The 72,089-nt window shown below is 43.1% G+C and overlaps 1 protein-coding gene across 2 annotated transcripts; it reads right to left on the minus strand.

Moving 5' to 3' along the window:
- Positions 1–9,239: 9,239 nt before the first annotated feature.
- On the minus strand, positions 9,240–36,213 carry LOC106583871 (thyroid hormone receptor alpha-like). Of its 2 annotated transcripts, XM_014168488.2 has the most exons (8): positions 35,931–36,213; positions 22,666–22,727; positions 21,574–21,695; positions 18,098–18,245; positions 17,740–17,945; positions 15,330–15,476; positions 9,871–10,129; positions 9,240–9,525 (listed from the first exon to the last, which is right to left on the minus strand). In XM_014168488.2, the coding sequence occupies exons 1-8, from the start codon at positions 35,984–35,986 to the stop codon at positions 9,275–9,277; spliced, it is 1,251 nt and encodes a 416-aa protein (XP_014023963.2). In that variant the 5' UTR covers positions 35,987–36,213; the 3' UTR covers positions 9,240–9,274. The 2 variants fall into 2 exon arrangements, with proteins under 2 accessions (XP_014023963.2, XP_045562231.1); XM_045706275.1 differs by lacking the exon at positions 15,330–15,476.
- Positions 36,214–72,089: the final 35,876 nt, after the last annotated feature.

Consider the following 72,089-nt stretch of genomic DNA (forward strand, 5'->3'; position numbering starts at 1 on the left):
GCTTGGATTTTTACATCAGTGCAATCAAATCCCATTGAGAGCATACGTAATTGACAGAAAAACTTGAATTGTTGCATCTCGTTGTGTTGTCCTCCAGTGGCTAGCTAGCTAGCTAAAATTGGCCCTATCCTAAATTAGCCATGTATGGAGATAGGGATTTGGACTTGTGGTTTTACTTAATTCTCCATACTGGACAATGATTATAACAGCAATTCTGATCCAACCATTAATTCATACATTGTTGTGCCCCTGGCCTGAGAGGATGAAAGTTCAATATGTAGCTAGATGTAGAAGGCTAATGTTGCACATGAATGGAAGTTAGGACAAAGGTTGCTATCTGGCTTTGTGGTAAAACAAAAGGTGTAGTTGAATTAATTCTGCCACTGTGTCTTCTTATTGTCTCGGCCTTTAGGCCTACAGTATATATCACGGTTGCAAGGCATATGGATTAACAGGTTATAGAGCAAACAACACAATTATCACAACACATAGGTTGTAATATTGCTCAGCTTCCCCAGTGATTTTACCCATGCACCGCTACTGCTTATGTAACACTGTTTTCCATGAGTGTGTGTAGAGGGGGTTGGGCGGTATTGTTGTATATACTATATGACGTGTGGACGGCAGGCTATTTAGATTCACAGAGTGAAGAAACTCATGCTTGAATTAACCTGTGCCCAGGCACGTGCTCAAACATTGTATTGATGACATGGACACTTCACATTACTCACAAGCTCTGGTTTCATTTAAACTACAGTCTCATATACAATATCTGCAAAGTTTCTAAATGTGGGTTTGAGCACTAATTAGTGTCCTTTTTTAATGTAATGCAATTTGATGTGTGTGTATGTGGGAGTGAAAGTGTGTGTGTGTGCTATTTTTGTGCCTTTCTGTGGTGCTGCAAGCACTCTCCTGAGCAGAGAAATCTGTAACGGATGTCTGAGTGAGTCTGTCAGCCTGTGTGTGTGTTACTCTGTGAACTCAGAGACGTTTGCAACCTGTCTGACCCGGAGGGAGCAGCTCTGTTTTGAAGCTCTGACAGTCTGTTGCACAGTGAACAAGGTTTGACAGGCTGGGATTGGTGGAGAGGAAGACTGCCTTTATGACATCATCTCCTCCACAACAATCTAAAGCAACCTCATATGGAGTTCACAGTACTGTACTTATTCAGGTTCAAGTTGAAAACAGACCCTGTAACAAGACAGATAAAGAGAGTATGTATTTATTAGATACATATATTGCGACTAGACTAGCAACAACAACAGTACAAATGTTTTCTTTTAAAACAATGAACACAAATCTCAAAACCACATTTTACAATTGCGCTGGTTGATTGTTAGGACCAGTCAGCCCAACACAGAACAACACATATCGGACATAACATAACACCATCCGTCAATATAATATACGCAACGTGAACAGAACACTGGCTTGAGCAGCAGGTGACAGGAATCACAGTGCATTTCCGGAATTGTCTCGTGTGTGTTTGTGTCGTAGTAGTACACTGTTTGTACAATTCAATTATATATACTTTTTTAAATTTTATTTTGACAAAAACCCTGAAAGTTATTATTTGATTAAGAACCTTGGCACAACATAGCCACATGGGTTAACAACAGTAACATCTATATAACTTTAATACTTGTAGGACCTAGGCTGAGAAACCCTGATGATGACTGCATGAGGTTGTGTTTTTCTGGGGGAGAGACACACATTGAGGCTTGCATCCGGTGCTTTCACTTGAGCTAAAATTGCGGTTTTATAAGAGAAAAAGTGTCAACAAGCGGCCATCAAAATGGGGGAAAAAAAGACGAGAAGAACCACTACTGTGCATCAACTTGCATAGTTATAATATATGCTTTTTCTCAAGCAATAATACCATATGAAGAGATTATCTGTCCAAACTTTATGATTTATTGGCCATCTTGGTAGATATGGTGTAGTGGTAACACTCCCCACTCTCAACACAAGCCGGAGACCTGGGTTCAACCCCGAGTTGTCCTTTCCAACTTCCTCCCTTCTCCACCTCTGTATCACCTTGTCATTTCTAAACTCTTGAAATAAAGCTTAAAAATAAGCTAAGTTAAACAAACTGAGGGGTGCTGAATCTATAACCTGACAACCTACGGTCGCATTCACTATCAATACCTTTTTTTAAGGGAAAACCAAAATGAGAACTCTTATTCGAAAGGTCATTCTAGTAGGCTACTTCGAATTCGAAACAGTTTCTCCCATTTTGTGCCTTCATTAGGAACATGACCATAGCCGCGGGAAGTAGGAGTGCTGAAGTAGGTGCAGCACCAACTGGTAAATTGCCAAAATTAAATAATTATTAAACGTAGCTTCCTTTACAAAATAGCTGGGAGTTGTTTTAATCACAAGCGTGGCCCACACAGCCTGCAATTTGGGCAGCTGGCTTAATTTCAAACAGCTGATTGTGGAGTTGCGGCTGTCAGTAAACAGCAGCTAAAATTGGCCTTATATTTCAAAATACAATTGCTGGAAAAACACAGTTTTGAAGTCAAATGGCTACGGCTGAAAAGAAAATACCCTAATCTGTCTGTAGTTAGGCTACCAAATCTCCCAATATTGAGTGGCGCATCTGCCATCCACAGTGAAAAAATATATTCCCAGAATCCCAGCCCCCTTCACTCACAGAGTCTGTGCCTCTGAATTTTTTTATACTATAATTTCCTTCACCAGGCCAGATAGACATCATATTGTACAATCTGCATCTCCCCTCTTTCCGTAGGCCCAAACAGTTGTGAATTAAATTAACTTATTAGGCTGCACTGCAGTGACTACTGTTACCGACTCTAGGCCTACTCATCACATTAGGAATTGTATCTTCAACCACCTCCCACAAACACAGAATTCTATAGCCTCCATTCACCACTCTACATAACAATGAGTCAGACCTGAGCAAATTTGTTAACACCTCTACACAGTTCATCTCATTGGAACTGTCAGATGTTTTTCTTTTTTACCAGAACCAATATGGTGTATAAAAGTGTTTCCCCAATCCCGGTCCTTGAGTTGAGTATAGAAACTTTAGTATCCCATCCATCTCCAATCAGACATGCTCTACACCATTCAACTGGTGGGAAGAGCAGATAAGTGTTCAACTGAAACCTCAAGAGGGTAATTTGCTTGTCAGCAATATTTGGGCAATAATCTTGCCTTGCCAACCCAAAGACCAGGATTGAGAAACACAGGAGTAGTTATTGGACTTTTCCCTCTGCCTATACTGTGTTCACTCCCAGTTAACCCACAATCTCCCATTCTATATACTGTACTTGACTAATGATTACCACTGAAAATTGACAGGAAATGGATGAGTTTCCACCATACTGCTTTCACTTATCTGGTCCTTTCAGACCAGTGTTCATGAAGGTAAGTTGAAAGAAGAGAAAGCACACCGCTTAAGATTGTTTGGACATAGTTCAATGGCTGATTTCATAAAAATAATTGCCTCAAGAGCAGGTGGAGGAAGGGAAACGTACCCAGGTAAGAAACTGGACGTTAACAACGTTTGACATAAGCAAGTCTAACTTTTTAACAATACAAATAAAAAGAGCTCTGGGATGCCACCATCTCTCGATGTATGTTTTTTTGTCATAACCTATGAAACATCGAACAAAAATAATCAATCAGTGAATGTCTGGGCACAAGAACCACTATCGCATTCTGCAGAGCAGCAATGTCTGTATGATTTGCCTAGCGTTATGGGTACCGACATAGCCTGCCTCCAGACCGGTTTGTGCACTCTTTCCAACTTGCCTTGATAATGACCATAGGAGTTTACAAGACAGCCTAATCTGGGACCAGGCTTGGTTAGACAGTGATGAGGGACATAAACAAGAGTTGTGACATAGATCTTGTTGAGCTACATTCAATACTGAGCCAGGACAGAACATCCTAAAACACACTATGTGGAGGGAACCTCACCTAAACATCTCCTAATCCTGTGAGTCTATCCTGAGCCTATTACAGGAAGTGGTTGTGAGAAACTGCACTTCAGAGCGAATGTCAAAAGCCTCAAATACCTCTTGAATTTAAGATGGTGTCATTTTATATACAGTTCTTGTCAAGAAGCTTCCCACAAACAATGTGAGCGTACGATACAGCGGCTGGCTATCCATGCACGCGAACCACAACTCCTTTTCATTCTGTTTCCACTTCATTGTCTGATGTATGAATAGTTGTTTAAATCTCTCTTTTTTGGTTTCTGTTTTGTAATTTTTATAGCTCGTATCTTTTTTTACAGTAATACTTTTTCTTAAAAAACGTATATAATATTCCTGTTTACATTAAGACAGACAGACAGCAAATCCATGGAGTGACGTTTCCACCAAGCTGTCATCTAAAGTCAGTTTTACTTTAACCCATCTATAGATCAAGGTTAAGATTGGTTAGAGCAGAACCCAGGTCAGTCTTCCACCTTGAGCGAACAATACAAACCAGCTGAGATCAAAGTGAAGTTTCATGAAGACCTAGTCTGCGTCAAAAATAGGGGGCCATTTGAGACACACCCCTACACTGCACAGATGTTCAGAAAGTGTCTACAGCTGTTTGTTTTACACAGTAAAGCATCATATCAGACAAGCTCTGACAACACAGACATTAACTGAGCAATTAAATCAAATGTTAAACAACAAACAACAATAATCATAACAAAAAAAAACTCAACATAATTATCCACGTCATGAACTAAGTTCCAAGTCGTCTTTTCTTTCCCTCCGTTTATGGGCTTTATTGAGATCAATCTGTCAGACAAACGGAAGTGTGACATCATCCAATATCCATCCATCCAGTTCACAAATATGCAGAACGACACTTATTAGTGCACAACATTTTCAGTCTGGTACTTTTCCATTTCTCCAGTTCATTTCTCTAGTTCAACCGATCGCTGCCCGCACCCGCCCGCCCGTCTAGCATCACTACTCTGGATGGTTCTGACTTAGAATATGTGGACAACTACAAATACCTAGGTGTCTGGTTAGACTGTAAACTCTCCTTTCACACTCACATTAAGCATCTCCAATCCAAAATTAAATCTAGAATCGGCTTCTTATTTCGCAACAAAGCATCCTTCACTCATGCTGCCAAACATACCCTTGTAAAACTGACTATCCTACCAATCCTTGACTTCGGCGATGTAATTTACAAAATAGCCTCCAACAATTTACTCAGCAAATTGGATGCAGTCTATTACAGTGCCATCCGTTTTGTCACCAAAGCCCCATATACTACCCACCACTGCAACCTGTATGCTCTCGTTGGCTGGCCCTCGCTTCATATTCGTCACCAAACCCACTGGCTCCAGGTCATCTATAAGTCTTTGCTAGGTAAAGTCCCGCCTTATCACAGCTTACTGGTCACCATAGCAGCACCCACCAGTAGCACGCGCTCCAGCAGGTATATTTCACTGGTCATCCCCAAAGACAACTCCTCATTTGGCCGCCTTTCCTTCCAGTTCTCTGCTGCCAATGACTGGAAGGCATTTCGAAAATCACTGAAGCCTGAGTCTTATATCTCCATCACTAACTTTAAGCATCAGCTGTCAGAGCAGCTTACCGATCATTGCACCTGTACACAGCCATCTGTGAATAGCCCACCCAACTACCTCATCCCCATGTTGTTATTCATTTTTTTGCTCCTTTACACCCCAGTATCTCTACTTGCACATTCATCTTCTGCACATTGTCCAGTGTTTAATTGCAAAATTGTAATTATTTCACCACTATGGCCTATTTATTGCATTACCTCCCTAATCTTACTACATTTGCACACACTGTATATAGATGTTTCTATTGTGTCATTGACTGTAAGTTTGTTTATCCCATGTGTAACTCTGTGTTGTTTGTGTCGCACTGCTTTGCTCTATCTTGGCCAGGTCGTAGTTATAAATGAGAACTTGTTCTCAACTGGTCTACCTGGTTAAATAAAGGTGAAATAAAAAATAAAAAGTATATATATTTTTTTACATTCCTCATGACGACATATCATTCATGTACCTGGGATTTCCTTTCCTCTCTAAGTGCTACTTTTGCTTGGGGTTTGATTGGATGTTCAGAGGGGAGCAAGACAGCCATGTTGTGGGGAGGAAGGAGTTATGCGGAGGTTAAAGCGAGTGAGGGCAAAGCATGAGATTGTCTTAAAGGGGAGGGTGGAGATGGGGCTAGTTTCCTGGACCCAAATTAAGCCTAGTCCTGGACTAAGAAGTGTGTTCGATGGAGATTCTCCATTTAAAGAAGTTAATTTGTGTCCGGGAAGAAATGTGTTAAGTTCTAGAATGTAGATGATATTCCTGGTTTAGTAGTGTGGTTAGTTAAGGTGGTGCAATAGAAACAGTGTGGAGAATGGAAGCTGTGGGGGTAGCGTGGAAGGACATACCTAAGATAACATTTGTCGGTTGATTGTATCCACACTGTCCTGGCACGAGGATGGCCAGCGAGAGCCTGAGGATCCATCAGCTGTGCTGGTGTGATTGATGGTGTCTGAAGGCAGTGTGCCCTGCGGTGCTGGTGAGTCTGATTCTGTGTGAGATTGTCAGAAGTCTGGGGACCACTGGCTGTGTGGAAAAGCTCCCCTTTCTTCTAGATGTTGTTAATCACGACCCCTCTGGGGAACATTTCCATGTCGTTCACAGTTAAAGCCAACCCTATTCTACACCTTATCCAAACCAACCGTCTGGTGAAAGCCTGGCTCGTTCACAGTGATAGAGTTGATTATCATTATGCTGCATATCTTCTATGTATCCTTTATTTAAGCATTAAAGTCACAATGAGATCGGCATCTCTTTTTCAAGTGAGCTATATCACATCTCTGCGCATGTGTTTGAATGACATCCTATTTTCTAGGTTCCTTTAAATCCCCTTGTGGTAATACTGAGAGTGTGTGTGTGTAGTGACAGAATGTTAGGCACTGTGCTAGGGATTAGGATAAGACTGCAGGAGAAGGGAGGTATAGCAACAGAGGGCATATATAGGAAAATACAGGGGGAGACATCACTTTAGTGCAAAACAAATACCTGTCAATGGCTTTGAAGGAGAGGGGAGGGTGACATGTAGCGAAAGCTCATAGCTGGCTGGGTGTAGGATTGGATGTGTAGGGAGGACAGTCAGAGTCATCTCAAAGGCTTTGTGGCTCTCTGGGGCAACCACTTTTCACACTTTAGGGGAAAGGGGGTTGCTACTGTGAATGATGCTGTATAAAGTACGTTATGTGGCAGGTTGCATCGGCTAGGACTCTCGGTCTTGTCTCTGGACCTGCCACATTGAGAACCAGGGTATCCATCCACAGGTGAATACTGCTGAACTGAGTTAAAGATTGGAGTCTTTTTCGTGATTTCTTACCACATTAACAACGCTTTGGCCTGGCCCGTCCATTGAGCTCATTTGGCTTCCAAGGTGTACTGTCTGTCTTTTCCTCCAAAAGAAAGTTTCCTTTGAGTTTGTCATCAGACAGAGAATATTTATACCACCAGTGGGTTTGTTGTTTGTCCTGTCTTGAACATACATAGGGGAATCCAGTATGAGACTTGGTCCTGTGTGATAAAAATACTTCAAAAAGAAAAGTGTAAAAGATCTGCGGCCACTCACATTTCAGGGGTCATAGAACCATACTGAACGGTGCAGTAGGGGACCAAACAGGTCCATATTGACAACTGTGGAAGTGTATTTGTTTTGCACTCAGAGGGGCAGCTGCACTGACATGAGAGGTGAGGTAGAATCTGTCAGTGTTCCCTCCCCCCCAGTCCCTCAACCAATCCCACATCAGAGGGGGTGGGAGTCCTGTGTGATGGGCAGGGCAACATAGAGGAGACACACACAGTCTGCAACCAGGAAGTGCAGTGCAGCCCAGCCCAAACGGGAGATGTAGTGGAGGTTTAGTGGATGTAATGGAATGACGCAACCTAGGTGAGGATCAACTGTCATATGAGGTAAAAGAACAGCAAACTATTGTTTTCACACAGAGAGAGGTATGTATAGGAGAGGTACACATATACACAGGTAGACAGTTATGTTTACTGTATATATGTATACATGTGTAGTCAGCTAGACAGGCATGTATATATACATACGGGTTACGAGAGGTATGTATATGATGAGAAGTATATGGAGGTAAACCAGTGGGTATTATGCAGGTACAGAGTTACATGTGCATGCAGGTAGACCGGTGTACTGTATACATGTAGTAAGATAGGTATTCAGTACTTGTATGTGTGAGGGTAAAGGGTTGCGTATATAAATGCAGGTACATTTGCACCATTGGACAACAAATGTGATATTGTTTGTATTCATAAATAGGTATGTGTGTTTGCATTGTCATAAAGGGAGGTATATGTGTAACTCTGTGTAAATGAGGTAGGCTCACGAGTACACGTCTTGGCTAGGAGGAGTTTGGGCTGCACATCAGGGGTGGAAGGGAAGAGTCCAAAAGAGAAAAGTGTGGGGGTACACTTGGTAACTGTCCCAGTGGAGGCTGGTGAGGAGGCCGGTGAAGAGGGGAGCTGGTTGGAGGGTGGAGCCCCCTGATGGAAGCTTGATTGTGGGACAAAATAAAGTAGCTAGCTGCCCTCCTCGAGTGATGGGCAGCTCTGAAAAGCTATGTCAGTCCATGTACTGTATGAATATGTTTGTCTATAGTAGTGTGTGTGTGTGTGTGTTAGGTGAATGTAGATGTACATCAGTGGCTGTATGTGTGAGGTTTGATTTTGTAAAATTGTGTGATTGTGAATGTAAGTGTGTATGTATGTGTCAACCATCTGCCTCTCAGAGTGATTGCCTTCCAATAACACAGAGCTCCACCAGTACCAGTACTCCAACCAGACCTTGGGGGTTTGGGTTTGCATACATGTGCACCAGGTGTATAACAACACAGGAGCAGCACACCGCTCAGGGCTGTTAGCTTCTCTGTTAGAGACGCACAGCGCGGCCATAGACCATCAACTCAGAGAGGGGGGGCCCCACAGCCAGAGAACCCCACTTTAGAGGGGGGCCCCAAACCCCAACTCAAAGTGGGGCCCAGCAGCCACAAGAGCCCCAAGTGCAGCCAGGAGGGGACAGAAACAAATCATCAAAATGGCTATGCAAAAGAAAGCCTTTTTCTTTTTCTCTGTGACTTTTTTCTTGGTGACTATCCGTGTTGCTGGTGGTGATATTGTGTTTCACAAAATGAAGAAAGAGGCCAATTTTTACTCCTTTTCTTTTCCCCTCATAATTCCCCCCTCTCTCTTCTATCTCTTCCAGGTCAAAAGTCAGGGGTCATCTCATACTTCCTGGTCCTCGAAGACCTCCAGGAAGAGCGGAGGGAAGAGTTCGTTGGGACACTCCACCTTCATGTGGAGGAAGCGGCTGGCGTGGCACGCCCCGATCATCCTCAGGTCTGTCACCTTCATCAGCAGCTTGGGCCAGAAGTGGGGAATGTTGTGCTTGCGGTGGTTGATGTAGTGCTCGAAGGCAAGCAGGTACGTCTCCTGGCACTTCTCTATCTTATCTACCGACGTCAGGCCCGAGCGATCTGAGAGGAATGCAAAATACATACCATTAAAGACCAATAATAATAATAATAATAATAAAGAAATGGTAGAGATATTGAAGCTTGTTCATAAAATGTTACAAACATAGGGAGACCTTCAGTGTGTTCATACAGCTGTTCTTTGTTCATAAAGTGGTTATGTCTGTTCTTAAAGTGGTTATGTCTGTTCTTAAAGTGGTTATGATCCTCTGTCCTTCCATCTGTTAATAGAGCAGTTGCGTTTGTTCATAGAGCTGATATGTCTGTTCAAAGCACTTATGTGTTTTCATAGCTATTATGTATGTTCATAGAGTTGTTATAACCTTTCACAGCCTCCTGGCTCCTCACCTGAGCTCATGAGGAGCACAGCCTGCAGCAGGGCCACCTCCGAGTCGTCCAGGTTAAACTGCGCCAGACTCTTGCCCAAATCAAAGATGGCGTCCGACACCACGCCCAGCCCGCCATTCTTCAGCTGCTCCCTCTTCACCGCCATCTCGCCGCTCAGGGTAAGCGTCTCGCTCTCTGGGTCGTAGCGCACAGCGGCACGAAGCGACATGATCTCCATACAGCAGCCTTTCAATAGGATGATCTGGTCCTCACAAGGCAGCTGGAGGGAGGAGAGGGAGACTGTTAGAGTGTACACAACAAACACAATCAGGTCATCCCATGGCAGTGAGGGGCCTGAGAGGAAACCTATAGTCAGCTGAAGTAGAAAGCACTTAAGGTTAACACACACACACACACACACAGACTGCAGGTCTCACAAGCTAACTATAGGGCATATGTACATTATACACAGCCTGGGCACAAACTGACAGAGATCATGTTATTAAATATCCAGTAATTCTAGCAGCTAACATAACCACAACAGTTTGCGACATTATTCCTTTGCTGGCTAGTGAGACAGTTATTTATAATGATAGGCCAGCTACAGACTACATAACTGGTGAATCACAACCTTTCGGGACTGTCTGTCGGAGACTGTGGATGACGGTGAGTACTGTGTGCGTGTGTGTGTGTGTGTGCGTGCGTGTGTGTGTGTGTGAAACAGCAGCATTATGTCCTCATTATAGAGCAGTATGAGTCATATAGAGGAGGCAGTGGTGAATATACAATATAACAAGTGTAATAACGCACACACGTAGGAATGAACAGTGTGGCAAACCTCTTCAAAGTTAGGAGTAGTTGGTTTCCCGTGGTTCCAGCTTCCTGCTTAAAAACAGGATGGGGTGTTCCACCCCTTCTACCTCTTGGGACAGCACTGCTCCCAAGCCGACCTCTGAAGCATCCGTTTGAACCACAAACTCTCTCTCAAAGTCTGGTACCACCAGCACTGGATTACAGCAGAGGGCCTCCTGTAATGTCCTAAATGCTTTGGTGGCCCTTTCATCCCACTTGACCATGTTTGGCCCTCTGGCTCTAGCCATATCGGTGAGTGGGGCGGCCACTGTGGCATAACTTGGGATGAACTTCCGGTAGTACCCGGTCAGCCCTAGGAAGGCTCGAACCTGCTTCTTATTTACTGGTTTCGGCCATTCTTTAATTGCCTCCACCTTCTTACGTTGGGGTTTGATTAATCCTCTTTCCACTGTGTATCCCAGATACTCCGTTTCCTCTAACCCCACATAACACTTGGCAGGGTTCGCCGTGAGCCCTGCCTTTCTAAGGGCGTCTAACACCGCCTGTACCCGGGGTAAGTGGGATTCCCAATCTGGGCTGTAGATCCCCATGTCATCTAAATAAGCTGCGGCGTATGTTTGGTGCGGTTTTAGGACCTTGTCCATGAGCCGTTGAAAGGTGGCTGGGGCCCCGTGTAGGCCGAATGGCATGACGGTGTATTGAAACAAACCGTCAGGGGTTGCAAAGGCTGTCTTTTCTTTGGCCCTGGGGGTCAGAGGAATTTGCCAGTACCCTTTTGTCAGGTCCAGGGTCGTAATGTACCGAGCTTTACCAATTTTCTCCAGTAGTTTGTCTACTCTGGGCATGGGGTAGGCATCAAACTTGGAGATTTCATTTACCTTCCGAAAGTCGTTACAGAACCGCAAAGACCCATCGGGCTTGGAGACCATCACAATTGGGCTAGACCACTCACTATGTGACTCTTCGATCACTCCAGCTGTCAACATTTTCTCCGTCTCTGCTCTAATCGCTGCCTGTCGAGCCTCGGGTACCCGATATGGCCTCATGCTCACTTTTCTCCCTGGTAGGGAAACGATATCATGAGCTGTAACCTCAGTTCGGCCGGGTACTTCTGAAAACACATCTGTTTTTCTGGATCAGGGTCTTTACTTCCTGTACTTGTGCTGGGGACAAAGTAGGTGAAATATTTACTTCAGCTGTCTCCTGAGTGTGTGTGGGGTACGTGACCATTAGTGTTTCTCTCTCTCTCCATGCTTTTAACAGGTTTATGTGATAGATCTGTTCCTGGGGCCGTCGACCTGGCTGTCGGATCCGATAATTAACTTCTCCTATTCTCTCCAGTACTTCATATGGTCCTTTCCATGTGGCTAGTAGTTTGCACTCTACCGTGGGGATCAGCACTAACACCTTATCTCCCGGTTGAAATTCCCTCAGGGTAGCCTGCCGGTTATAAGTGTGCCGCTGGTGCTCTTGTGCTTGTCTCATGTGCTTTCTGACGATGGGCATGACTGTGGCTATCCTGTTTTGCATTGCCGTGCTCTATGACACTAGTATACGGGGTGGATTGGTGTTCCCAGGTTTCCCGGGCGATGTCTAAGATTCCCCGGGGGTGCCTCCCATATACCAGCTCGAAGGGAGAAAACCCCAGCGAGGCTTGAGGAACCTATCTAATGGCAAACATCAGATATGGCAACATGCAATCCCAGTTTTTCCCATCCTTGTCGATTACCTTCCTGAGCATTGACTTCAGGGTCCGGTTGAATCTCTCAACCAGCCCGTCCGTCTGTGGATGGTAAACCGATGTCCTCAACTGTTTCACCTGCCACAATTTACAAAGGTCCGCCATAAGGCGGGACATAAAGGGGTCAGTAAGGATCTGGTCAGTAAGGATCTCCTTTGGGACCCCAACCCTGGTGAACAATAGCACTAGTTCCTTGGCGATATTTTTGGAAGCCATTGTCCGAAGGGGAATGGCTTCTGGGTAGCGAGTGGCATAATCTAGAATGACCAGAATGTATTGGTGCCCTCTGGCAGATTTGGGTAGTGGGCCCACTATGTCCATCGCTATCCTCTCAAATGGCGTTTCGATTATGGGGAGTGGCACTAACGGGCTTCTAAACGCTGGTCGGGGAGCTGTTACCTGGCACTCCGGGCACTCTCCACAATGCAGAGCCACTTCAGCCTGAATTCCTGGCCAGTAAAACCTCCTTACAATCCGGTCTCGGGTTTTATCGATACCAAGGTGTCCACCCAGAATGTGCCCATGAGCTAGATCCAGTACTGTCTTCCTGTACCGGGTGGGGACCAACAACTGTTCCACCACATCAACCCCTATTTTTGAGACTCTGTACACCAAACCATTTTTCATGATGAAGTGGGGAAAGCTATTAGGCATCATCCTATCATTTATGGGAGTACCATCTACGACCTGCACGTCTGCTCTGGCTTGCTGCAGGGTTGGATCCTGGTGTTGGGCCGTCCCGAAATTAGTCATGGACCCTGCCAGGTCTGCTGGTTCTAGATAGTCGTCCTCTGGATTCAGATCGACCCCAGCCCCACTAGTACTGGGCTGTTCATTATCAACGAGGTTTGCCACTTCATCCTCATCCTCCCCTACTAGTACCTGTGAGGTTGGCCCCTGGGAGACCTCTTTTCTTGGCCTTGGTTGAAGGCCCCATGCTTCTTCCTGCTTGGTCACGGTTGTTGGCTTCTCAAATATGCCGTTCTTTTGACCTAACTTCGCAAAGTTAGGAAAGTATCTACCCAATATTACATCATATGGCATCTTTGGGACCACGCCGACCTCATAATCCAGCAGACCGTCCTCTGTTTGTATGCTCACTAATGCTGTGGGGTACAGACGGGTATCCCCATGAATGCACGTAACACTGATATCCTGACTTGTATCCAGTTTATGGGTCGGCACTAGGTTTGCAACGACCAGGGTTAGCATACTGCCGGAATCCAGTAGTGCTTCAACCTCCTTCCCTTCAACCTTCACCCTGCACATATGTTTGTTTCTTGATCTTTCAAGTACAGTGGGACATGCATACCATATCTCATCTTCTTTTTCACCGAGGTTACATTGCATTGGCTCTTCTTTAATAGGGCAGTAGGCTGCAATATGTCCCGGTCGATTACAATTGTAACAGATAATAGGGTTCCGGGGGGGGAGACCTCCTTGACCCCCAGTCCCGGTTTCCGGTTTTTCCCTTAGTGTCTCGGCCCGATTCTGATTCTTTCCTCATGGCCCCACGCTGCTCTCCTCCCCCTCCCCCTGTTGGGACAGTCTTACCCTGTCCGCTGGTTCGCCCAGGCCTGGGGAATGGGAATCTTTCCTCCTGCGCCTGCTCAGCTGTTCCTGCCGTACAATACCGTTCAACCAGGCCCACGAGATGGTCGGCGGAAAGTACCTCGTTCTGGCCAACCCATCGTCGCACTTCTTGGGGTAGACCTCACTGAAACTGGTTGAGTACGATGGTCTCAACGACCTCGGCTTACGAACGGGTCTCCGGTCGCAACCATTTCCGTGCCAGGTGAATCAAGTCGAACATCTGTGTTCGGGGGGGTTGTCCCGGTCTGTAGGACCACTGGTGGAAGCGGTGTGCCCTCACGGTATCGGTCACTCCCAGTCTAGTCAGAATCTCTCCCTTGAGTTTATCGTAATCCTGTGCATCCTTCAACTCCAGGTCGAAATATGCTTTTTGAGCGTCCCCTGCCAGGTATGGTGCCAGAAGCCCTGCCCATTCTTCTTTCGGCCACTTCTCCCTCTCTGCCGTCCTTTCGAAGGTGGTAAGATATGCTTCCACATCATCCTGCGCTGTCATTTTTTGAAGAAAATGATTGGCCCACCTTTGGGTATTTGCAGCTGGTAACTGAGCCCCAATTTGGTCCGCTAGCCCCTTTTTTTTTCCTACCTAACCAGCGGTATGGTTAATCCAGTGCCCACACTCTCCACCACGTGTGGCAAACCTCTTCAAAGTTAGGAGCGTTTGTCACAAATTAAGTGGGAAACTGTCACCAAAGTCAGCCCAGAATGAAAGTTCTTTCGAACATGACAGTACCTGTGTGTTTGTTTCGCTGTCCTGGTCCACCCAGGCCGCAGGTAAGGTCAAGGATAGCAGGGTTCGGTACACAAATCTGGTTCTCGGTAGGTCCAGGTCTAAACGCCAACAGGTAAGTCCAAAACAGTCCAGCTCGTACACGGTAAATCCAGCCAATGTAGATTGTCTCTTTCTCAATGGTTCATAGATCCTTCCCGCCCTCTCTCTCTCTTCCTGGTTTTTATTGACCTTTTATCTGTGGGTCGGCTCCACCTTCTGAGGGTTCCCCTTGCTTCTGGGAATTGTAGTTTTGGCAGTCGGCCATTTTGTGATCTGTAGTTCTGATCGGGGTGGCCATTTTAGTGATCGGGCAGAGCCCGTTTATTAGTTCTGCCCTCACATATCTGCCATTTATCACTCGACCCCCTTCTTTGCCACAACAGACAGACACACACACCATAACAAACAGTTCTGCTGAAGGAGGAGAAAGAGGAGGAGGTAATCACAGTCAAGTGTGTGTTGATGAGCCCCATTAGAGACTCACAGGGCCAAATGAGGACACAGGACAGAGACCGATACACACAAACACACAGGCACACACTACACAAAGCACTTTAAACCCACCTCTGAGAACATGGTAAGTTTTTTGGCAAAGTCTACGACACGTGTGATGGCGGGGGTGATGATCTTGGTAAACTCGCTGAAGGCCTCCAGATCTACCTTGTCTCCGTCTGGGGTGGGAGCCCCGGGGGACTGACCTATGTCCTCAGGCTGGGGACACAAAGATGGCGTCTAATGAATAGTCCCACTGGGCAAACACATCAATCAACCTTCTGGTTTGAAATTTCAGTTGTCACCAGACCTGGGTTCAAAGTTATGCTCATTTAAATATTTTGTATTTATATACTTATTTTCATTGCATTTGAGTATTTCCAAATAATGTGGCAGAAATAAACTACTTCTATTTGAAGTATTTGAAACTATTTTTAAATGATTTCCTATAAATGGCCTACTAATTGAAACTATAAATAGTTGTTTCCAAATACATTATTTCAAAAACCCCTAGGACCTAACAGACCTGGGTTCAAATGCATGGAGTATTTAAAAATGTGTACTTGAAAATAAATGTGTGTGTATTTGAGTACTTTCCAAGTGTATTTCCAAATACATCCCAATATTCCACTACCTTTATTTTCAAATATACAGAAGCAGTCAAAAGTTTGGACACACCTACTCATTCAAGGGTTTTTCTTTATTTTTACTATTTTCTACATTGTAGAATAATAGTGAATACATCAAAACTATGAAAACAACACATATGGAATCATGTAGTAACCCAATATTTTTTTTAACAAATTAAAAAATATTTTATATTTGAGATTCTTCAAAGTAGCCACCCCTTGCCTTGGTGACAGCTTTGAACACTCTTGGCATTCTCTCAACCAGATTCATGAAGTAGTCACCTGGAATGCATTCTAATTAACAGGTGTTCCTTGTTAAAAGTTAATTTGTGGAATTTCTTTCCTTCTTAATGCGTTTGAGACAATCAGTTGTGTTGTGACAAGGTAGGGGTGGTTTACAGAAATAGCCCTATTTGGTAAAAGACCAAGTCTATATTATAGCAAGGACAACTCAAATATGCAAAGAGAAACGACAGTCCATCATTTCTTTAAGACATGAAGGTCAGTAAATGCGGAAAATTTCAAGAACTTTGTTGATAAAACCATCCAGCGCTATGATGAAACTGGCTCTCATGAGGACCGCCACAGGAAAGGAAGACCCAGAGTTACCTCTGCTGCAGAGGATAAGTTAGAGTTACCAGCCTCAGAAATTGCAGCCCAAATAAATGCTTTACAGAGTTCAAGTAATAGACACAACATCAACTGTTCAGAGGAGACTGCTTGAATCAGGCCTTCATGGTTGAATTTCTGCAAAGAAACCACTACTAAAGGACACCAATATGAAGAAGAGGCCAAGAAACACTAGCAATGGACATTAGACCAATGGAAATCTGTCCTTTGGTCTGATGAGTCCAAATTTGAGATTTTTGGTTCCAACCGCCGTGTCTTTGTGAGACGCAGAGTAGGTGAACGGATGATCTCCGCATGTGTGGTTCACAGTGCAGCCTGTTTTGTGTGTGCACGCGTGTGTGTGCGTGTGAGTTGATGTACTGAGTGAGTGAGTGAAACGATGTACCGAGTGAGTGAGTGAGTGAGTGAGTGAGTGAGTGAGTGAGTGAGTGAGTGAGTGAGTGAGTGAGTGAGTGAGTGGTGTACTGAGTGAGTGAGGTGATGTACTGAGTGAGTGAGGTGAGTGAGGTGATGTTCTGAGTGAGTGAGTGCGTGAGATTGTACCAGTGCTCCTTCTGTTCTGCTTGTTTTCGAGGCTGTTGTTATCAACACCTCAGATATGCACTGGATCAATCCATTCTGAGCAGATCCACGTCGACTTTACTTTCAACAATAAAACCATTTTAACATAGCCTCTGCATGCTATGTCTCCTTGGCATGGTTGCCAGGCAACAACTGTTTGGACCTCAGCGCCAAGGCAACCATCACTACGGAGACACATGTGTATGGGGGAAGTACTTTCCTCTTAGAGGGGGCTACGTAGAATTGGTTGCCAAGGCAACAGGGCAGATTCAGTAAGTGCTTTTCTGAATGGCATTCCTACTGTTAGTAGGAATGCAATGGAGCAATGTCTCCCCACAGGAGGTGGCATTCCTATGTGACAAGCAGTCCTCAACCAATCATTGCAGATTACATAAAACAACAATCTGACATAAAACAATGAATAAGGAGATGTGACTTGTGCAATTCAGCCAGTGAGTCAAACCTCCATTCACGAATTGGTGAATGGATCATTATTCACCAATTCGAGATTTTTAATTTACTGAGTAAACCGAGTACACCCACAAATATACCTGGTGTTGATTAGTTTAACTTAGTCTCGCTTAGCCCTAGCCTATCTTATTTTAGCCTAGCCTATAGCCTAGCCAACTTTAGATTAGCATAGCATTAGCCTAGCATCTCACCAGGAACTTGCGTTTCTGTTTCCAGTGGGAGCCCTGCGCGTTGGTGTGGTGGTGGGCCTCTGTCACATGGCGGATCAGCTCCCACTCCGAGCTGTCAGGCTCTGGACGCATCTGTAGAGTCTTCACGAACTCGTCCTTCTTCCTCTTCTCCCGGTTCTCCTCAATCAGACGACGCTTGGCTACCCGCTTAGAGTCGTCCAGCACCACTAAGGACACAGAGTTGTTTTGTGAACCTGCTGTATTTCAGTACTAAATGTAGAAGTAATGGAAATGTAAACCAGTGAGAAGGTAGGTGTGATATATTGTGAAATATATGGTTGACACTTATGGTTCCACACTCATGGAGTGTGACACTCACGGTCCATGGCCATGCCAACTGCGATGCACTTCCTGAAGCGACACAGTTGGCACTGGTTCCTTGTGATCTTGTCGATGATGCAGCAGCCATCGTACTTACAGGAGTATGCCGGGTGAAGGTTCTTCTGGATTGTGCGCCTGAAGAAACCCTGTGGACATTGCTTGCATCAACTTAGTTTTTTCAAAGTACGTTATCAACATAATGGCGTTATAATATCAACCACTTTGGTAGTTTGTTAGCTTAGGGGCTAAGTTTACAAAAATACAATTGGTTCTGCAATGTTGAAAATCCCATAACAAGGTGTGGAGACCAAAGTTTATTTTTCAATTTCAACTTATTTATTGAAGAAATAGGGAATTCTTTAACCTGTTAGGGCTAGGGGGCAGTATTTGCACGGCTGGATAAAAAAAATGTACCCGATTTAATCTGGTTACTATTCCTACCCAGTAACTAGAATATGCATATACTTATTATATATGGATAGAAAACACTCTAAAGTTTCTAAAACTGTTTGAATGGTGTCTGTGAGTATAACAGAACTCATTTGGCAGGCAAAACCCTGAGACATTTTCTGACAGGAAGTGGATAACTGATGTGTTGTATTACCTTTAAACCTATCCCATTGAAAAACACAGGGGCTGAGGAATATTTTGGCACTTCCTATTGCTTCCACTAGATGTCACCAGCCTTTACAAAGTGTTTTGAGTCTTCTGGAGGGAGATCTGACCGAACAAGAGCCATGGAACGATGATGGCCCATTAGACACCTGGCGCGCGAGTTCATGTTGGGTACCCTCGTTCCAATACGTTATAAAAGAGTATGCATTCGTCCACCTTGAATATTATTCATGTTCTGGTTAACAAAGGCCCTAATGATTTATGCTATACAACGTTTGACATGTTTGAACGAACGTAAATATATTTTTTCCCCTCGTTCATGACGAGAAGTCCGGCTGGCTTAGATCATGTGCTAACAAGACGGAGATTTTTGGACATAAATGATGAGCTTTTTTGAACAAAACTACATTCGTTATGGACCTGTGATACCTGGAAGTGACATCTGATGAAGAGAATCAAAGGTAATGGATTATTTACATAGTATTTTCGATTTTAGATCTCCCCAACATGACGTCTAGTCTGTATCGCAACGCGTATTTTTCTGGGCGCAGTGCTCAGATTATTGCAAAGTGTGATTTCCCAGTAAGGTTATTTTTAAATCTGGCAAGTTGATTGCGTTCAAGAGATGTAAATCTATAATTCTTTAAATGACAATATAATATTTTACCAATGTTTTCTAATTTTAATTATTTAATTTGTGACGCTGACTTGACTGCCGGTTATTGGAGGGAAACGATTTCCTCAACATCAATGCCATAGTAAAACGCTGTTTTTGGATATAAATATGAACTTGATAGAACTAAAAATGCATGCATTGTCTAACATAATGTCCTAGGAGTGTCATCTGATGGAGATTGTAAAAGGTTACTGCATCATTTTAGCTGGTTTTATGGTTTTGGTGACCCTGTCTTTGAATTGACAAAACATTACACACAACTCTTGTAAATGTACTGTCCTAACATACTCTAAATTTATGCTTTCGCCGTAAAACCTTTTTGAAATCGTAAAACGTGGTTAGATTAAGGAGATGTTTATCTTTCAAAGGGTGTAAAATAGTTTATTTGGATTCAAATTTGCCACTCTTGAAATGCACCTGCTGTTGATGGAGTGCACCACGGGTGGGACGCTAGCGTCCCACCTAGCCCATAGAGGTTAAGAAAAGTGCAAGGGTGACAATATACGGTATTTGGATGCAACTGTATATATTTTTTTAAATGTCACTAATATATGTCAATAATTTTGCGATAATTGTCGATAGTTAAATTAAATTATTAATATAAACAGTTAAATAACACTTCCTCCTTTAACCTGTTGGGGATAGGGGGCAGTATTGACACGGCCGGATAAAAAAAAACGTACCCGATTTAATCTGGTTACTACTCCTGCCCAGTAACTAGAATATGGATATAATTATTGGCTTTGGATAGAAAACACCCTAAAGTTTCTAAAACTGTTTGAATGGTGTCTGTGAGTATAACAGAACTCAATTGGCAGGCAAAAATCTGAGAAGATTCCTTACAGGAAGTGCCCTCTCTGACAAGATCTTGTTCTTCTTGTCTCTGTTTATTGAAGACTGAGGATCTTTGCTGTAACGTGACACTTCCTACGGCTCCCATAGGCTCTCAGAGCCCAGGAAAAAGCTGAATGATATCGAGGCAGCCCCAGGCTGAAACACATTTGCGCTTTTGGCAAGTGGCCGATCAGAGGACAATGGGCTTAGGCGCGTGCACGAGTCGACTCCATGCTTTATTTTCTTTCGTCTTTTTACCTAAACGCAGATTCCCGGTCGGAAAATTATCGCTTTTTTACGAGAAAAATGGCATAAAAATTGATTTTAAACAGCGGTTGACAAGCTTCGAAGTACGGTAATGGAATATTTTGAATTTTTTTGTCACGAAATGCGTCGTGCTTGTCACCCTTCTTTACCCTTTCGGATAGTGTCTTGAAATCACAAACAAAACGCCACTGTTTGGATATAACTATGGATTATTTGGGACCAAACTAACATTTGTTATTGAAGTAGAAGTCCTGGGAGTGCATTCTGACAAAGAACACCAAAGGTAATAACATTTTTCTTATAGTAAATCTGACTTTGGTGAGTGCTAAACTTGCTGGGTGTCTAAATAGCTAGCCCTGTGATGCCGGGCTATCTACTTAGAATATTGCAAAATGTGCTTTCACCGAAAAGCTATTTTAAAATCGGACATAGAGTGCATAGAGGAGTTCTGTATCTATAATTCTTAAAATAATTGTTATGCTTTTTGTGAACGTTTATCGTGAGTAATTTAGTACATTTTTAGTAAATTCACCGGAAGTTTGCGGGGGGTATGCTAGTTCTGAACGTCACATGCTAATGTAAAAAGCTGTTTTTTGATATAAATATGAACTTGATTGAACAAAACATGCATGTATTGTATAACATAATGTCCTAGGTGTGTCATCTGATGAAGATCATCAAAGGTTAGTGCTGCATTTAGCTGTCTTCTGGGTTTGATTATTTCTGGCTGGGTACTCTGCTGACATAATCTAATGTTTTGCTTTCGTTGTAAAGCCTTTTTGAAATCGGACAGTGTGGTTAGATTAACGAGAGTCTTGTCTTTAAAATGGTGTAAAATAGTCATATGTTTGAGAAATTGAAGTAATAGCATTTCTAAGGTATTTGAATAACGCGCCACAGGATTCCACTGGCTGTTACGTAGGTGGGACGATTTCGTCCCGCCGACCCTAGAGAGGTTAATGCATATACAAAGTAAAATCAGGTTATTCCCTAGTAGTTACCGTGGAATGCCTAGGTCATATAAAATGTTACCAAACCAGTCCTTGAAGTCCTACAGGCCAGTCATGGGCCATGTCTCTCACCTTGCAGCCCTCGCAGGTGATGCAGCGGTAATGGTAGCCGGTGGCCTTGTCTCCACATACCACACACGGCTCATCCTTCTCCAAGTAGCTGGGGATGTATCCCGGGACAGAGAGGTTCAGTGCTGAGGGAGAGATGGAGAGGAGGAGGAGAGAGGAAGTGGAGGAGAAAGAAAGAGGAGGAAAGAGGGAGTAGAGGAGGAAGAAGAGGGAGTACAGGAGGAGGAAGAGGGAGTACAGGAGGAGGAAGAGGAGGAGGACAGAGGCAGAAAAAGAGGAGGAAAGAAAGTGGAGGAGAAGGGAAGAAGAGGAAGAGGGAGTACATGAGGAAGAGGAGAGGGACGAGGTGGAGAGGAAGAAGAGAAGAGAAAAGTGTTAGCATGGGAGCAACAAAAGCACATGTACAGGAGAAGTGTGTATGCGTGTGTTTGATTAGGTCTGTGTGTGTCTTGTGTGGGCGCACGCACACACACACACACACACACACACACACACACACACACACACACACACACACACACACACACACACACACACACACACACACACACACACACACACACACACACACACACACACACACACACCTAATAGCATTCAAGGGGAAATCCTAAAGTCACTCACCACCTAAAGTATTCAGAGTAGAGAAATACATTTACCGCGTGGCGGTGCCAAGACTACACAGCTAAACATATTTATTCCTGACAATTCTAACTTGGAGTCCCTTCTTTTCGAACAATCTACTTAAAATAAATGGTTTCTCTCTCCAATTAATCTCCTGAAACGCGTGCCCGCGTCAGTCTAAAACACTGAAAGCAATTCTTTGGCAGATTCTCCACATACTGTAATACACCATATGTTTTAAGTAGAGAAAATACATATTTTTTAAATGATTTCACTGACCAGCTAGGAATGCTGTCGTGTGTATAAAACTCACCCCTCATAAAAATACTTTATACAAGGGTATCCAAAGCATGTGGCTGAGTGGCTAGAGAGTAAATGCTTGGAATAGCTAAATGATACAAAAATGTGTAAATCAGCATTGACTTGTCATTAACTGAGGAATAGTGGCCAATGGCTTGTACATGAACTTACCAGACATGCTCTTCAACGAACATGTGCTGTTCTTTCTCTTCCTTTTTGGTCCATTGGGCCACCTGGGGGGGGGGTTAACTTTTTAATTCAAACATACAGCCAGCACGTTAAAAAATAACATTCCAAAATACAAGCCGCCACCACCCACCAACCGTCCTGTAACCAAAAATCCCACCACACCCCAAAACACGATCAAAACAAGACAACTACAAAGCAGGGTAGCCATACAAATCTCTTCACAAGCTGACTACCATTTCATTGACAGGACAAACTACCTCCCATCCCCCAAACAACATATTCTTCTGAAAATCCCCCAATGTCATTCAGTTACTAGGCTCACAGTAACCTGGTTCCTATACGTAATCCACATAACATGACCATCTTAGTGATCTAACAAAACATACACCAGGCATACAACATCTGGACTACTGCCTGAAAAGACATGAGTGAGTGAGTGAGTGTGTGAGTGAGTGAGTGAGTGAGTGAGTGAGTGAGTGAGTGAGTGAGTGAGTGAGTGAGTGAGAGACATTAGAAACAGAGGGGGGAGCTAGAAAGAGAAATATGTGCAATTGAATCACAAAATTCATCAGACAAAGGTAGTTTCCGCTTAGAAAATGGAGGTTTCCAAGCACACACCACACACATTACCATCGGTTGATACCCAATGTTACAACACATCTATTTGGGTATTTCTGTTTTATTTTAACATCAAAGTCATTGACGTGTGCTGCTGCTCCCCTTAGGAGGAGCTGTTTTCTTTAGCCTGGTCAAGCAGGCTGACCACTGCACTCACGCTTCCTTTCACTTCACTTGTCAGAAGGGAAGCTATCGCAGATCAGGCTAGATTCATAAGGACAGAGCTCTTTCTCTGTCCTGGACGGGTCCCTGTGTCTTTCTCTATGCATATCCTCTCTGACATGGTCAATATAGTACACAGTCACTCCCTAACAACACCATTAGTTTTTGGCTCTTTCATTCACTCAGCCTCAAGGGCTCTGTGGTTATGTGGAGGGGGACGTGCCAGGACATTCACTTAACCATGCTCGTGCACACACACTCACGTACACACACATGTACAGGCGTCATAAGGAGACAAATTCCCTTGACACATCATTCATCCATGTATGACAGTTTTACAGATCAACCTCCGTCAAGTATCCCTAAATTGTGCTTCATTTAAATGACTGGTCTATCTTTATATAACATCAAGTTACAGTTGAAGTGAGAGTTATGATTGGCTTACGGCACATTGCCTTCAATGTGAGTTCAGTGATTCTCCATCTTCTCTCCTCCTCTATAGCCCTCTCCGTCCTCTCTCTACCTGTCCCTTCTCTACCCATTTCTCCATTCAATCTCTCCTGGTTCCCTCTCTCCCCTTCTCCATCAGAGATATGTTATTCCCAAAATGGTTTATCCTCCTTTTCAAATGTGAAAAACTTGGCATTGGCTGTTATATGCTCACACGCACACACCTGTTGATGCAGTAGGGTTGCAGAATATGCATGACTGCAGTCTGTATATCCCCCTGAGAGATCTGAATAGTATATCCTTCCAGAGCGATCCTCTCGGTACATTATCTGGGATGCTGTGATGTTGGCTGGGTGCTTCAGCTCTCACTACTCACTCTCTCTCACATTCCCTCCCACTCGCTTTCCCTCTCCTTTTCTGGAAGGGAGTATGTTGCTTTGCTTTCACTCTCCCAACCTCTCTCCTTCTCTCCCTCTCTCTCTCTCTCGCTCATGCTTTCATCTGTTGATCCCTTCCCCATGATGACAGCCAATTAGTGATAACTAGGGATGCACCTATATGAAACATTTGGCCGATACCCATAACCGATATTAACATTTTTAGCGGCCTTAAGCATTCTAGTACAATTAAATAGTTTAAAACACACACAAAAAAAGTTATTTTGCTGGCATTTACATATGTCCCCATTACCAGTAAGACATAATCAAAACCTATTTCTTTCACTTACTTGCTGTGCAGTTTCATTGTTCATTTGTTCAGTCTCAACCAGGATTTCATCATACATGTCAAGCAGTGAAGTTTCCGCTCCGTCTGTCCGTGGCCTCTTTTCCTAGGTGCACACTGTGTCCGTTTCCATCTTGTCCAGCAGTCTAACATTTCACGTAAACCCTGTTTGTCTGCATCAAAGTAGCAGTCCTTGTACCTAGCGTCGAGCATGGTGGCGACACAGTAGAGGCTCAGAGAGAACGCCACCGAATCGCTTGTTCACAACCTCTAGTAGATTACTTTTATAAGTTAACTCGACGGTCTGTGTTTGTTTTTGTTGAGCAGGCGTTTCAATGCCATGACAGGGTATCACGTCTGCTGCAGACGCAGTTGAGCTTATTTCTTGAGTCAGTTGTTTGAATAGAGATAGGAGTGTTCATGTTTCCAAGTTTCAAACATGTTCTCAAATGCCATTGAAATGGCAGCAGCGGTATGAGGACCAGCACATTCTTGAGTATGCAATACGGCTTTCCTCAGTAGGAAATCCTCGTCGACCCACTGTGCTGTCAGACTCAATGCTCATGGGGCTGACATTGCTGGTCCAAATGTCAGTCATGAAGCTAATAGCAGTGACGCCCATAGCAAGTAGCTCATGGATGTGAGTTTCAACAATACTGTGTAACTCCGGTAGGGCAACATCTGAAAAATAGCGCACTTGGTAGTGTGTACCGGTGCTCTACCAGTCAGCGAAAGCCAACATTACCCACGACAAAGAATGGTTGATTGTCAAGGGCAACGAATTCCATTATCTTGGGATTAATGGATTTCGCCTTTGAGTCGTCTTGCTGAAATTTTCTTACTCTTTCAAATGACTGCTCGACTTGTTAACTGCTCGATCCACACAGCAGACATTGTGGGCTAGGTTAGGCATGCTGTGTTGTGCATGTAGCGCTATATTTTACGTGGCGTCATTACGTCATCTACCTACGTTAGCTAATATCGGCCAATTCCGATATGCTTACCAATATATCATGCATCCCTAGTGATAACTATCACCTCATGTGACAGAGCTTTAGAAGAAACCTGTCTCTCTCTGTTCCATCCTTCCCTTCTCAAAATCCCTCAGTCCTCCCCCTCAGAATTACTTGATCTTTAATCCCAAATCACAGAGGCTTTGCTTATGTAATCATGGAGATTGTAGAATACAATGGGACCAATAGCTACCATGTTGTGACATTTTTATGCAACACCTGGTAAGTATTCCAATGATTCTCTTTGAATGGTGTTACAAAGGAAAATAAAATAGGTAAATGTGTTTAATTGATCAATAATATAAATATGTGTTTTATCAATTGCTCTTAGTTCTCAGTGTTTTGAAATTCACTGCTGGTGTTGAATTTAGAGAAACCACAAACTGAAACACAAGCAGTTTTTTATATATACACTGAACAAAAATATAAACGTAATGTGACAATTTAAGATTTTACTGAATTACAGTTCATATAAGGAAATCAGTCAATTGAAATAAACCAGTCAGTATGTGGTGTGACCGTCATTTGCCTCATGCAGCGCGGCACATCTCCTTTGCATAGAGTTAGTTGACATTGGAGGCAGCTTATGGTAGAGAAATGAACATAAAATTATCTGGCAACAGCTCTGGTAGACCTTCATACAGTCAGCATGCTAATTGCACGATCCCTCAAAACCTGTGGCATTGGGTTGTATGACAAAACTGCACATTTTAGAGTGGCCTTTTTTTGTCCCCAGCACAAGGTGCACCTGTGTAATGAGCATGCTGTTTAATCAGCTTCTTGATATGCCACACCTGTCAGGTGGATGGGATTCTTTTGTCAAAATAAAAATTCTCACCAACGGGGATCTAAACAAATTTCTGCACAAAATTTGAGAGAAATAAGCTTTTTGTGCATATGGAACATATTGGGAATCTTTAATTTCAGCTCATGAAACATGGGACCAACACTTTACATGTTGCATTTATATTTTTGTTGAGTGTGTATATACAGTACCAGTCAAAAGTTTGGACACATCTACTAATTCAAGGGTTTTTCTTTATTTTTACTATTTTCTACATTGTAGAATAATAGTGAAGACTTCAAAACTATGAAATAACACATATGGAATCATGTAGTAACCAAAAAAGCGTTAAACAAATCAAAATGTTATATTTAAGATTCCTCAAAACCCTTTGCCTTGATGACAGCTTTGCAAAGTGAAAACATGTTTTTAGAAATGTTTGCAAATGTAACGAAATACATAAATATCTAATTTACGTAAGTATTCACACCCCTGAGTCAATACTTTGTAAAAGCACATTTGGCAGCGATTACAGCTGTGAGTCTTTCTGGGTAAGTCTAAGAGTTTTCTACACCTGGATTGTGCAACATTTGCCAATTATTATTTTCAAAAGTCTTCAAGCTCTGTCAAATTGGTTGTTGATCATTGCCAGAAAACCATTTTCAGGTCTTGCCATAGATTTTCAAGTAGATTTAAGTCAAAACTGTAACTCAGCCACTCAGGAACATTCACTGTGTTCTTGGTAATCAACTCCAGTGTAAATTTGGCCTTGTGTTTTAGGTTGGTGTCCTGCTGAAAAGTGAATTAATCTCCTAGTGTCTGGTGGAAAGCAGACTGAACCAGCTTTTTCTCTAGGATTTTGCCTTAGCTTCATTCACTTTCTTTTTTATCCTGAAAACATTTCAGGTCTTTAAAGATTACAAGCATACCCATAACATGATGCAGCTAACACTACGCTTGAAAAAGTTAATTGCTTTGCCACATTTTTTGGAGCATTACTTTAGTGCCTTGTTGCAAACAGGATGCATGTTTTGGAATATTTTCATTTTGTACAGGTTTCCTTGTTTTCACTGTCAATTAGGTTAGTATTGTTGAGTAACTACAATGTTGTTGATCCATCTTCAGTTTTCCCCTATCACAGACATTAAACTCTGTAACTGTTTTAAATCCACCATTGGCCTCACGGTGAAATCCCTGAGTGGTTTCCTTCCTCACCAGCAACTGAGTTAGAAAGGATGCCTATATCTTTGTTGTGACTGGTTGTAGTGATACACCATGCAAAGTGTAATTAATATTATCATGCGCAAGGGAATATTCAACGTCTGCTTTTACATTTTTTTTTTTTTATCTACCAATAGGTGCCCTTCTTTGCGAGGCATTGGACAATGGGCCTGGTATTTGTGGTTGAATCTGTGCTTGAAATTCACTGCTCGACAGACCTTACAGATAATTGTATGTGTGGGTTACAGAGATGAAGTAGTCATTCAAAAATCATGTTAAACACTATTACTGCACACAGTGAGTTTATGCAACTTATTATGTGATTTGTTAAGCACATTAACACTTTTACTCCTGTACTTATTTAGGCTTGCCATAACAAAGGGGTTGAACACTTGACATTTCAGCTTTTGATATTTTATTAATTTGTAAACATTTTGAAAAATGTTAGTCCACTTTTACACCATGGGGTATTTTTTTATTCAGGCTGTAGTATAACAAAATGTGGAAAAAGTTCAGCGGTGTGAATACTTTCTTTAGGCACTGTATATACAGTAAAAACTATACAGTGTATTAGTAAAGTATTCAGACACCTTGACTTTTTCCACATTTTGTTACATTACAGCCTTATTCTAAAATGGATGCAATTGTTTTTATTCCATCAATCTACACACAATAGCAGAGCAAAAACTGTTTTTTAGAAATGTTGCAGATTTATTAAGAATAAAAAAACTGAAATATCATATTTACGTAAGTATTCAGACCCTTTACTCCGTACTTTGTTGAAGCACCTTTGGCAGCGATTAAAACCTTTGAGTATTCTTGGGTATGACGCTACAAGCTTGTCACACCTGTATTTGGGGAGTTTCTTCCATTCTTGTCTGCAGATCCTCTCAAGCTCTTTCCGGTTGGATATGGAGTGTTGCTGCACAGCTATTTTCAGATCTCTCCAGAGATGATAGATTGGGTCCGGGCTCTGGCTAGGCTACTCAAGGACATTCACTTGTCCCGAAGCCACTCCTGCGTTGTTTTGGCTATGTGCTTATGGTAGTTGTCCTTTTGGAAGATGAACCTTCGCCCCGGTCTGAGGTCCTGAGCACTCTGGAGCAGGTTTTCATCAAGGATATCGCTGTACTTTGCGCCGTTCATCTTTCCCTTGATCCTGACTAGTCTCCCATTCCCTGCTGTTGAAAAACATCCCCATAGCATGATGCTGCCACCACCATGCTTCACCGTTGGGATGGTGCCAGGTTTCCTCCAGACGTGACGCTTGGCAATCAGCCCAAAGAGCTTGGTTTCATCAGACCAGAGAATCTTGTTACTCATTGTATAAGAGTCATTTAGATGCCTTTTAGCAAACTCCAAGTGGGCTGTCATGTGGATTTTACTGAGGAGTGGCTTCCGTCTGGCCACTCTACCATAAAAGCCTGATTGGTGGAGTGCTGTAGAGATGGTTGTCCTTTTGGAAGATTCTCCCATCTCCACAGAGGAACTCTGGAGCTCTGTCAGAGTATTAGAAATCAAGTAGTAGAAACATCTCAAGGATGATCAATGGAAACAGGATGCAACAAAGCTCAATTTTAGAGTCTCACAGCAAAGGGTCTGCAAACCTTACAAGGTATTTCTGTTTTTTATTTTTAATAATTTGCAAAAATGTCTAAAAACCTGTTTTCACATTGTCATTATGGGGTATTGTGTGTAGATTGATGAGCAACATTTTGTATTTAATACATTTTATAATGAGGCTGTAACGTAACAAAATGTGGAAAATGTTAAAGGCTGTGAATACTTTCCGAATGGACTGTACATACAAAAGTACGTGGACACCCCTTCAAATTAGTGGATTTGGCTATTTCAGCCACACCCGTTGCTCCATAGACAAACATTGGTAGTAGAATGGCCTTACTGAAGAGCTCAGTGAATTTCAACTTGGCATAGTCATAGGATGCCTGCTTTCCAACAAGTCAGTTCATCAAATGTCTGCAATGTTAATGCCGTTATTGTGAAGGGGAAACGTCTAGGAGCAACAATGGCTCAGCCGCGAAGTGGTAGGCCACACAAGCTCACAGAGTGCTGAAGCATGTAAAAATCATCTGTCCTTGGTTATAAAAATCACTACAGAGTTCCAAACTACCTCTGGAAGCAACGTCAGCACAATAACTGTTTGTCAGGAGCTTCGTGAAATCTGTTTCCAAGCAGCCACTCACAAGCCTAAGATCACCATGCGCAATGACAAGCGTTGGTTGGAGTGGTGTAAAGCTCGCCACCATTGGAAACACGTTCTCTGGAGTGATGAATCACCCTTTACCATCTGGACGAATCTGGGTTTGGCCAGGAGAACGCTACCTGCCAAAATGCATAGTGCCAACTGTAAAGTTTGGTGGATGAGGAATAATGGTCTGGGGCGGTTTTTCATGGTTCGGGCTAGGTTCCTTACTTCCAGTGAAGGGGAATCTTAACGCTACAGCATACAATGAAATTCTAGACAATTCTGTGCTTCCAACTTTGTGGCAACAGTTTGGACAGGCCCTTTCCTTTTCAGCATGACAATGCCCCCGTGCACAAAGTGAGGTCCATACAGAAATGGTTTGTTGAGATGGGTGTGGAAGAACTTGACTGGCCTGCACAGAGCCCTGACCTCCACCCCATCGAATACCTTTGGGATGAATTGGAATGCCGACTGCGAACCAGGCCTAATCGTCCAACATCAGTGCCCGACCTCACTAATGCTCTTGTGGCTGAATGGAAGCAACTATCTGCATCAATGTTCCAACATCTAGTGGAAAGCCTTCCCAGAAGAGTGGAGGCTGTTATAGCAGCAAATGGGGGATCAACTCCATATAAATGCCCATGATTTTGGAATGAGATGTTCGGAGAGCAGGTGTCCACATACTTTTGGTCATGTTGTGTATATGTAAACCACATCAGGGAACAGGATATCATGTTAAAGGCATTACAGTTGCTTAGATACCTTTTGTATGCAGTGTATCTAGTCAAGGCTAAATAAGGCTAGGCGTCCCGCTAGCGGGACACCTGTTGACAACTTCCGATGAAATTGGAGGGCATGCAATTCAAATAAATAATCATAAAAATTATGGATATTAACCTGTTATGGCTAGGGGGCAGTATTTTCACGGCTGGATAAAAAACGTACCCGATTTAATCTGGTTACTACTCCTGCCCAGTAACTAGAATATGCATATAATTATTGGCTTTGGATAGAAAACACTCCAAAGTTTCTAAAACTGTTTGAATGGTGTCTGTGAGTATAACAGAACTCAAATGGCAGGTCAAAACCTGAGAGATTCCTTTACAGGAAGTGGCCTGTCTGACCATTTCTTGAACTTCTTTGCCATCTCTATCCTTTACAAAGGATCTCTGCTCTAACGTGACACTTCCTACGTCTTCCATAGGCGCTCAGAGCCCGGGAAAAACCTGAATGTCGTCATCCCAGCCCCAGGCTGAAACACATTATCGCCTTTCTCAAGTGGCCGATCAAGGGACTGTGGGCTTAGGCGCGTGACCTGGCCGCCCCCGTCTTTGTGATTTTTCCTCTGTTTGCCGAAAAGGAGATTCCCGGTCGGAATATTATCGCTTTTTTACGAGATAAATTGCATAAAAATTGATTTTAAACAGCGGTTGACATGCTTCGAAGTACGGTAATGGAATATTTAGAATTTTTTTGTCACGAATTGCGCCATGCGCACGACCCTGATTTACCATTTCGGATAGTGTCTGGGACGCACGAACAAAACGGCGCTATTCGGATATAACGATGGATTATTTTGGACCAAACCAACATTTGTTATTGAAGTAGCAGTCCTGGGAGTGCATTCTGACGAAGACAACAAAAGGTAATCAAACTTTTATAATAGTAAATCTGATTTTGGTGAAGGCTAAACTTGCTGGGTGTCTAAATAGCTAGCCCGTGATGGCTGGGCTATGTACTTAGAATATTGCAAAATGTGCTTTCACCAAAAAGCTATTTTAAAATCGGACATATCGAGTGCATAGAGGAGTTCTGTATCTATAATTCTTAAAATAATTGTTATGCTTTTTGTGAACGTTTATCGTGAGTAATTTAGTAAATTGTTAGTAAATTCCCCGGAAGTTTGCGGGGGGTATGCTAGTTCTGAACGTCACATGCTAATGTAAAAAGCTGTTTTTTGATATAAATATTAACTTGATTGAACAAAACATGCATGTATTGTATAACATAATGTCCTAGGTGTGTCATCTGATGAAGATCATCAAAGGTTAGTGCTGCATTTAGCTGTCTTCTGGGTTTTTGTGACATTATATGCTAGCTTGAAAAATGGGTGTCTGATTATTTCTGGCTTGGTACTCTGCTGACATAATCTAATGTTTTGCTTTCGCTGTAAAGCCTTTTTGAAATCGGACAGTGTGGTTAGATAAAGGAGAGTCTTGTCTTTAAAATGCTGTGAAATAGTCATATGTTTGAAAAATTGAAGTTTTTGTATTTTTGAGGAATTTGTCATTCGCGCCACGCCTATCATTGGATATTGGAGCAGGTGTTCCGCTAGCGGAACGTCTAGATGTAAGAGGTTAAACATTTAGGTACATACAAGCATCTTATATCGGTTAAAATATTAAATTCTTGTTAATCTAACGGTATTGTCCGATTAACAATAGGCTTTACAGCGAAAGCATGCCATGCGATGTTTGAGGACGGCACCCCACATCAAAATATTTTTCAACCAGCACAGGCTTCATAAAATCACAAATAGCGATTAAATATTCTCTTACTTTTTGAAAATCTTCCTCTGATTTGCAATCCAAAGGTTACCAGGTTACAAACCTGCAATCTGAAGGTTACAACATGCATGGTCATTTTGTTAGATAAAATCCTTCTTTATATCCCAAAAAGTCAGTTTAGTTGGCGCCATCGATTTGAGAAATCCACTTGTTCAACATGCAGAGAAAGGAATCCAAAAAGTTACCGCTAAACTTTGTTAAAACAAGTCAAAATACATTTCCACTTAATCCTCAGGTACCCTAAAATGTAATTAAACTATAATATTTAATATGGAAAGAAGTATGTTTAATAGGAAAGCAAAATTAGCAGGTGTGCGTCCTCTTTGTCGCGTGCGCACAGACTGATTTCCAACTGACTCCCAGTACTAAAACTCAAAATTCTTCCTCGTTTGGGAAGAAACAAGCCTGAAACCTTGAATAAAGACTGTTGATATCTAGTGGAAGCCATAGGAATTGCAATCTGGGAGCTGGAATTTCATATGCCCCATAGCTTTCCATTGTAAGAGCATGGGATCTCAAAAAAACAAAATGTAGGTTGGTTTTTCTTTGGATTTTCTCCTACTATATCAATTGTGTTATAGTCTCATACATTATTTTAACATTTCTACAAACTTCAAAGTGTTTTCTATCCAATGGTCCAAATTATATGCATATCCTGGCTTCTGGGCCTGAGTAACAGGCAGAAAAAAGGACCCTAGCCTGAAGAAGTTGATGTTTGACAAGTCTTGACCACCGACTGACTGGCCAAACATATATTTTTTTCTTTACTGAACCTTTCACTACATTGAGATTGGATTAATGGTCTGCTGGCTGGTTTCTTTTCACAGATCCTCTTTAACTCAGGAGGTCTTATGTATCTGGTCCTGTTCCTGAGCTGCCTATTCACTCAGAAGTCAGGTGTGTGTGTCTGCCTATTAACTTGGCTGGGTTCTTGAACTGCATAGCTTTCAGTAATCAAGGCTGTGATGTCACACACTGGCATCACTGATATGACTAGTAGCTGTTGTCACTATCTGGGTGTGATTAGAAGTACTGTGCTTTGTAATAACAAAGTAAACTATGCTAACCACCTAGTAAACTAACATGCGTAAACATTACAATATTCTCTCAGTCACTGACCAGCCCATCAGGCCAAACATTCGTCAATAACTGCGCACACACACGTGTACACATGCACGCGCACACACACGGTGCTAGGATGTCACCGATGCAGGAAAAAGCTTGTGAATAACAAACAGGCTTGTTGTTGCAGGACAGGACATAGTGTTTGAGTCTGATGGGAACACAACCTGGTCTCAGAGCATTTCATATTATTCTGTAAGTAAATCCGTGTACCCCATTTGGTATGATATGTTACACTTGGCATTGTTACATAAGACAGATGGTTACTGAAGGCCAAAACTAAAGTAGGGTGGTTGGTCGGGCGTATAACACGAACGTCTAGCAACCCAAGTTTTAATCTCATCAGACAACTTTAGATGCCGTCTTAGCTACTTTGAAACTAAGTAGCATGTTAGCTAACCCTTCCTCTAACCTTAACCCTTTAACCTAAGGGTTAGCCTAAACATAACCCTAACCCCTAGCCTAGCTAAAGTTAGCCACCTAGCTAGAATTTGTAACATAACATGTTTTTCAAATGTGTAACATATTGTACGTTTTGCAAATTCGATACATAACGTACAGTACAATACGAATTGTAATTCGTAACATATCATACCAAATGGGTGATGGACATCCACAAATTAATACATACCACACGAAACGTAACATATTATACTAAATGGAGTATGTTGGATTTAAGTACAGAATAATACGAAATGCTCTGAGATCAGGTTGGGGAACAACATAAATACAGAGAAATGTTGTTAAATCTTATCTATAGTCATCTCTGGGGACATGCTGTATGTGTACACACGTTGTGTGCATCAAGTTAAACACTGACCCCATTTTACAGGACACGTAAGATCAGTCAAGGAAGGCAAGTAGAGCACTGAGAAATGTAATTATTTTTACTTCACTTATCTAGATAATGTATTATCGAATATTCTTAACAATTATCTAAAGCAGGGCTCTTCAACCCTGTTCCTGGAGAGCTACCATCCTGCAGATTTTCGCTCCAACCCTAATCTAGTGCATATGATTATAATAATTAGCGGGTTGATAAACTTAATCAGGTTATTTACAACTGAGGTTGGAGCGAAAACATACTGGAGGGTAAGCACTTCAGGAACAGAGTATATTGATCAGTGCATAAAGTTAATATCAATATCCACTTGTACCTGAAGTTAATGAATAATAAAGGTTTGAATTTGAAACAGCTTGAGGACTCTTTGGTTCCGCTGTTGATCTTCAGAGTGGATAAGCAAAGCCCCTGAATATATGTGTATTCATAAACGCTTCCTTTTTCACACTCCTTATTAAATTAAAGCTGGTAAGTGAAATGATGTGGTGGGCGCCAAACTTCCCTGAGAATGTTCAGACGCTGCTCTCCACAGAGTTAATCCTAATGCGCCCACACACACGGGCACACACAGTAGCGGCATCACTGTGATTGCCCCAGGGCTCCGTGTGTGTATGAGACCAAAGAGCTGAGTGACTCAGAGATCACCGGGGGGGGGGGGGGGGGGGGGTTATGCATGAGGCAGCTCACACAAGGACACGTGCATGTGCACAGACATCCTCCGTGCACACACACACAGCGACATACACACATGCACACACCCAGAGCGACACACACACACATCGAAACATAAATAGCGACACACAAGAGACAATCCCCTGCTGGCGTCACATATTGATGTGTCCTGAGTTGTCCTCTGCTTTCATGCCGTTCCATCTGACCCCCCTTACTCCTAATCCTACACTCTGTTATGTTAATCCCTGCACAGTGGACACACACACACACATACTCACACACCATATCCTCTATAGTATAGGCATATAATCCATACATCCCTTCATTAACATATAAAATACAGTACATTCGACACACAGATTTAAAATCTAACGTGTGTATTTCTCTACCGCGGTCTGTGCTCATTTAAAAATGTGACTCCAATTTGCTGGATAAATTCAGCATCTGCACATTTAATGAGAAGGAAAGCGCTACGCATGTGAGGGCACGTGTTGGGCAGGAGGCAGTGCTTCTCTACAACTCCCTCTACATTCCTCCCCTCATTTTTACATTGTGTTTACTGTAAATCTATGGAGTGTGTGTGAGCGTCCATGCCAGAGTTTGTGTGTGTGTGTGTGTGTGTGTGTAACTGGATGTATAAATCTGGATCTCCAGATTTATACATTAAATTGCATTATATAACTTCTATCTCTTCCCCTCTACATATGACACACTGTTATGCAATCCTCAGAGGTAGCGTTAAAAAATCATTTGGGATGAACTAAGTGCTGTATTGTGTATCTGAAATGTTACGGATGTTGTTGTTACAATCCCACACACAGAAATCCCCCTCGTACACAGCAGGGAACAGGGAGGATCATGGACTGACCGTTTCTCATCTCCCTCTGATGAGTTGGGGTCCTCGACGTTGGAAATGGCCTCCATTCACCTCAATTCCATCCAGCGGACAATGAGCGGAGACTGAGGGCGGGCCCCAACCTCACTAGCCTGCTCAGCATTCGCAGTTTTCCCCGTCAAACGACGGCCATCGATGGATGGCAGCGGTGACCCGTTCCCCGGAGATGGTTGTGTGGAACATCGGTGGGGCAGGCCCACCTCCAGTTCTAGAGGCTAACACGTGATGAGCTGAGAAAAGGACACCCCTCTGGAACCTGTGAGGGGACAAACAGAGAAATTAGAAAAGGTTTGAACCATGTTGAAGATTAGCAGAGATGAACAGATACATAAAATATACAACATATAGTAAGACATAAATGCATTATGAGACCACTGGTAACCTTTATGAATTTATAATAGCTGTTTTATCTAAAAGATATATTAATAGCCGTTGATCAATTTTACTGAAATCATTCAACTGAAAGTATTATGGCGTTTAAATGTTTTGGAGAGCAATAAATAACTCATGACAGTTTTGTTGTTGTTGTCCCCTCTAGTTAAATATACTGAACAAAAATATAAACGCAACATGTAAAGTGTTGGGCCCATGTTTCATGAGCTGAAATAAAAGATCCCAGAATGTTTCCATACTGACAAAAAGCTTATTTCTCTCACATTTTGTGCACAAATTTTTACATCCCTGTTGGTGAACATTTCTCATTTGCCATGACAATCCATCCACCTGACAGGTGTGGTATATTACGCTGATTTAACAGCATGATCCTTCTTACACAGGTGGTGCACCTGCTTGGTACTTGTGCTGGGAACAAAAAAAGGTGACTAAAATGTGCAGTCTTGTCACACAACACAATGCCACAGAGGTCTCAAGTTGAGGGAACGTGCAATTGGAATGCTGACTGTAGGAATGTCCCCCAGAGCTGTTGACAGAGAATTTAATGTTAATTTCTCTACCATATGCCGCCTCCTACTTTGTTTTAGAGAATTTGGCGGTACGTCCATCCGGCCTCACTACCACATACCATGTGTAACCACTCCAGCCCAGGACCTCCACATCCGGCTTCTTTACCTGTGTGATCCTCTGAGACCAGCCACCCAGACAGCTGATGAAACTGAGGAGTATTTCTGTCTCTAATAAAGCCCTTTTGTGGGGAAAAACTCAATCATGGCAGTCATGACATCCATAGATTAGGGCCTAATGAATTTATTTCAATTGACTGATTTCCTTATATGAACTGTAACTCAGTAAATATATACAACACTCCTTCCGTGGTCTCCAACTGCTCTTAAACGCTAGTAAAACCAAATGCATGCTTTTCAACCGTTCGCTGCCCACACCCGCCCGCCCGACTAGCATCACTACTCTGGACGGTTCTGACTTAGAATATGTGGACAACTACAAATACCTAGGTGTCTGGCTAGACTGTAAACTCTCCTTCCAGACTCATATTAATCATCTCCAATCCAAAATTAAATCTAGAATCGGCTTCCTATTTCGCAACAAAGCCTCCTTCACTCACGCCGCCAAACATACCCTCGTAAAACTGACTATCCTACCGATCCTCGACTTTGGCGATGTCATTTACAAAATAGCTTCCAATACTCTACTCAGCAAACTGGATGCAGTCTATCACAGTGCCATCCGTTTTGTTACCAAAGCCCCTTATAACACCCACCATTGCGACCTGTATGCTCCAGTCGGCTGGCCCTCGCTACATATTTGTCGCCAGACCCACTGGCTCCAGGTCATCTATAAGTCAATGCTAGGTAAAGCTCCGCCTAATCTCAGCTCACTGGTCATGATAACAACACCCACCCGTAGCACGCGCTCCAGCAGGTATATTTCACTGGCTATCCCCAAAGCCAACACGTCCTTTGGCCGCCTTTCCTTCCAGTTCTCTGCTGCCAATGACTGGAACGAATTGCAAAAATGGCTGAAGCTGGAGACTTATATATTTCCCTCATTAACTTTAAACATCAGCTATCTGAGCAGCTAACCGATCGCTGCACCTGTACATAGCCCATCTGTAAATATCCCACCAAATCTGCCTACCTCATCCCCATATTGTTTTAATTTACTTTTCTGCTCTTTTGCACACCAGTCTTTCTACTTGCCCATCATCTGCTCATCTATCACTCCAGTGTTAATTTGCTAAATTGTAACTACTTCGCTACTATGGCCTATTTATTGCCTTACCTCCTCACGCCATTTGCACACACTGTATATAGACTTCATTATTTTTTTCCTATTGTGTTATTGACTGTGTTGTTTGTGTCACACTGCTTTGCTTTATCTTGGCCAGGTCGCAGTTGTAAATGAGAACTTGTTCTCAACTGGCCTACCTGGTTAAATAAAGGTGAAATAAAAAAAATCTTTCAGCCAATCAGCATTCAGGGCTCGAACCACCCAGTTTATAATTATATTTTTGTTCAGTATAACTCAGCTACCAGGAGGTGTGACTAAAAGCTGGTGACACAGTGCAGATTGTGTGTGTGTGTGTGTGTGTGAGAATGTTCTAGAAACAGACCATTTGTCTAGGAAACCTTTCCTTTGAGCTTTCGTGAGCGGCTAGCCCATGGCTAATTCTGGATTTCTAATGCCTATCTGCAAAAAGCCACAATTCCGAGTTTGTGTTGCAGCCCAACAGCAGTCCCTCCACTTGGTTTACATTCATAGATGGACTGATATAGCCCATGAGATCAATATGATAATACAAATATTTCAAAACTATACATTGTTTCGACACAAATTCAAATGACAAAAAAGAAAAATCCTCCAAAAGTAAAATTTGCTTATATTTTGGGTTATGATAAGATAAAACAGTTGAACTAAGTTCATGTGGCTGTTATAAGTTATATTCTTCAAGAATCAATGGGTTTGTATCTTCAACTGAAATGACCATTGAGCAGCAGTAAATATTCCAGATTGCCCCTTTAATCTATGTTAAGTGCGTGTCCTGCTTGTGTTGTGTGTGTAAACTGGTTAGCTTGCATACAGAGTCACGGTCAGACTTGTGTCATCTAGGATCAAGGGGAAGAATGAAGGTATAGTGCAACATCCCACGTCGACTCAACATCCAATGGATCCATTGCTGATCAATGCATTAGTCAAACAGTGAACAGAGTCTCTGAACAAGCTAATGTTTAGTGACCTATACCTAATTTAATCAATGCTTTGAAATAGATGAAGCATCTGTATGGAAAAAGGGTGTGCCAAGACAGGTTCATACACAGTATACTGGACAAAACATATACTGCTCAAAAAAATAAAGGGAACACTTAAACAACACATCCTAGATCTGAATGAAAGAAATAATCTTAAATACTTTTTTCTTTACATAGTTGAATGTGCTGACAACAAAATCACACAAAAATAATCAATGGAAATCCAATTTATCAACCCATGGAGGTCTGGATTTGGAGTCACACTCAAAATTAAAGTGGAAAACCACACTACAGGCTGATCCAACTTTGATGTAATGTCCTTAAAACAAGTCAAAATGAGGCTCAGTAGTGTGTGTGGCCTCCACGTGCCTGTATGACCTCCCTACAATGCCTGGGCATGCTCCTGATGAGGTGGCGGATGGTCTCCTGAGGGCTCTCCTCCCAGACCTGGACTAAAGCATCCGCCAACTCCTGGACAGTCTGTGGTGCAACGTGGCGTTGGTGGATGGAGCGAGACATGATGTCCCAGATGTGCTCAATTGGATTCAGGTCTGGGGAACGGGCGGGCCAGTCCATAGCATCAATGCCTTCCTCTTGCAGGAACTGCTGACACACTCCAGCCACATGAGGTCTAGCATCGTCTTGCATTAGGAGGAACCCAGAGTTAACCGCACCAGCATATGGTCTCACAAGGGGTCTGAGGATCTCATCTCGGTAACTAATGGCAGTCAGGCTACCTCTGGCGAGCACATGGAGGGCTGTGCGGCCCCCCAAAGAAATGCCACCCCACACCATGACTGACCCACCGCCAAACCGGTCAGGCTGGAGGATGTTGCAGGCAGCAGAACTTTCTCCACGGCGTCTCCAGACTCTGTCACGTCTGTCACATGTGCTCAGTGTGAACCTGCTTTCATCTGTGAAGAGCACAGGGCGCCAGTGGCGAATTTGCCAATCTTGGTGTTCTCTGGCAAATGCCAAACGTCCTGCACGGTGTTGGGCTGTAAGCACAACCCCCACCTGTGGATGTCGGGCCCTCATACCACCCTCATGGAGTCTGTTTCTGACCGTTTGAGCAGACACATGCACATTTGTGGCCTGCTGGAGGTCATTTTGCAGGGCTCTGGCAGTGCTCCTCCTGCTCCTCCTTGCACAAAGGCGGAGGTAGAGGTCCTGCTGCTGAGTTGTTTCCCTCCTACGGCCTCCTCCACGTCTCCTGATGTACTGGCCTGTCTCCTGGTAGCGCCTCCATGCTCTGGACACTACGCTGACAGACACAGCAAACCTTCTTGCAACAGCTCGCATTGATGTGGTTAGGACATCTACTTTGTGCATGACACAAGTAATTTTTCCAACAATTGTTTATAGACAGATTATTTCACTTATAATTCACTATATCACAATTCCAGGGGTCAGAAGTTTACATACATTAAGTTGACTGTGCCTTTAAACAGCTTGGAAAATTCCTGGAAAAGATGTAATGGCTCTAGAAGCTTCCGATAGGCTAATTGACAACATTTGAGTCAATTGGAGGCGTACCTGTGGATGTATTTCAAGGCCTACCTTCAAACTCAGAGCCTCTTTGCTTGACATCACGGGAAAATCAAAAGAAAATCAGCCAAGAAAAATTGTAGACCTCCACAAGTCTGGATCATCCTTGGGAACAATTTCCAAATGCCTGAAGGTACCACGTTCATCTGTACAGACAATAGTATAAACACCATGGGACCACGCAGCAGTCATACCGCTCAGTAAGGAGATGCGATCGGTCTCCTAAAGATGAACGTACTTTGGTGCGAAAAGTGCAAGTCAATCCCAGAACAACAGCAAAGGACCTTGTGAAGATGCTGGAGGAAACAGGTAAAAAAAGTATCTATATACACAGTAAAACGAGTCCTATATCGCCAACCTGAAAGGCCGCTCAACAAGGAAGAAGCTACTGCTCCAAAACCACCATAAATATGCCAGACTATGGTTTGCAACTGCACATAGGGACAAAGATCATACTTTTTGGAGAAATGTCCTCTGGTCTGATGAAACAAAAATAGAACTGTTTGGCCATAATGACCATCGTTATGTTTGGAGGAAAAGGGGGAGGCTTGAAAGCCAAAGAACACCATCCCAACTGGGAAGCACGGGGGTCGCAGCATCATGTTGTGGGGGTGCTTTGCTGCAGGAGAGACTGGTGCACTTCACAAAATCGATGGCATCATGAGGGAGGAAAATGTGGATATATTGAAGCAACATCTCAAGACATCAGTCAGGGAGTTAAAGCTTGGACGCAAATGGGTCTTCCAAATGGACAATGACCCCAAGCATAATTCCAAAGTTGTGGCAAAATGGCTTAAGGTCAACAAAGTCAAGGTATTGGAGTGGCCATCACAAAGCCCTGACCTCAATCCCATAGAACATGTGTGGGCAGAACTGAAAAAGCGTGTGGGAGCAAGGAGGCCTACAAACCTGACTCAGTTACACCAGCTCTGTCAGGAGGAATGGGTCAAAATTCACCCAACTTATTGTGGGAAGCCTGCGGAGGCTACCTGAAACGTTTGACCCAAGTTAAACAATTTAAAGGCAATGCTACCAAATACTAATTGAGTGTATGTAAACTTCTGACCCACTGGGAATGTGATGAAAGAAATAAAAGCTGAAATAAATCAATCACTCTCTCTACTATTATTCTGAAATTTCACATTCTTAAAATACAGTGGTGTTCCTAACTGACCTAAGACAGGGAATTGTTACTAGGATTAAATGTCAGGAATTGTGAAAAACTGAGTTTAAATGTATTTGGCTAAGGTGTATGTAAACTTCTGACTTCAACTGTATACTGGGACACACACACAGCAGGGTTGTCCGGTGCCGGACTATGTGACCAGAAAGATTTTAATTGAACATTCATTTCAGAAATTTACCGAACCCATATTTGTTGGGTGGGTAACCCAATTGGGCGTCCTCCGACGGTGCTCAGAATGACATTTAGATTATGGTAATTCATATTAACAGAACATGTAACTTCTGTAATGAAGCAGCAAAATAAAACTCAATTTTCAAACATTTGCCAAAATGCAATTTGTGGGAAAACACCATTCTAAACAGCTCACCTGATGCGAGCGGTTCCATATGTGACAGAGATGAGTTTCTCCGTTAGAAACTTAGAAAGAGGGGGAATCTAAAGATGCAACAACTAGGATGGGCTGCTAATATGACTAGGATTGTGCCTTCGGCTTCTGGACAACGGAAAAAAGAACAGGAGAGAAATGCTGGTTTCAATGGTATAGATAAGAAGTCTTTAAAAAATAATTGCCTCCATGTTTCTATGGTTGGATTTTGCCTATACACTGAAGCAAGGTAAGACATGCCGCATAATATGAAATAAAACGTTCAGGTTTCAAACAATTAAGTATATGTTTTCAAAATGCATAGTCTACTGCCTCCAGCTCACATTGCAAAATGGTGGGAGATGCACTGATAGCCTGCCTATGCAATTAGATGGCAAATGGGAGGCGTGCTTCAATTAACAATTGAGAAATAAAAATGTGTTTTTAAAGACACGATTGCATTTAGAATTGTTGCACAATGACTGGGCTTATAAAAACACGTTTCACTCTAGCAGCAACGAGCTGAGGAGCTGCAGCAGCATCTCTAGCGCTGTCTGGGGTGATATTCTGCTCAAAATAGGCTCTCTATGTATGTTATGCATGTGTGATAAATAAGATACATGAAGACTAATGAAAATACACAGGCGCCAATCTAATTCCACTAAATTATGCAAATGAACCTATAGACCGATAAGCATGACAGTCAGATGTACTTCCATCGACTGGTATTTCCATCAGTGAATAAAAATTACTATTTTGCAATGGGATTCTTTATTCTCCGGGTCAATTTGGAAGCCTGTGGGGCGGGCGGGTTTAAGGCCATGAAATATTGTGTGGATGAAGGGCAGGTGGGTGGCAGGCGGGTTGAATAAAAATAAAACAATTAAAAATCCATAAATGTATAAGTCTTGTGCAATTCATATAGGCTACATTGAGGTTTTTCTTTCATTCTTTTTATCTGGCATTAGTGTGTAGCCTAAGCTTTAGGGCCTAACTGTACCAGTGTAATTGCCAAATGCTGTTGGGAACTTGGGTAGTTCAAAAATCCAAAAAGACAATACAAATAAGTTGTGTCTAGTAAAATGTTTATGCCGGGTGCCAGGACTCTCCATTTAGAGACATCAGTATCAAGACCGCCTGTCAGTCTGGACTTTATCACATCATCTTGCAAGTCTCCAAGTGCTGGCTCCATAGATGCATCTGTGAACACATACACAGGCACTTTTCTATTACCGATGGCAGTTAGGATAGGTGATATCTGACAACAACAAAAAAACAGTTTGAACAGTTCAGACTAAACCTACCTAAATCTGGTCCCCCTGTTGACGACCGTTGGTGAGCGGGCAAGAGGTGAGGCTGAAGGTAAGGTCTTTGCCAGCGCCCCATTGATGGGCATGGCAGTGTAGATCAACTCCTGGCCCTTCATCAAAGATACTGGTTGGCAACACACAAACACAGAGCACTGATTGCATTATAAATGGTGGTTATGATTATCATGGGGGAACTAACCTAATCACTGCATTCACCTTTCTATTTCACTTCAGATATCATGATAGAATGGTAAACAGAGCGATCAGGCTGCTTCCACCTTGCTAGGTTATGAAGGTGAATTGGGACAAAACATGCAAGGGTCCCCATGCTTGTGTTCTCTACTGTATGTTGCATATTCGGCTGCAAACTGAACATTTCATTTCTGTTTTGAAGCTCATTTTCTGCAATTCTCCATCACTTCACATGGCTTAGCCCCCATGACTAGGGTGGAATAAAAAAATGTTCAAGTCATAGACCGGATGTATTCATGACTCTTTAAAAAGTTAAATACACAAAAAATTGGACCACTTGGTTTGAAGATACTTTGAAATTATTTGGGCATGAACTTTTGACATTACATTGGTTTTTGGTTAGAAAATGCTAATACTAATGGTTGGTGGCAGTGGCTAACCCTAGGATGGATTGCAGTCTCTCCTTGTCCATAAGAAACAAACACTTAAATATGTAATTCATTTGGGTGAACTATCCCTTTCAAATAGGACCGTAGAAAATCCTAATGTTTCCCAAATCCTGTGGTTTGAATATGTGATATTCTACAAATCACTTCACATTTAAGAGAAATCTAATGAATACCAATTGTCAGGTGGTTGAGACTGATTTGCAAAAGCTTGCCATCTCCTTACTCTACATAGGCAAGATCTTTTGCATGTATGCCTACCATTTCTGCCTAGCAGCTTGTGCACAATACTGAAATGTCTAAATTGGATGAGGCAAGGGGCATTTAAATATAGCCTATATTCAACACTGTCCATCAATGTTTACAAAAAGCCCTCATTGCAATTTCTAAATCTATTTTTAAATAGATTTTCAAAGACAAATAAAACAATAAAAGTATGAGTTAAGGGCTTGTAAGTAAGTAACACTTGTATTCGGCGCATGTGACAAATGAAATTTGATTTGATATTGAATAGTAGTGTTCTTGCAAACAAATTAGTATATACTCTGCTAAAAAAAATGGGAACACTTAAACAACACAATGTAACTCCAAGTCAATCACACTTCTGTGAAATCAAGCTGTCCACTTAGGAAGCAACACTGATTGACAATAAATTTCACATGCTGTTGTGCAAATGGAATAGACAACAGGTGGAAATTATAGGCAATTAGCAAGACACCCCCAATAAAGGAGTGGTTCTGCAGGTGGGGACCATACATTTTATTTACATTTAAGTCATTTAGCAGACGCTCTTATCCAGAGCGACTTACAAATTGGTGCATTCACCTTATGATATCCAGTGGAACAACCACTTTACAATAGTGCATCTAAATCTTTTAAGGGGGGGGGTTAGAAGGATTACTTTATCCTATCCTAGGTATTCCTTAAAGAGGTGGGGTTTCAGGTGTCTCCGGAAGGTGGTGATTGACTCCGCTGTCCTGGCGTCGTGAGGGAGCTTGTTCCACCATTGGGGTGCCAGAGCAGCGAACAGTTTTGACTGGGCTGAGCGGGAACTGTGCTTCCTCAGAGGTAGGGGGGCCAGCAGGCCAGAGGTGGATGAACGCAGTGCCCTTGTTTGGGTGTAGGGCCTGATCAGAGCCTGAAGGTATGGAGGTCCCGTTCCCTTCACAGCTCCGTAGGCAATCACCATGGTCTTGTAGCGGATGCGAGCTTCAACTGGAAGCCAGTGGAGAGAGCGGAGGAGCGGGGTGACGTGAGAGAACTTGGGAAGGTTGAACACCAGACGGGCTGCGGCGTTCTGGATGAGTTGTAGGGGTTTAATGGCACAGGCAGGGAGCCCAGCCAACAGCGAGTTGCAGTAATCCAGACGGGAGATGACAAGTGCCTGGATTAGGACCTGCGCCGCTTCCTGTGTGAGGCAGGGTCGTACTCTGCGAATGTTGTAGAGCATGAACCTACAGGATCGGGTCACCGCCTTGATGTTAGTGGAGAACGACAGGGTGTTGTCCAGGATCACGCCAAGGTTCTTAGCACTCTGGGAGGAGGACACAAGGGAGTTGTCAACCGTGATGGCGAGATCATGGAACGGGCAGTCCTTCCCCGGGAGGAAGAGCAGCTCCGTCTTGCCGAGGTTCAGCTTGAGGTGGTGATCCGTCATCCACACTGATATGTCTGACAGACATGCAGAGATTCGATTCGCCGCCTGGTTATCAGAAGGGGGAAAGGAGAAGATTAATTGTGTGTCGTCTGCATAGCAATGATAGGAGAGACCATGTGAGGATATGACAGAGCCAAGTGACTTGGTGTATAGCGAGAATAGGAGAGGGCCTAGAACAGAGCCCTGGGGGACACCAGTGGTGAGAGCGCATGGTGCGGAGACAGATTCTCGCCACGCCACCTGGTAGGAGCGACCTGTCAGGTAGGACGCAATCCAAGCGTGGGCCGCGCCGGAGATGCCCAACTCGGAGAGGGTGGAGAGGAGGATCTGATGGTTCACAGTATCAAAGGCAGCAGATAGGTCTAGAAGGATGAGAGCAGAGGAGAGAGAGTTAGCTTTAGCAGTGCGGAGAGCCTCCGTGACACAGAGAAGAGCAGTCTCAGTTGAATGCCCAGTCTTGAAACCTGACTGATTAGGATCAAGAAGGTCATTCTGAGAGAGATAGCAGGAGAGCTGGCCAAGGACGGCACGTTCAAGAGTTTTGGAGAGAAAAGAAAGAAGGGATACTGGTCTGTAGTTGTTGACATCGGAGGGATCGAGTGTAGGTTTTTTTCAGAAGGGGTGCAACTCTCGCTCTCTTGAAGACGGAAGGGACGTAGCCAGCGGTCAAGGATGAGTTGATGAGCGAGGTGAGGTAGGGGAGAAGGTCTCCGGAAATGGTCTGGAGAAGAGAGGAGGGGATAGGGTCAAGTGGGCAGGTTGTTGGGCGGCCGGCCGTCACAAGACGCGAGATTTCATCTGGAGAGAGAGGGGAGAAAGAGGTCAAAGCACAGGGTAGGGCAGTGTGAGCAGGACCAGCGGTGTCGTTTGACTTAGCAAACGAGGATCGGATATCGTCAACCTTCTTTTCAAAATGGTTGACGAAGTCATCCGCAGAGAGGGAGGAGGGGGGAGGGGGAGGAGGATTCAGGAGGGAGGAGAAGGTAGCAAAGAGCTTCCTAGGGTTAGAGGCAGATGCTTGGAATTTAGAGTGGTAGAAAGTGGCTTTAGCAGCAGAGACAGAAGAGGAGAATGTAGAGAGGAGGGAGTGAAAGGATGCCAGGTCCGCAGGGAGGCGAGTTTTCCTCCATTTCCGCTCGGCTGCCCGGAGCCCTGTTCTGTGAGCTCGTAGTGAGTCGTCGAGCCACGGAGCAGGAGGGGAGGACCGAGCCGGCCTGGAGGATAGGGGACAGAGAAAATCAAAGGATGCAGAGAGGGAGGAGAGGAGGGTTGAGGAGGCAGAATCAGGAGATAGGTTGGAGTAGGTTTGAGCAGAGGGAAGAGATGATAGGATGGAAGAGGAGAGAGTAGCGGGAGAGAGAGAGCGAAGGTTGGGACGGCGCAATACCATCCGAGTAGGGGCAGAGTGAGAAGTGTTGGATGAGAGCGAGAGGGAAAAGGATACAAGGTAGTGGTCGGAGATTTGGAGGGGAGTTGCAATGAGATTAGTGGAAGAACAGCATCTAGTAAAGATGAGGTCAAGCGTATTGCCTGCCTTGTGAGTAGGGGGGGAAGGTGAGAGGGTGAGGTCAAAAGAGGAGAGGAGTGGAAAGAAGGAGACAGAGAGGAATGAGTCAAAGGTAGACGTGGGGAGGTTAAAGTCACCCAGAACTGTGAGAGGTGAGCCATCTTCAGGAAAGGAACTTATCAAGGCGTCAAGCTCATTGATGAACTCTCCAAGGGAACCTGGAGGGCGATAAATGATAAGGATGTTAAGCTTGAAAGGGCTGGTAACTGTGACAGCATGGAATTCAAATGAGGAGATAGACAGATGGGTCAGGGGAGAAAGAGAGAATGTCCACTTGGGAGAGATGAGGATTCCAGTGCCACCACCCCGCTGGCTCGATGCTCTAGGGGTATGCGAGAACACGTGGGCAGACGAAGAGAAAGCAGTAGGAGTAGCAGTGTTATCTGTGGTAATCCATGTTTCTGTCAGCGCCAGGAAGTCTAGGGACTGGAGGGTAGCATAGGCTGAGATGAACTCAACATTGTTGGCTGCAGACCGGCAGTTCCAGAGGCTGCCGGAGACCTGGAACTCCACGTGGGTCGTGCGCGCTGGGACCACCAGGTTAGAGTGGCAGCGGCCACGCGGTGTGAAGCGTTTGTATGGCCTGTGCAGAGGGGAGAGAACAGGGATAGACAGAAACATAGTTGACAAGCTACAGAAGTGTTGTTTCTTGTATTATTGTCTCTTGTGTCTTTAGAGAACTGTTTCACTTTGATATCCTTTTTCTTCTGTCCTGATTTTCTCTTTCTTTTCTTCTGTTAACTAGATATTCTTTGGGACCACAGACCACTTCTCAGTTCCTATGCTTCCTGGCTGATGTTTTGGTCACTTTTGAATGCTGGCGGTGCTTTCACTCTAGTGGTAGCATGAGACGGAGTCTACAACCCACACAAGTGGCTCAGGTAGTGCAGCTCATCCAGGATGGCACATCAATGCGAGCTGTGGCAAGAAGGTTTGCTGTGTCTGTCAGCGTAGTGTCCAGAGCATGGAGGCGCTACCAGGAGACAGGCCAGTACATCAGGAGACATGGAGGAGGCCGTAGGAGGGCAACAACCCAGCAGCAGGACCGCTACCTCCGCCTTTGTGCAAGGAGGAGCAGGAGGAGCACTGCCAGAGCCCTGCAAAATGACCTCCAGCAGGCCACAAATGTGCATGTGTCTGCTCAAACGGTCAGAAACAGACTCCATGAGGGTGGTATGAGGGCCCGACGTCCACAGGTGGGGGTTGTGCTTACAGCCCAACACCGTGCAGGACGTTTGGCATTTGCCAGAGAACACCAAGATTGGCAAATTCGCCACTGGCGCCCTGTGCTCTTCACAGATGAAAGCAGGTTCACACTGAGCACGTGACAGACGTGACAGAGTCTGGAGACGCCGTGGAGAACGTTCTGCTGCCTGCAACATCCTCCAGCATGACCGGTTTGGCGGTGGGTCAGTCATGGTGTGGGGTGGCATTTCTTTGGGGGGCCGCACAGCCCTCCATGTGCTCACCAGAGGTAGCCTGACTGCCATTAGGTACCGAGATGAGATCCTCAGACCCCTTGTGAGGCCATATGCTGGTGCGGTTGGCCCTGGGTTCCTCCTAATGCAAGACGATGCTAGACCTCATGTGGCTGGAGTGTGTCAGCAGTTCCTGCAAGAGGAAGGCATTGATGCTATGGACTGGCCCGCCCGTTCCCCAGACCTGAATCCAATTGAGCACATCTGGGACATCATGTCTCGCTCCATCCACCAACGCCACGTTGCACCACAGACTGTCCAGGAGTTGGCGGATGCTTTAGTCCAGGTCTGGAAGGAGATCCCTCAGGAGACCATCCCCCACCTCCCAGGCGCTGTAGGGAGGTCATACAGGCACGTGGAGGCCACACACACTACTGAGCCTCATTTTGACTTGTTTTAAGGACATTACATCAAAGTTGGATCAGCCTGTAGTGTGGTTTTCCACTTTAATTATGAGTGTGACTCCAAATCCAGACCTCCATGGGTTGATAAATTGGATTTCCATTGATTACTTTGTGTGATTTTGTTGTCAGCACATTCAACTATGTAAAGAAAAAAGTATTTAATAAGATTATTTCATTCATTCAGATCTAGGATGTTATTTTAGTGTTCCCTTTATTTTTTTGAGCAGTGTATATATAAAGCACCAGCTACAACTAGTGTTTAAAAATAGGCCACATGGTACTGTTAACATTAGAATGCTTTAAACTTAGCCTCAGAATTGTATGTAGTTTCACACACACAGCTAGAACAGGGTTTTAAAAAGATTTATAGATACATGGCCATCAATGATTCACGTACAGTTGAAGTCAGAAGTTTACGTACACTTAGGTTGGAGTCATTAAAACTTGTTTTTCAACCACTCCACAAATTTCTTGTTAACAAACTATAGTTTGGCAAGTCGGTTAGGACATCTACTTTGTGCATGACACAAGTAAATTTTCCAACAATTGTTTATAGACAGATTATTTCACTTATAATTCACTGTATCACAATTCCAGTGGGTCAGAAGTTTACATACACTAACTTGACTGTGCCTTTAAACAGCTTGGAAAATTCCATAAAATCATGTCATGGCTTTAGATGCTTCTGATGTAGACCTCCACAAGTCTGGTTCATCCTTAGAAGCAATTCCCAAACACCTGAAGGTACCACAGTCATCTGTACAAACAATAGTACGCACGCATAAACAACATAGGACCACGCAGCCGTCATACCGCTCTGGAAGGAGATGCGTTTGGTGCAAAAAGTGCAAATCAAGCCCAGAACCACAGCAAAGGACCTTGTGAAGATGCTGGAGGAAACAGGTACAAAAGTATCTATATACACAGTAAAACGAGACCTATATTGATATAACCTGAAAGACCGCTCAGCAAGGAAGAAGCCACTGCTACAAAACTGCCATACAAAAGCCAGACTACGGTTTGCAACTGCACATGGGGACAAAGATCATACTTTTTGGAGAAATGACCTCTGGTCTGATGAAACAAAAATACAACTGTTTGGCCATAATGACCATCATTATGTTTGGAGGAAAAAGGGGGACGCTTGCAAGCTGAAGAACACCATCCCAACCATGAAGGACGGGGGCATCATGTTCTGGGGGTGCTTTGCTGCAGGAAGGACTAGTGCACTTCACAAACTAGATGGCATCACGAGGGAGAAAAATTATGTGGATATATTGAAGCAACATCTCAAGACATCAGTCAGGAAGTTAAAGCTTGGTCGCAAATGGGTCTTCCAAATGGACAATGACCCCAAGCATACTTCCAAAGTTGTGGCAAAATGGCTTAAGGGCAACAAAGTCAAGGTATTGGAGTGGCCATCACAAAGCCCTGTCCTCAATCCCATAGAAAACTTGTGGGCAGAACTGAAAAAGCCTGTGCGAGCAAGGAGGCCTTCAAATCTGACTCAGTTACACTAGCTCTGTCAGGAGGAATGGGTCAAAATTCACCCAACTTATTGTGGGAAGCCTGTGGAAGGCTACCTGAAATGTTTGACCGAAGTTAAACAATTTAAAGGCAATGCTACCAAATACTAATTGAGTGTATGTAAACTTCTGACCCACTGAGAAAGTGACGAAAGAAATAAAAGCTGAAATAAATCATTCTCTCTACTATTATTCAGACATTTAACATTCTTAAAATAAAATGGTGATCCTTTACTGACATAAGACAGGGGATTTTTACTAGGATTAAATGTTAGGAATTGTGAAAAACTGAGTTTAAATGTATTTGGCTAAGGTGTATGTATGTAAACTTCTGACTTCAACTGTATTAAGCCTCACATAAGCCTTTTTCCAATATGGCAAAAAAAAACGCAGCCTGTTGCAAAAACCAAGGTGGCAGCATAAAAACCATGAAAAAAAACCTCTTAGGGTCTTAGATAAATTTGACATTACCATACCTGTATGAAATAAAACATTTGTATACCCAATAATATCTTAAAATCTTCATAGTGATGTAGAATACACAACCAAATGAGCCAGCTGTGCAGATATAAAGATTAGTCACAGAATTGTAAGAATGTGCCCGAAAAGCTATCTGAATCACTGATTTCTGCAGGTGGCAATCAATAATTGCGATATTTAATCTCCAAACAAGTCAAATGGATATGTAAAAGTGAATAGTCATGGATGTGAGCTGACTAAATGATATACGTTATCCTATTAACGGTTGCTGGTTGCTCAGCTCGGGTAAGATCTCTTTGTACAAAACCATCTAATACAAACGCGGAACCATCTAATACAAACAAAGGAAAAGAAAAGGAGATAAGTCGCTCTGGATAAGAGCGTCTGTCTTATGAATAAAATGTAAATGTTAAATGAGATAAGGAGGAGGAGAATGAGGCGGCAGGGTGGACAAGAAGCAGGAGAGGAAGGGATCTTTATTGTAAAAGCACCAGATCCATGACCTCCTAAGTGAGGATCAAGGGAGGGTAGAGGGAGTGGAACCACTGTCACATCTCAACACCCTACAAAAGTTGGAAGTTCTACTTTCATCGTATTTTTTTCTCTCCTTCTCTTTCTTCTCTATAGCTAGAAGGCAGTCATGTTCCATATGTTGAGCAATATTAGGGGGGGGGGGGGTGGTAATGTAAAGCTTTATGTGGTGCAGACACAATCTGCTCATGGTGGGAAGTCTGTGGCTTAAGCACCAGCTATCATAATAATAACGGTCTCATGTAAACAGGGGCTTGATTCAATCGAAAATCATAGAACATAAAGACCTAGCTACTACTAGGGTTGCACATTTTGGGGAATATTCAGAGGTGGAAACTTTCCGTGGGAATGAACATCAGACTGAGGCCTCATCTTCACTGTCACTTTCAAATCTTGTTGCGGATGACTCGTTGTCAGGCTCAAAAAGCCTCACATTTGCCCGGATGGCAACCAATATTTCAACCTTGTAATGGTCAGCCTGTTGCATGCTTTGGTGTGGGTGTTCCCAAACAAGAACCAGTTGCGCTCTGAGTCGGCTGATGTTGGTGGGATTTGGAGGATGATGGAGGCAACAGGGGAAAGAGCCTCAGATCCACAAAGTCCCTTCCACCAGGTGGCTGATGAGATATGTTGGCACGACTGCCATATTGCATCTCCATCCCAAAGCCCTTGCTTGGAAGTGTACTTCGCCAGACTGCCAAGAACCTTGCCCTCATCCAGGCCAAGGTGGCGAGACATGGTAGTGATAACACTATAGGCCTTGTTGATCTCTGCACCAGACAGGATGCTCTTGCCAACATACTTGGTGTCCAACATGTATACTGCGGCATGTATGGGCTACAGGCAGAAGTCTTCACGCTTTTTGATGCATTTCAGAACTGCAGTTTCCTCTGATTGGAGCAACAGTGAAGTGGGCAGGGCAGTACAGATTTCTTCTCTTACATCTGTAAGCAGAGTCTGAACACCAGACAGGATGCCATTGTCTCCCTCAATCCGTGCAATGGCTACTGCTATAGGTTTCAGGAGTTTCAGGCTGCTTACCACTCTCTCCCAAAATACATCATCCAGGAGGATCCTCTTGATGGGGCTGTCCATATAAGCAGACTGATATGGCCATTTCTTGGAGAGACTCCTTCCCCTCCAGGAGACTGTCAAACATGATGACAACACCAACCCAACGGGTGTTGCTGGGCAGCTTCAATGTGGTGCTCTTATTCTTCTCACTTTGCTTGGTGAGGTAGATTGCTACTATAACTTGATGACCCTTCACATACCTAACCATTTCCTTGACTCTCTTGTAGAGTGAATCCATTGTTTTCAGTGCCAATGCAGGAGCAGCACAGCCAATGGGTGTGATGTGAGGGTAGGACTCCTCCACTTTAGACCAGCAGCCTTCAAGTTCACAGCATTGTCTGTCACCAGTGCAAATACCTTCTGTGGTCCAAGGTCATTGATGACTGCCTTCAGCTCATCTGCAATGTAGAGACCGGTCTGTCTGTTGTTCCTGCACTTGTAGAATACTGGTTGAGGGGTGGAGATGTAGTTAATTATTCCTTGCCCACAAACAATCAACCACCCATCAGAGATGATTGCAATACAGTCTGCTTTCTCTATGATTTTCTTGACCTTCACTTGAACTCTGTTGAACTCTGCATCCAGCAAATGAGTAGATAAAGCATGTCTGGTTGGAGGGGTGTATGTTGGGTGAAGAACAATCATAAATCTCTTCCAATACACATTGCCTGTGAGCATCAGAGGTGAACCAGTTGCATACACAGCTCGAGCAAGACATTCATCAGCATTTCTCAGACTACGTTCCTCTGTTGAGTAAAAAAAAAAAAATGATTCCAGGAGGACCATGAGCTGTTGCTATCGATAAGGTGTCTGATTCATCATTTTCACCTCGAATAGAAGTAGAGGGACTTTTGTCAGAGGTTGCTTGTTGTGAGCGCTGGGGGAACTTTATGCACTTGTCCAGATGATTCTGCATCTTTGTTGCATTCTTCACATATGATTTGGCACAGTATTAGCAAATGTACACAGCTTTTCCTTCTACATTAGCTGCAGTGAAATGTCTCCACACATCAGATAGTGCCCTGTGGCACGATTAGAAAACATTTTGTACATTTAAAAAAAAAAAAAAATCCATTTCATGTACAAATAAATAGTTAAGCAGTTAGATTAAACAATTCCTTTGTAAGATAAATGTTTTAAAATGAAACGTACGGAAACAGGTGAATTAACACTCCTCAGTTAGCAGTCTCAAGCAAGCTAAAACCCACATGGTAGCAAAAACTAACTAGCATAAATTGTTAACAAGTTAGAAATGATTTAAACACACTTTGTTGTAGGCTACTATTTACTAGTTAACAAAAAATCATGTCATATAAAATATATTCACTCCACCCAGTATTGTAATCAAAACTTACCAGAAAGCATGTAGTCCTTGGCTCAGACAGTATAGTAGTGTGGGCTCAATAGGATCTCATTAGTGTGCAAGATCTTGAGAATCAGCTATACATGTGATGGAAGAATGCACTGTGCATGCAGAGGTTTGCCACAAGACCTAGAATTGCCTTATGTGTATCCCACAAAAAAGGTTCACTGTTATAAGCTAACTTTTTTGATGAATTTAAGCAAAATTCCCCAAATCCAGGGCTTAACTTCCTATGGAAAATTCCTGGTAAAATTACGGAAATTTACCAGAAAGTTTCTCACCCTTTGCAACCCTAACTACTACTACCAGGTGCTTCTGCTGCCCTCACAGGTACACACTTGCTTCCAGTTAAGTGTGCATGTGTTTGATTGTGTGTGTGTGTGCATACCCGCATGCACTTGCATGCGTGCGTTTGTTGAGCCACAAGTGGGAAGTCCACTGTTAATGCTGATGAGCATACTCATCAGAGAGCTCCTCTACTCTGGAACAGGAGCAATGAGTCCCAGGCAGCTGCCCTGACCAATGGGTTGGTTTGGCGGCTAGTCAGTCTACTCAGCCTGCATGCCTGGCAGCTTTTATGAATGGGGCATGCCCAAAACCCCTGCCTGGCTGCGTCACCACCCAAACACACAGCACAGGGAGTCCTCTTCCCCTAGCTAGAACGTTGGGCAAGTAATCGAAAGGTTGCTGGATCGAATCCCCGAGCTGACAAGGTAAAAATGTCGTTCTGCCCCAGTTGGCCTACCTGGGAACAGTGGGTTGTCATTGTAAATAAAAAATCGTTTTTAACTGACTTGTCTAGTTAAATAAAGGTTACATGAAAAAAAAAAAGAAAGCTGCAACCGGAGTGTCTGTCTGTGTGTGTGTGTGTGTGTGTGTGTGTGTGTGTGTGTGTGTGTGTGTGTGTGTGTGTGTGTGCACACTAAGGTAAGAATAGGAGCCCAACGCGAGAGTGCTATACACAGATGCGCACACACACTGGAATTTGCATTCCAGTGTTCACAGTACACCATCAAACATTAGAACATTCCATATACACCAACAAGAGATAGAGATCAATGGTGCTGAGAAGGGAAATAAAACCTCTCACTCCCCCCTCCCCCTCTCGTGAAAAAGGAAGCTTGACTGTTGAACGTGCTGTGAATCACATAAGATACAGTTGTTACTGTAATGAATGCTAATGTACTGTTTTTACTATAATGAATGCTTCAGAAAGACCAGTGTTAAACCAGCAACACAGAGCATATACATGATTCTGCATGCCAAATGGCACCCTATTCCCTTTATAATGCACTACTTTTGATCAAGGCCCATAGAGCACTATATAGGAAATTGGGTGCCATTTGGGATGTAGACAGTGTCTACAGTAGATACCTGTATTGTTCTCCAAGGGGAGGTGACTGGGAGAGGAAGGGTAGAGGTTGTGTGGTGGAGGGTGTCTGGTTTCCTTAAAGACATAATCTTGCATGACCGCGAACAATGTACTTCAAAAGGCGAGGCAGCACTGGCCTTTTATAGGGCCCCTGTAAAACCGAGCCCCCCTACACAATCAATGGACATGAAAGCCACTGAGTGTACACGGTGATTGCAAAGGTAATAATGGCAGGAATATGGGGATAGGTTTGTGGGGGGAAGCAGAAAGCACACCAAACCTCGGAGCTAACATTGCATGTGTGGAAACCCTATCGGTGAATTTATTTTTCGAAAATCTTGCTCTCTCTCTCAGGTCTCGGAAAAACACAACCACAACACTCAGTCAAACTTGACCCATACACACCTATAACACCCAACCCCCCCCAGTCCAGTTCTAAAGTGTTAACATGTGAGCCTAACCATGTCTAAGATTCTCTACTTCACTTTGTCTGTCTTCCACATCTCATCTGCACAAATAGGCAGAGGTGGAATGTGTGTTTGTAGGGGAGTACTCAACAACTTGTGTTTGTTTATTAAGGTTGAGGCATTCCAAATGGCTTAAAGTTGACGCCCCAGACTACAGGCCGGCATCACGCCTCCCGCTGTCAGTGTGTCGGCACGGTAACAAGCTGCAATCAGTTGGCCAAGGCATTGTTCCCAACCAGAGAATCCCTGCTATTCATTGGGAGGAAGACTGGGTAATCCTTACAGAGAACAGACAATATATTAATTCTCACTAATAAATACTGGTAGAAAATAAGGACAGGTTAGTAGACAGACCTCTGTATCTTTATCAGTGGTGAAAAAAAGTACCCAATTGTCATACTTGAGTAAAAGTAAAGATACCTTAATAGAAAATGAAAGTCACCCTGTAAAATACTACTTAACTAAAAGTCTAAAAGTATTTGGTTTTACATGTACTTAAATATATTTTAGCAATTAATTACATTTACTTTTCATACTTAAGTATCAAAAGTAAAAGCATACATAATTTCAAATTCCTTATATTAAGCAAACCATATGGCCGATTTTCTTCATTTACTGATAGCCAGGGGACACTGCAACACTCAGACATCATTTACAAGATCAGAAGCAGTAGGATGACCAGGGATGTTCTCTAGATAAGTGCGTGAATTGAACCATTCCTATCCTGCTAAGCATTCAAAATGTAACAAGTACTTTTTGGGTGTCAGGGAAAATGTACGGAGTAAAAAGTACATCATTTTCTTTCGGAATGGAGTGAAGTAAAAGTAGTCAAAAATATAAAATGTGACGTAAAGTACAGCTACCCCCAAAAAAACAACTTAAGTAGTACAATAAAGTATTTTTACTTGAGTAGTTTACACCACTGATCTTTATCAATCAATCCAACTTTATTATAAAGCAGAGACATTACTAGGGGCATTTAAAGCTGACATCCACGAAAGGTAAAAAAAGCGTCACTGGTCGCATTGGTTATTGTTTTTGTAATTTTTATGAAAAGGAGACGAGCGTCCAGCGACGACATAAAAAAGGATTGTAGTAAATACGCTGCTGTTCTATTGTTTTTTTTATTTTTTCTTCAATTTAACTAAGCAAGTCTGTTAACAAATTCTTATTTATAATGACGGCCTACCCCGGCCAAATCCTAACAATGCTGGGCCAATTGTGTGCGGCCCTATGGGACTCCCAATCACGGCCAGTTGTGATACAGCCTGGAATCGAAACAGGGCCTGTAGTGACGCTTCTAGCACTGAGATGCAATGCCTTAGACCGCTGCGCCACTCGGGAGCAGTTCTAATGGGCGTGCAATGATGTACAACAGTGTTGGTTGTTTAGCTTAAAGTAATGTCTTTGTTGTTGTAATGTCGCAAACCGATGTGGTAGTTTCACCCCAACGGATTCCAACTTCAGGAAAGGCATTGCCAATTTTGTATGTGTTGGGGGGTTCTGCATGTCATTAAAATTGTGAAATACTTCTAGTTCTGTGGACACGTCAACAACTGGACATCAATGGCAGATTTCCTAACTTGAAGCTTAAGTTTAGCATGTGTGATGGGTATGGAACTGGGGCTTGGAGGGAATAGAAGCCAGACCTGTTGGCTGGTGCTAGGCAGACCAGGCCTGCTATTAAAATATGGGCTGCTCTCAGACTTGATATACTGTACATGCTGGTTTCTGACTTGATATATTGTGTGGGCGTGAATTCTTGTTCGCCATGCATCCATCAGTCTGTCTGACAAGTCGACAGAGCCTTGTCTCTGTCGACAAAGCCTGACACGTGAGGCTAACGTTTGCTGGACTTTATGGCTCCGTAAAGTGATAGTTCACTACAGAATCAGTTCTTTCAGACTTTTTAGGACCTCAAACGTCGAGATGAGTTCCACACCATCTGTTGTGTATATCCAGCTATAATCCTCAATCCCAAATAAATGGGAAAGATAGGCACCATTTAAAATTATTATTTCTCCCCCCCCCCCCTTTATTTAAAATAATGTCTATGAGTATAACAGAACTGATATGGCAGGCAAGAACCTGAGGAAAATCTATCTAAGTGGGATTTTTTTGATGTGGGTATTTTCAATGTAATGCCTATAGAGTATCTAATGGGTTAGGACCCAGATTGCAGTTCCTAAGGCTTCCACTAACTGTTTCAGGCTTGTTTTCTGAAAAAGGAAGAAGAATGAGACCTTTCTCTCAGTGGACTGGAGAATCATGCAGTGCTGGTTTGCGCGCATGACCGAGTGCGCACCCTTCGTTGTTTTTCCTTTCTATTGAATACGCTATTGTCCGGAGGAAATATTATCGATTATTTAGACAATTGACAACCTGAGGATTAATTCTAAACATCGTTTGACATCTTTCGACGAACTTTACCGGTACTATTAGGATGTATTTGTCTGCATGTTTTGACCGCCTTTGAGCCAGTGGATTACTGAACAAAACGCGCCAACAAAACGGAGCTTTTGGGATATAAAGAGGGACTTTATCGAACAAAACAAACATTTATTGTGTAGCTGGGACTCTTGTGACTGCAACCATATGAAGATCTTCAAAGGTAAGTGATTAATTTCATCGCTATTTCTGACTTTTGTAATTCCTTTACTTGGTTGTAAAATGTTTGAATGCTTTTGTAAGCGGGGCGCTGTCCTCAGATAATCGCATGGTATGCTTTCACCGTAAAGCCTTTTTATAATCTGACAAAGCGGCTGGATTAACAAGCAGTTAATCTTTAAGCCGATGTGTAACACTTGTATTTTTTATGAATGTTTATTATGACTATTTCTGTATTTTGAATTTGGCGCTCTGCAATTTCACCGGGTGTTGTCGAGGTGGGTCGCTAGTGGAACGCCTACGCCAGAAAGGTTAACCAGGTAGGCCAGTTGAGAACAAGTTCTCATTTACAACTGTGACCTGGCCAAGATAAAGCAAAGCAGTGAGACAAAACCAACAACACAGAGTTACACATGGGATAAGCAAATGTACAGTCAATAACACAACAGAAAAATCTATGTACAGTGTGTGCAAATGTAGTAAGATTAGGGAGGTAAGGCAATAAATATGCCATAGTGGCGAAATAATTACAATTTAGTATTAACACTGGAGTGATAGATGTGCAGATGATGATGTGCAAGTAGAGATACTGGGGTGCAAAAGAGCAACAACAACAAAAAATAACAATATGGGGATGAGGTAGTTGGGTGTGCTATTTACAGATGGGCTGTGTACAGGTACAGTGATCGGTAAGCTGCTCTGACAGCTGATGCTTAAAGTCTCCAGCTTCAGTGATTTTTGCAATTTGTTCCAGTCATTGGCAGCAGAGAAATGGAAGGAAAGGCGGCCAAAGGAGATGTTGGATTTGGGGATGATCAGCGAAATATACCTGCTGGGGGGGCGTGCTATGGGTGGGTGTTGCTATGGTGACCAGTGAGCTGAGATAAGGCGGGGCTTTACCTAGCAAAGACTTACAGATGACCTGGAGCCAGTGGGTTTGGCGACGAATACGTAGCGAGGGCCAGCCAACGAGAGCATACAGGTCGCAGTGGTGGGAAATTATGACATAAGATATACAGCCTCATCTACACAACAGATGGCATGGGTCATGCCATGAACTCATCTCGAACATTTCACCCCTTTTAGGGCCTCAGCAACAACATCAACAATAAACTTTCATTTTGGCGTGAACTGTTCCTTTAAATCCGGAATCTGACTGACTACAGGCCAAATGTCGTAATGGAGCATGAAGGTTTACTTTAACTATACTGTAGGTCTATCTGTAGAACAATCCAGTGTGGTGGGCGGAATGTTCCGCAGGGTTCCGGAGTGTGTCTGGACTGGAACTCCCCAGCAGCAGTAGGCCCCAGGTGGGATTTATGAAGTGTTGAGAATGTTTTGCTCTCAAACCCCGATGCAGGCCTGGAAGTCTACACCTCGCTGGTGCCTCCATGATGCCTCGCCATCCATCACTCCCTCCATCCACCCAGAAAACACTCAGTGTATCTAATGTACAGGGAGGGAGCCTGGGTAGGGTAGGAGACGGGATGTTAAGGAGTTGAAGACCATGCCCTCTTTTCACGAGCCACAAAGCCCCCCACAACCCCAACAACAATCTCCATCTGGCCCAGGCAGGCTGTCACATTCCTTCCCCAGAACACCCGACCCAACTCTACCCAATAGAGACTGGGCTGTTACAATCGGTACTTCTGTCAAATATGTCTCAAGTGATTGAAAGGATCAAGTCTATCAGCACAGACCGTTTATAGAGAGAGCAAAGCCTGACCCACTTACTCATTCATTGCCAGAGCTGTCTGGGCTGCATTTGCTCTCCAGTCCCCATGCATGCTACACAGAAGTTGACACTTGAATAATGCAACACGGCATGTAGAAATGTAGAAACTGTTCATTTCTGTTTTCGCAAAACAATGTCCATACAGGCTAGAACACTTTACAATGCAAGAAGATCCCGGTAGTTAATTGTAGGCCAACTTTCCTTCTCTTTAAAGTTTCCAATAAAATAAGTCCTAAATGGAAGGGATTGTTTGTCATCTGTAGCCCCTTGAAATCAGCTAAAACAAGCTCAATAAAAAATCAATGCATGCACATACTGCTATTAAATAATATGCACTGACTTGTATTGTTAAAGTATTGTGAATAGACCTAGGCTACCTTTTGATTTACTCAGTTTATCAATAGAGACTTACCATTCAAATAAATGATAAGCATTATGCTGTTTCGTAGTTAGATTAGTTTTACCAAACGTAACATTTATTGTATAATTGATTCAATTAATGCATACATGGCTGTCTCAATAATTGACAGAAAAATGTTCAAATGGAATGAAAGAGCAGTAGCTGAGTTTATTTGTCTGGATCTAGTGCCATTCTGTGACTTTGGCTAATGCGCCTTCTTTTTTTGTGTGGTATCGTTTTGGTATTGAGTAGTGCGATAGTAAACCTGGTGTCGGTATCCAAGTCAAAATTCTGGTATCGTGACAACACTAGTTGTAGGGCTATAGGCAAGCGTCATAGATTCTCCGGCCGACCTGCTTGTCATCTCTGACTGGTAACATATTGATCTGTATGATGAAAGCATCTACCTTTAACTCGGGTTGCACTCTAGTCTGGACACACGCTGAGCTTCAGCAGGCACGAACACACACACACAGACACAGAGACAGACACTTTGACGATACCAGTATCACAATATTTTTTCCATGCCAAAAAATGTAAACACGAAGCAGACCAAACTCTTTGGTCCTTCAAAAACCTGCTGCCTGTAAGATAAATACATGTGTCTCTGGATGACAACATAATGATGTTTGTTTCCAACATTAGGGATGTTGTTCAAAAAAAGTTACATCCGCTCTGTGTTTTGTTTCCTTGCCACGATACTAACAAGTATCATAATACTGGTATAGTCCCGGCCCTAACACATGCACACAGACAGACGGACACAAACGCACACACAGATGCGAGCACACATAGACGCACGCATGCTAGCAACTAGAGGTCGACCGATTATGATTTTTCACAGCCGATACCGATTATTTGAGGGCCAAACCCGCCGATACCGATTAGTCGGCTGATTATTTTCTCTTCTTTTTTTATAATGACAATTACAACAATACTGAATGAACACTTATTTTAACTTAATATAATACATCAATAAAATCTATTTAGCCTCAAATAAATAATGAAACGTTCAATTTGGTTAAAAATAATGCAAAACAAAGTGTTGGAGAAGAAAGTAAAAGTGCAATATGTGCCATGCGTTGTTTTTTGGAAACCTTGTTATTTACGAAGTTTTTGGAATAGATTCCTGTTGGAACGTTCCACAAATTATACCCACCCAGGTTGAAGTCATAAACAGCGCAATGCTTGAAGCACAGCGAAGGGCTGTTTGAATGAATGCTTACGAGCCTGCTGCTGCCTACCACCGCTCAGTCAGACTGCTCTATCAAATCATAGACTTAATTATAATATAATAAACACACAGAAATATGAGCCTTGGGTCATTAATATGGTCGAATCTGGAAACTATCATCTCGAAAACAAAAGTTTTTTTTCTTTCAGTGACATACGGAACCGTTCCGTATTTTATCTAACGGGTGACTAAGTCTAAATATTCCTGTTAGGCATGGATGTTTATGGTTAGTTACATTGGTGCAACGACAGTACTTTTTTCGCAAATGCGCTTGTTAAATCAACACCCGTTTGTCGAAGTAGGCTGTGATTCAATGAAAATTAACAGGCACCGCATCGATCATATGCAACGCAGGACACGTTAGATAAACTAGTAATATCATCAACCATGTGTAGTTACCTAGTGATTATGTTAAGATTGATCGTTTTTTTTAAGTCTAATGCTAGCTAGCAACTTACCTTTGCTTCTTGCTGCCCTCGCGTTACAGGTAGTCAGCCTGTTAATCCTTGTGGAGTGCAATGTAAGGCAGGTGGTTAGAGCGTTGGACTGGTAACCGAAGGTTGCAAAAACGAATCCCCCCTGAACAAGGCATTTAACCCCCGTTTCTAGGCCGTCATTGTAAATAAGAATGTGTTCTTAATCTGACTTGCCTAGTTAAATAAAGGTGTAAAAAAATATATATAATAAATCGGCGGCCAAAAATACTGATTACCGATTGTTATGAAAACGTGAAATCGGCCCTAATTAATCGGCCATTCCGATTAATCGGTCGACCTCTACTAGCAACGCACACAAACACAGCTTTCCACAAGTTCCATAAGGTGAACTCTCCATGGCAGGAGCCTCTCTGATTGGTCGGGCCTGGGGTTCTGGTTTCTGATCCTTGTCTTAGACTATGACGCACAACAGTCAAACATCAAATGTGCCAGATTGGTGTCAGCAGTGGGATATAGCCATAGCCCCACAGACAAACAATCCAGAGTGCACTAGCACAGTCGTGTTAAAAGGCATACTGAAAAGGGCTCGAACAAAGGACCAGGTCGAGTATTCATAAGGAGTACTGATCTAGGATCAGTTTAACCTTTTAGACATCATAATGAATATGATTATATGGAAAAGGAGGACCTGATCCTCCATCAGCACTCCTACTAAGAGATGCTTTTTGAACATGGGCCCTATTCAGTTGGATCAGTCACTTCGATCTCGGACAGTCTAGCTCCCTCCACCACTTTGACTCTCTCTCCCAGAAACCCTCACGCCACCTGGTGGGTCAAGGAGGATTAGCCAATCAAAGGGTCAGAGGTACACGGAGCTTCCAGTGGATTAACGCCACAGCCAGACAACACACAAAAGGCAGTGGACTGGTTTACTCAGGTTACTCATGTTGGGAAATAAGTTAGACGACCGCGTTTTGAAAAACTCCTTGATTCAAGAGCACCTTAAGAGCACCCTAACTCTATAACATAAGCCTTGAGATAACCTTGCCCCTCCTCCTCAAATTCCATGTGCAGATACGAATATAAAAGAGCTGAAGCTCTGAGCTATCCAACCAGGCCCCATTCTTACTACTCCTGTTGTTTCACCCACTGCATCATAAGGCAGAGAGAAAGGGCCAAGTGGGAAGGAACCAGAGAACTCACCTGTGGATTGTTCTGATCACCCTCGCTCTGCTGGGTCTTACTGTTCTTCTTACAGCCCTTTCCCCTTGGCGAGCTATTATCGGCCGATGATGCAACCCAGGCTCCCTTATTAGTCCATCTCAGCCCCTAACACAGCACGCTCCTCTCAAGTTCCCCAAACCATTCAGGCCTGCCACTGTGCTGTTTAATGTAAGTGACTGACCCTCAAGCATGCAGCTTTCTGGTTTTGACTGCCTCCCAGGAGTGCCATTTTCAGGGTCTGAAGATGTGATGCTGCCACCCAGGCAAACTGTTTTCAGGCTCTCTCCATGTTGGTTTTTGGCAGCAACCCACTAGCTCGGCTAGCCCTGGGTCTCAAAGCCTCTGAGACATGCACCACCGCTCTGTCCTTGTCTACCTTCCGAAAAGGTGCCCTCCAGTGGATCAGTCTGCCTGCACCTGTAAGACACACACAGATCAGAAGGGTTTGACGTAAACACAGAGAAGCCAACCGAGTACAAAACACCTTCAAACTCACAGGGTAGATTATCAGTGGACTGGTTTCCGGAACACAGATTAAGCCTAGTATTTATCATCCAATCCCTGTCTGCTCTAGCAGCCGCTAACACCTGCATGACTGGTTTGAAATCCGATAAATTAATAGTTGTTGCTCAAAAGAACACACATTCACCCACACACATTCCCCCCACATATTGGCCTATACAACACATACAATTGAAGTCGGAGGTTTACATACACTTAAGGTTGGAGTCATTAAAACTCGTTTTTCCAACCACTCCACAAATTTCTTGTTAACAAATTATAGTTTTGGCAAGTCGGTTAGGACATCTACATTATGCATGACATAAGTAATTTTACCAACAATTGTTTACAGACAGATTATTTCACTTAAAATTTACTGTATCACAATTCCAGTGGGTCAGAAGTTTACATACACAGTCAAGTGCCTTTAAACAGCTTGGACATTTTCTGGAATTTATGTCATATAGCTTTAGAAGCTTCTGATAGGGTAATTGACATAATTTGAGTAAATTGGAGGTGTACCTGCGGATGTATTTCAAGGCCTACCTTCAAACACAGTGCCTCTTTGCTTGACATCATTGGAAAATCTAAAGAAATCAGCCAAGACCTCAGAAAGAAAATTGTAGACACGCCTGGTTGATCCTTGGGAGCAATTTACAAATGCCTGAAGGTACCACGTTCATCTGTACAAACAACAGTACGCAAGTATAAACACCATGGGACCGCGCAGCCATCATACCGCTCAGGAAGGAGACGCGTTCGGTCTCCTAGAGATGAAAGGACTTTGGTGCAAAAAGTGCAAATCAATCCCAGAACAACAGCAAAGGACCTTGTGAAGATGCTGGAGGAAACCAAAGTACAAAAGTATCTATATCCACAGTAAAATGAGTCCTATATGAACATAACCTGAAAGGCCGCTCAGCAAGGAAGAAGCCACTGCTCCAAAACCACCATAAATAAGCCAGACTGCGGTTTGCAACTGCACAAGGGGACAAAGATCATACTTTTGGAGAAATGTCCTCTGGTCTGATGAAACAAAAATAGAACTGTTTGGCCATAATGACCATCGTTATGCTTGGAGAAAAAAGGGGGACGCTTGCAAGCCGAAGAACACCATCCCAACCGTGAAGCAAAGGGGTGACAGCATCATGTTGTGGGGGTGCTTTGCTGCAGGAGAGACTGGTGCACTTCACAAAATAGATGGCATCATGCGGGAGGAAAATTATGTGGATATATTGAAGCACCATCTCAAGACATCAGTCAGGAAGTAAAAGCTTGGTCGCAAATGGGTCTTCCAAATGGACAATGACCCCAAGCATACTTCCAAAGTTGTGGCAAAATGGCTTAAGGACAACAAAGTCAAGGTATTGGAATGGCCATCACAAAGCGCTGACCTCAATCCTATAGAACATTTGTGGGCAGAACTGAAAAAGCGTGTGGGAGCAAGGAGGCCTACAAACCTGAATCAGTTACACCAGCTCTGTCAGGAGGAATGGGCCAAAGTTCACACAAGTTATTGTGGGAAGCTTGTGGAAGGCTACCCAAAATGTTTGACCGAAGTTAAACAATTTAAAGGCAATGCTACCAAATACTAATTGAGTGTACGTAAACTTCTGACCCACTGGGAATGTGATGAAAGATTATTATTCTGACATTCACATTATTAAAATAAAGTGGTGATCCTAACTGACCTAAGACAGGGAATTTTTACTAGGATTAAATGTCAGGAATTGTGAAAAACTGAGTTTAAATGCATTTGGCTAAGGTGTATGTAAACTTCCGACTTCAACTGTCTGCATGTACAGCCAGACATTATGGACCTGCGTGTGTGTGTGTAATGCATACAGCAGCCCTTCTGACACGTAGCGCCTACAAAAAGTCTACACCCCTTGGACATTTTTTCACATTTTGTTGTGTTACAAAGTGGGATTTAAATAGATTTAATTATATATTTTTTCATTGATCTACACAAAATATTTGATAATGTCAATGAAAAGAAAATTCTACAAATGTTTACAAATTAATAACTAAAATAAAGTCCTTACAGAAGTATTCACTCCCTTTGTTTAGGCAAGCCTAAATCAGTTCAGAAGTAAGATTTGGCTTAAGAATTGAAATAATAGGGGGTGACATGATTCTATTTTTTCAAGTATTACATTTTAAGTACAGATTCAACTACAAAGACCAGGGAGATGTTCAAAAGCCTCATAAAGAAGGGCAGTGATTGGTAGATGGGTAACAATAACAAATCAGACTTTGAATATACAATGCATTTGGAAAGTATTTAGCCCCCTTTTCTTTCTCCTCATTTTTTTTTCACCTTTATTTAACCAGGTAGGTTAGTTGAGAACAAGTTCTCATTTACAACTGCGACCTGACCAAGATAAAGAAAAGCAGTGCGACACAAACAACAACACAAATATTGTGATACTGGTATCATCAAAGTGTCTGTGTCTGTCTGCGTGTGTGTGTCCGTGCCTGCTGAAGCTCAGCGTGTGTCCAGACTACAGAGTGCAAACCGAGTTAAAGGTAGATGCTTTCATCACACAGATCAATATGTTACCAGTCAGAGATGACAAGCAGGTCGGCCGAAGAATCTATGACGCTTGCCTATAGCCCTACAACAAGTGTTGTCACGATACCAGAATTTTGACTTGGATACCGACACCAGGTTTACTATCGCACTACTCAATACCAAAACGATACCACACAAAAAAAGAAGGCGCATTAGCCAAAGTCACAGAATGGCACTAGATCCAGACAAATAAACTCAGCTACTGCTCTTTCATTCCATTTGAACATTTTTCTGTCAATTATTGAGACAGCCATGTATGCATTAATTGAATCAATTATACAATAAATGTTACGTTTAGTTTTACCAATCTAACTACGAAACAGCATAATGCTTATCATTTATTTGAATGGTAAGTCTCTATTGATAAACTGAGTAAATCAAAAGGTAGCCTAGGTCTATTCACAATACTTTACAATACAAGTCAGTGCATATTATTTAATAGCAGTATGTGCATGCATTGATTTTTATTGAGCTTGTTTTAGCTGATTTCAAGGGGCTACAGATGACAACAATCCCTTCCATTTAGGACTTATTTTATTGGAAACTTTAAAGAGAAGGAAAGTTGGCCTACAATTAACTACCGGGATCTTCTTGCATTGTAAAGTGTTCTAGCCTGTATGGACATTGTTTTGCGAAAACAGAAATGAACAGTTTCTACATTTCTACATGCCGTGTTGCATTATTCAAGTGTCTCAACTTCTGTGCAGCATGCATGGGGACTGGAGAGCAAATGCAGCCCAGACAGCTCTGGCAATGAATGAGTAAGTGGGTCAGGCTTTGCTCTCTCTATAAACGGGCTGTGCTGATAGACTTGATCCTCTCAATTACTTGAAACATATTTGACAGAAGTACCGATTGTAACAGCCCAGTCTCTATTGCGTAGAGTTGGGTCGGGTGTTCTGGGGAAGGAATGTGACAGCCTGCCTGGGCCAGATGGAGATTGTTGTTGGGGTTGTGGGGGGCTTTGTGGCTCGTGAAAAGAGGGCATGGTCTTCAACTCCTTAACATCCCGTCTCCTACCCTACCCAGGCTCCCTCCCTGTACATTAGATACACTGAGTGTTTTTCGGACATTTTCCATGGGAAGTTAAGCCCGGGAATTTAGGGAATTTTGCTTAAATTCATCAAAAAAAGTTAGCTTATAACAGTGAACATTTTTGTGGAATACACATAAGGCAATTCTAGGTTTTGTGGCATATTTTGGTTAAACTATCCTCAATGGAATTGCAACCCTCTGCATACACAGTGCATTCTTCCATCACATGTACTGCTGATTCTCAAGGTCTTGCACACTAATGAAATGCTATTGAGCCCACACTCCTACACTGTCTGAGCCAAGGACTATATGCTTTCTGGTAAGATTTGATTACAATAGTGGGTGGGTGAATATCTTTTATATGACATGAATTTCTGTTATCTAGTAAATAGTAGCCTAAAACAAAGTGTGTTTAAAATAATTTCTATCTTGTTAACAACTTCTGCTAGTTCGTTTTTGCTACCATGTGGGTTTTAGCTTGCTTGAGCCTGATAACTGAGGAGTGTTAATTCACCTGTTTCCATACATGTTTCATTTTAAAACATTTATCTTACAAAGGATTTGTTTAACTTGTTATGGATAGGGGGCAGTATTTTCACGGCCGGATAAAAAAACGTACCCGATTTAATCTGATTATTACTCCTGCCCAGAAACTAGAATATGCATATAATTATTAGCTTTGGATAGAAAACACTCCAAAGTTTCTAAAACTGTTTGAATGGTGTCTGTGAGTATAACAGAACTCATTTGGCAGGCCAAAACCTGAGAAGATTCCAAACAGGAAGCGCCCTCTCTGACTATTTCTTGGCCTTCTTGATCATCTCTATCCAAAACGGGATCTCTGCTGTAACGTGACATTTTCTAACGCTCCCATAGGCTCTCAGAAGGCGCCAGGACGTTGAATGATGACTTTGCAGGCCATGGCTGAAAAACAGTAGTGCATTTGGATAGTGGTCGATCTGAGAACAATGAGACTGGGGGCGCGTGCACGAGAAGACTCCATGTTTTTATTTTTTCGTCTTTGAACGAAAACAGGGTTTCCCGGTCGGAATATTATCGCTTTTTTACGAGAAAAATGGCATAAAAATTGATTTTAACCTGTTAGGGCTAGGAGGCAGAATTGACACGGCCGGATAAAAAAACGTACCCGATTGAATCTGGTTACTACTCCTGCCCAGTAACTACAATATGCATATAATTATTGGCTTTGGATAGAAAACACCCTAACGTTTCTAAAACTGTTTGAATGGTGTCTGTGAGTATAACAGAACTCATATGGCAGGCCAAAACCTGAGAAGATTCCATGCAGGAAGTGGCCTGTCTGACAAGTTGTGTTTCATCTTGGCTCTTTTTATTGAAGACTGAGGATCTTTGCTATAACGTGACACTTCCTACGGCGCCCATAGGCTCTCAGAGCCCGGGAAAAAGCTGAACGATATCGAGGCAGCCTCTGGCTGAAACACTTTATCGCTTTTGGCAAGTGGCCGATCAGAGTACTATGGGCTTAGGCGCGTGCTCGAGTCGACCCCATGCTTTATTTTCTTTCGTCTGTTTACCTAAACGCAGATTCCCGGTCGGAATATTAACGCTTTTTTATGAGAAAAATGGCAAAAAAATTTGATTTTAAACAGCGGTTGACATGCTTCGAAGTACGGTAATGGAATATTTAGAATTTTTTTGTCACGAATTGCGCCATGCTCGTCACCCTTATTTACCCTTTCGGATAGTGTCTTGAACGCACGAACAAAACGCCGCTATTTGGATATAACTATGGATTATTTTGAACCAAACCAACATTTGTTATTGAAGTAGAAGTCCTGGGAGTGCATTCTGACGAAGACAGCAAAGGTAATAACATTTTTCTTATAGTCAATCTGACTTTGGTGAGTGCTAAACTTGCTGGGTGTCTAAATAGCTAGCCCTGTGATGCCGGGCTATCTACTGAGAATATTGCAAAATGTGCTTTCACCGAAAAGCTATTTTAAAATCGGACATATCGAGTGCATAGAGGAGTTCTGTATCTATAATTCTTAAAATAATTGTTATGCTTTTTGTGAACGTTTATCGTGAGTAATTTAGTAAATTCACCGGCAGTGTTCGGTGAGAATGCTCGTCACATGCTAGTCACATGCTAATGTAAAAAGCTGGTTTTTGATATAAATATGAACTTGATTGAACAAAACATGCATGTATTGTATAACATAATGTCCTAGGGTTGTCATCTGATGAAGATCATCAAAGGTTAATGCTACATTTAGCTGTGGTTTGGGTTTATGTGACATTATATGCTAGCTTGAAAAATGGGTGTCTGATTATTTCTGGCTGGGTACTCTGCTGACATAATCTAATGTTTTGCTTTCGTTGTAAAGCCTTTTTGAAATCGGACAGTGTGGTTAGATTAACGAGAGTCTTGTCTTTAAAATGCTGTAAAATAGTCATATGTTTGAGAAATTGAAGTAATAGCATTTCAAAAAAGGTATTTGAATAACGCGCCACAGGATTCCACTGGCTGTTACGTAGGTGGGACGATTTGGTGCCACCTACCCTAGAGAGGTTAAACAGCGTTTGACATGGTTCGAAGTACGGTAATGGAATATTTTGGCCTTTTTTGTCACGAAACGCGCCGGGCGCGTCACCCTTCTTTACCCTTCGGATAGTGTCTTGAACGCACGAACAAAACACCGCTATTTGGATATAACTATGGATTATTTGGAACCAAACCAACATCGGACAGTGTGGTTAGATTAACGAGAGTCTTGTCTTTAAAATGGTGTAAAATAGTCATATGTTTGAAAAATTGAAGTTTTCGGATTTGAGGACTTTGTATTTCGCGCCACGCCCATCATTGGATATTGGAGCAAGTGTTCCACTAGCGGAACGTCTAGATGTAAGAGGTTAATCTAACTGCTTAACTATTTATCTGTACATGGAATTGTATTTGGCATTTAAAAAAAAATAATTCTGATCTTTACAGGAAAATGCCACAGGCACTATCTGATGTGTGGAGACATTTCACTGCAGCTAATGTAGAAGGAAAACCTGTGTACATTTGCTAATACTGTGCCAAATCATATGTGAAGAATGCAACAAAGATGCAGAATCATCTGGCCAAGTGCATAAAGTTCCCTCAGCGCTCACAACAAGCAACCTCTGACAAAAGTCCCTCTACTTCTATTCGAGGTGAAAATGATGAATCAGACACCTTATCAATAGCAACAGCTCATGGTCCTCCTGGAAACAGAAGGTGTTTTGACTCAACGGAGGAACGTAGTCAGAGAAATGCAGATGAATGTCTTGCTTGAGCTTTGTATGCAACTGGTTCACCTCTGATGCTCACAGGCAATGTGTATTGGAAGAGATTTATTAATGTTCTTTACCCAACATACACCCCTCCAACCAGACATGCATTATCTACTCATTTGCTGGATGCAGAGTTCAACAGAGTTCAAGTGAATGTTAAGCAAATCATAGAAAAAGCAGACTGTATTGCAATCATCTCTGATGGGTGGTCGAATGTTCGTGGGCAAGGAATAATTAACTACATCATCTCCACCCCTCAACCAGTATTATGGGCCGTCTTCATGGCAGAGGGTAACTTGGGGAGAGGAATGAAGTGGGTGGCCTTGGAAAAACGATCTTTCCCCAGACAGGATGGCAGTGTTGCCATCAGACGGGGAGAGACCCGTGACAATGTCCAGGGAGATGTGAGACCAGGGGCGATGAGGGACGGGGGAGGAGGTTGGAGGAGGCCAGCCGGAGCATGTTCCGTGCACAGACCATGCAGGCATGGACAAAGGCGGCAACGCTCGGAACCATGGTAGGCCACCAAAGGCGTTGTCGCACGAAGGCCAGGGTATGCCGGCAGGCAAGCCTGGAAGAATGGGCCCACTCTAGGACCGCGGAACGGACAGCGTCAGACACGAACATCCAGTTACCTGCGCCCCACCCCAGGGTTCGGCTGGGAGCGCTGCGCCACATGGACCTGTTTCCCGATATCCCAGCTGAGTGCAGTCACCAAGCATAGGGGCAGTGCGGCAGAAGGGAATTGGCCCGGCACTTGTTGAACACCTCCCGGAGATCCTGGTACTCCACGGGAATGGCGGAGAGATCTGGAACCACCTCCGAGGATCCAGGAAAATGTCCCGGGGCAGGTTGAGCCGACTTCAGACAATGGGCGTGGCAGAATGGACTCCAGCCCATGATGGCTCCCGTAGACCAGTTAATGAGTGGGTTGTGACGCTGTAGCCAGGAGAAT

This window comes from Salmo salar, chromosome ssa23 (assembly GCF_905237065.1).
Source record: "Salmo salar chromosome ssa23, Ssal_v3.1, whole genome shotgun sequence".
In the NCBI taxonomy this organism is placed as follows: Eukaryota; Metazoa; Chordata; class Actinopteri; order Salmoniformes; family Salmonidae; genus Salmo; species Salmo salar.

Excerpts from the sequence above, each read along its gene's own strand:
- LOC106583871 (XM_014168488.2), bottom strand. The coding sequence starts at position 35,986 with ATGGAGGCCATTTCCAACGTCGAGGACCCCAACTCATCAGAGGGAGAT. Across the intron at positions 18,246-21,573 it reads TCACCTGCGAGGGCTGCAAG|GGTTTCTTCAGGCGCACAAT; the intron begins GTGAGAGACATG and ends CAATGTCCACAG. Across the intron at positions 9,526-9,870 it reads TGTGCTCCTCATGAGCTCAG|ATCGCTCGGGCCTGACGTCG; the intron begins GTGAGGAGCCAG and ends CATTCCTCTCAG.